At 32.3% G+C, this 72,089-nt stretch overlaps 4 protein-coding genes and 1 long non-coding RNA gene across 7 annotated transcripts in view; 2 read left to right on the top strand and 3 right to left on the bottom strand.

Moving 5' to 3' along the window:
• Positions 1 to 308, bottom strand: part of LOC116768559 (GRIP and coiled-coil domain-containing protein 1) — an 11,979-nt gene extending 11,671 nt beyond the window's left edge. Inside the window, exon 1 of the mRNA XM_061523988.1 lies at positions 1 to 308. This exon is cut by the window's left edge and continues 641 nt beyond it. The gene's annotated coding sequence lies outside the window, so the exon portion shown is untranslated.
• Positions 1 to 3,325, bottom strand: part of LOC116768532 (ELAV-like protein 1) — a 4,325-nt gene extending 1,000 nt beyond the window's left edge. The window contains exons 1-2 of the mRNA XM_061523989.1: positions 3,055 to 3,325; positions 1 to 2,995 (exon numbers count right to left, since the gene is read on the bottom strand). The exon at positions 1 to 2,995 is cut by the window's left edge and continues 1,000 nt beyond it. Of these exons, the coding sequence (XP_061379973.1) occupies positions 1,874 to 2,956 (1,083 nt within the window). The 5' untranslated portion in view covers positions 2,957 to 2,995; positions 3,055 to 3,325 and the 3' untranslated portion in view covers positions 1 to 1,873. The remainder of the gene's footprint in view (positions 2,996 to 3,054) is intronic.
• An 11,810-nt stretch (positions 3,326 to 15,135) lies between these two features.
• On the top strand, positions 15,136 to 37,401 carry LOC116768348 (ATP-binding cassette sub-family G member 4). Of its 2 annotated transcripts, XM_032659039.2 has the most exons (9): positions 15,136 to 15,678; positions 25,417 to 25,485; positions 28,283 to 28,455; positions 32,606 to 32,908; positions 33,324 to 33,898; positions 34,022 to 34,207; positions 34,527 to 34,925; positions 35,437 to 35,537; positions 35,785 to 37,401. In XM_032659039.2, the coding sequence occupies exons 2-9, from the start codon at positions 25,453 to 25,455 to the stop codon at positions 36,283 to 36,285; spliced, it is 2,271 nt and encodes a 756-aa protein (XP_032514930.1). In that variant the 5' UTR covers positions 15,136 to 15,678; positions 25,417 to 25,452; the 3' UTR covers positions 36,286 to 37,401. The 2 variants fall into 2 exon arrangements, with proteins under 2 accessions (XP_032514930.1, XP_032514931.1); XM_032659040.2 differs by lacking the exon at positions 25,417 to 25,485 and having other exon boundaries at positions 15,140 to 15,678.
• A 1,065-nt stretch (positions 37,402 to 38,466) lies between these two features.
• On the bottom strand, positions 38,467 to 39,619 carry LOC133320085 (uncharacterized). The gene is made up of 3 exons (XR_009753542.1): positions 39,360 to 39,619; positions 38,926 to 38,998; positions 38,467 to 38,741 (listed from the first exon to the last, which is right to left on the bottom strand). It is a non-coding gene; the product is annotated as an uncharacterized LOC133320085 (long non-coding RNA).
• A 728-nt stretch (positions 39,620 to 40,347) lies between these two features.
• LOC116768758 (chymotrypsin-like elastase family member 2A) lies at positions 40,348 to 49,867 on the top strand. 2 transcript variants are annotated; one of them, XM_061526045.1, is made up of 10 exons: positions 40,348 to 40,676; positions 44,198 to 44,379; positions 44,447 to 44,675; positions 44,956 to 45,065; positions 47,832 to 48,005; positions 48,082 to 48,313; positions 48,418 to 48,527; positions 48,838 to 49,005; positions 49,278 to 49,434; positions 49,595 to 49,867. In XM_061526045.1, exons 2-10 carry the CDS (start codon positions 44,257 to 44,259, stop codon positions 49,828 to 49,830), a joined length of 1,539 nt encoding a protein of 512 aa, XP_061382029.1. In that variant the 5' UTR covers positions 40,348 to 40,676; positions 44,198 to 44,256; the 3' UTR covers positions 49,831 to 49,867. The 2 variants fall into 2 exon arrangements, with proteins under 2 accessions (XP_061382029.1, XP_032515455.2); XM_032659564.2 differs by lacking the exons at positions 40,348 to 40,676; positions 44,198 to 44,379; positions 44,447 to 44,675; positions 44,956 to 45,065 and adding an exon at positions 47,251 to 47,622.
• The last annotated feature ends 22,222 nt before the right edge of the window (positions 49,868 to 72,089 follow it).

Genomic DNA, 72,089 nt, shown 5'->3' with positions numbered 1-72,089 from the left:
TACCAGTATCATCCACGAGGGCATCAACCACAGCGCCTACCAATTTACAGTCGTACGTAACTATTATAGAGACATTTAAAAATGACTTCTCAACACCGATCAAAACGGATCACGGATAACTCTATTGTTTAACTCAATACAAAATGCAAGTAACAATTACCCACAAACGGGGGAAGGCTTCCGTTGCATGTTCATCAATGATATGACATTATTTACCTAGAAATAATTTACCTATTCCCAGAACTACTAAATTATATCCATATGTAAATCATTTGAGAAGTTTCTGTGTCGAGTTACATGTTAATGAATATCAAATTAATTTAGTTCTTACGCTAATACAATATATTAATTGCAACATCAAATCAAAATCTATTATATATTACTATTTACTAATATTATAATAAATTATTAATTATACATTACTTAAATATAGATAATAAATAGAGATTATACAATTAAATGAATGAGAGAGACAATATCATAGTACAATCAATATTCAAAATTTTTGCAAACATTAGCAATTTTCATATCGATCGATTTGCACAACACAAGCCCGTCTCCTAGTATGTTCAGATGTGAATGGACACCGGATTCCATCACCGTCTGAATATAAAAGGTACATTAAAGATTACCGGATGCTTAAAGCAAAAAATAATGAGATGCTCTCCTCCACACCCTTATATTAAAACGACCCCTAATATAAAGTTATAAATGTGCCCGCAAATAGAATGCGTCATTAGAGATTACAAAAAAAAAATTGTTACATTTTAAAATGTTGATCAATTAAAATTTTAAGTCATGGTCATTAAATTCATAATTTAGCTTGTGGATCAACGGACTGTCAGATATTATGTCAAAGCAAATTGTCATTACCACAGGAGTGATGTAAAAAAAATATTATATTAATTAAAGTTATATTATACGGCTACATAAATGATTTGTTTTTATAAATCCCTACATAAGATTTTGTGCATTATCAAGCTCCACATAGTCATCGTCGTCAACGTTTCAACATTATCCGTTAAGTTTCCTTAATGTATCATTTATAATAAAATATAAAAGCTTCTGCGGGAGAAGTCATTATGTTATTGTATTCATGATCACTGTGATCAAATCAGTCCCAATTGCGACATCTTTGGTAGACTAAAACACACTCAATGTATATCTACATGTACAATATACATTACATTATTTATTGCTGCATTACTATTTTCATTAATAAATAATTGCACTGCTTTTTATATATTTTCTTTTACTTATAGTAAATTTTTTTTTCTTTCATATTGCACAGACACGTATTGTAGAAATAACATATATAATTTGCTGTTTTACTGATCTATCATGGAAATATTTGTAGGACAAAAAAATTATAATTAAATAATATTTTCCCTCCGTCCCGTCTACGGTAGACATAAATAAGTTTAATAACTACACTGCCTACCTTAAAATGTCTCAGTTGGCAACATTTTTCAATTTATTTTATATTTTCAGAGTAAATTTTACATTCTATTGCCACTAAGCATTTCAAAGGTTACGAGGCAGTTGTAGGAACAGAAATATCGTTCAAATTATAAACCTCTCAGAGATTTGGATTCAGCTAGCCACAAACTGGCGTCTTTTACATTTAAGTACATAAATTGTATATAGTGGGAGAGTTATATATAGACTTACAAATACTGTGATGTTACTTATGTGAAAATAGATGGTTTGTACTTTATGAACACTGGTTTAAAAATTGGTGTCATGTCATGATTTACATCATCACTCTCCATCAATACCATCATTAACACGGACGACACCATGATAACACCATGACAGAGTAATGATCAACATTTTCCATTAGCTACAATTTATTGACTAGATTTTAAAGAGTTTAGGATTTACTCTTGTTTGTTTTGAAGCTGACTTGCAGCACTTGTCCATTGAGGGAATAGCCATTCAATGACTGGATGGCAACTACAGCCTCGTCGTAGTTGGTCATAGTAACGAAACCGTAGCCTTTGCACTTGTTGGTGGTGGGATCTCTTATAATTTTAACACTCTGAACGGCTCCGAAGGGGCCAAACAGCTGCCATAGCACACTTTCTTCTGTATCGGCACCGATATTGTAAACAAAAATGCACCAACCTGAACCGCCTAATGCGTTACCTTGGACGAGAGGATCCGCAAGCGGCGAGTATCGTTGAAGTCCTTTATTAATGGCAAGCAGAGCCTTACCGGCGGGCCCTAAGAAGCGACGGACGGTGGGTGGTGCTAAGTACGTAGCCAGCGGTGCAAGGGCCTTGTTTTGGTTACTGGGATTGTTTGCACATTTCACTGTAATGGGACCCGTACCTCCAGGCGGTATAGTGCCATTTAACTCTCTTATAGCATTCTCAGCTTCAATTCTTTGATCGTAACGAATAAATGCAACCCCTCTGGAAGGTCCTTGAATCCCTTGTTCTTCCATGCCCCCTTGCAATAAATGCCCGACGTTCATGTTTTCGTGTAAGATGCGCGAACTTATTATTGTACCGAACGGACTGAATAACTTCTCCAAATCCTGCTGCGTCATGTGCTTAGGGAGACCAGAAACGTAAAGATTAGCGCCTTTTATAGCATCTGAGCTGGGACGAGCGTAGGACACTTTTATAATTTTGTTCTGTAATCGTAGACCATTCAGTGTGTTCACAGCTTTTTCGGCATCTTCAGGCTTATGGTAATTGACGAATGCATACCCGAGACTTTGGCCATTAAGAATGTGATCAGGAAAAACAGTAACTTTATCTCTTATTAACTTGCAACTTTCCACTTCGCCGACACTTGAAAAAAGTGATCTGATTTCTTCTTGGGACATTGTTTGTGGCAAATAGTTGACTATCAAATTAGTCTTAGACTCATTATTACATGGTTGAAGCTTACTTCCATTTTGCGTAGGCTGATTTGCGTTTACGGCATCGAGACTATTAGCCATCATCTTTACTGAAATGTTAACTCAAAATCTGTCGAAATATCACTGAATGAGAGTCTTAAAAAATTTCTAAGTTATTCTAAATTAGACCATGGATATCTCACACGTAATAGTAACTTCGGCTCGCGTTGGTTGAAAGCATATGCAAGGAAAGAAAATCAATAAGATGCTGTTCACTCTCGTACTTATCCCGTTTTACGTGCTTTAGTCCCAAGATCGCTGAATCAAAACGTAAGCGGAAACACAAATGAACGGTAGTTTATTAGATATAATAGAAAATACTAAAGTAAAGTGAAAAGGAAATCAACCAAAAATCTATGCGACTTGCGACCTATTCTCGTAAATTCATTTCTTTCACTTCACTTTCTTTTTAAAATGTTGCCAGGGGTCTATACCTATTTCACAACCCCTTTATATTCAGTAATTCGAATAACAATATATTTTTTAGATTGCTAAGCTGAAAAATTAAATATTCTTAAAAATATCGAAGAAAATACAATTAATTTTAAGTTTCGTTTTTTTTCTAATAAGAATAAAAGGGGTAGCTTCTTAATTATAACAGTGAATTATTACCCATTACGATAAATAAGCGTAAAAAATATTTACCGAGAAATATAATTCAGTGCAATTTTGTATAAAGGTTTATAATTGTGAAGATTGTAAAAATTTGTTAAAATTTGATTATTGTCAAAGTGTTATTATAAATGAAATAAATTTTTTATTGTAAATTATATATATTTCATATGTCTCAAAAAATTCTTTTTTTATTTCTTGTATAACATTAACATTTTCTAGCATGAAAATACATTAACTAGCAAAAAAAACAAAAACAAATAGACATCTTTTAATATAATGCTTTCTAAAATTAGGGGAAATATTTTTGCTACGGCAATACTGACAGCAATTGTACCAACAGCCGTTCTGCCAACTTAAATTTTTTAATAGTGCATTTACAAATACAGCTTTATTTCTCATATTTTTGCTTAAATTGTGAAATATTATTTTTAGGTTTGTACATACTTTTATTAATTTGTAAAAACAAATTATATTTTCGTCGCATGATTAAAATGTAATAACATTGATTTTTACACTTATTTAACAATTATAACAATATTAAACGAAAAATTATATACAACTCTTATAAACATGTTATATTATATAAGATTTTAAATGAAATTTTAATTCTTTCAGCTTATAAGGATTTTTAAATCCAATGTAAAATCAATAATTGCATACCTATTATCTCATTGATTTTAATTTATTCATTTGCTGATTCACAATTCTATCACTTTCTCTTATTCATTTAAATAACTTTCATTACGAAAATGGTTAATAATAATATTAACGAATTCTTAATGGAAAATAACGATTTCTTTCTTTTTAAATATATTATATATTATAAGCTAACGTGGGTGCTTTCAGATTAAGTACATACTCCTCGATATAAACCACTCTTTTTTCATGATTAAAAATGGTAATGAAGCAGACAATTCAAATCTGTAATGGTATTTCAATTAAAGGTAAGATGACATATTTAGAGTTTGGATTTCGGCTTTTCACTCTCTGTACTATCGAGCTTAAGAGATAATTCCACTTTATATGTATATTTTTTGCAGAAAGACCCTTCATAAAAGCTGGTTTAATCTAAACACGAGAGGTGGTTAATCAATTGCAGCTAAAATGTTTTTTTTATCCGTTTTCCAGACCACCTTTAACAAAATTTGCCCTGTAACTAAAATAAGATTGGGCAGTAATGTTTCCTTTTTAAAATTATTTATTAATGTATGTATTAATTATTATTAATGTTGGTCAACAATCTGTTTTTATGAACATTAAAATAACTATCGTATCAAGGACATTTAAGGTGTTATATAGAAATTTCAATTTGTAATTTTCTTTAAGAACTTAAAGAAACCAAGAAACATGAGCAAGAGAATAATATTTAACACACTCGGCTAAATAAGTTATTACTACCGTTTGAATGGAGACAAACCTCTGCTGTTTGTTAATTCATTCTAAATTTGAATCTGATTAGTGACAATTACGGCGTTTTTTAACGAAAATGAAAAAGAATATTGAAATAAATCAACGTCAGAATCAATAGATAACGATTAGTATTATGTGTAAGTATTTATATGTTCTTCATGGATATTGTTAAACAGTAAAAAATATTACAAAAACGCGCATTACTTTACCCCAATAACTTTCATTATAATTAAAAGATCAGCGCCTGCACATATTTTTTAGCAACTGGTCAGAAAACAAAATTGGTAATATTTTTATAATTTTTTATAAATATGTTATTATTCAGAAGTAAAGAAATTAAAGAATGTGATATATTTAGTGACAGATTTATGTATATGTACGTGATTAACTTCACTAGAATGAAATACCGCTAGCTACTTAAATCCTTAGTTCCGGGTAAGACTCTCTTAAGTCTTATCGTTATTTTCAAATCTGACCAAACCTGACGGCGCGGCGTCTCGTAAAGAACCTCTGTTTTTTTTATATAAAAAGCAAGCAATTCTTTTATCCTTATGAGTAGTTCCATTAATTATTGACTTATTATTAATAAATTGACTATTTAAAAGAAACGGACATTTGCTTCGTTCTGAAAAAGTAAATATGTTAATATCGGATAGCTAATAATGTATAAGGTATTAAACCTCAACATCGCTTCCTATTTCATAATTCACTGTTAGCAAACGTTGAACTATGATTCACTCTTAGGTTAGTGGCGAAAGGTTTACCACAAGGTTACGTTCTGGAACTCATTGTATATATACTCGTTACATAGATAGGTCTATAATTGACATTTCTGACATTCCGCAATATATCCAGAGATTTGCTTTATCTCTATAATATCAGTTGAGCTACTTTCAAAAAGATTATATTTAGATTTTTGGCAGAATGATATAGGCAGAATTGACGGCAGGCTTTACATACAAAGTGTGTTGTGTATTTTTATATGTGTGTTTGTGTGCAAAGAGGATAACTAAATAAAATAGATATTTATCATATTTTTTTTCTTTCAGGAGATGATACAACTTGACTCATATCCTTTACTTATTTTTTAAAATGAATTGACGCGGTGAGATCCGTGACCGAGTTTGAATATCATTTATTTAACGAATTTATGATAATAAACTATTTTTTTCGTAATCCTTGTTAGTAAAGAATAAATAACTTATCATAAGAATATGCATCATATGGAATTTGGGAATTAAACAAAGAGATTTCATATTGTTCAAAAAACAGATAAACAAGGTAATTGTCAACTTCAAACTGGTAAGCCCTACCCGATGGAATCCAGGACAATAATTTTCGGATCACGCAGCAAAAAACAATAAAATATTCAGCGATGGTCGTAATAAAATATTAAATTATTAATAGTTAATAAAAAGTACAGATACACAAGTGTCGAGTCTCTGTTCCTTTAATAACGAGATGCTAAATAATTTCTCCGATAGTCTTCAGAGGGGTTAGTTTATATTATAAATAAAACAATGAAAGTGCGTTTAAGAAGCCATTATAATATCATCATCAGACACATACGTTGACATCAAACGAATCACAAAGCCTTAAGAAGCATCACTTATCCAATTACGCCGTGACGTCGGTAACATACTTTTGATACGGACGTTTCAGCCTTGAAGCGGAAAATATATATTAAACTACCAGCAGACCACGCTGTACGAAAAATCACGTCTCATTGTACTCGTGATTAATATCTAACGAATTCTTGACACCTATTTATGAATAATAAAATTAATATTTATATATACATGTACTAATCGGTCTCCTTTGCAAATCAGTGGCCATGCGATATCACGAACACCCGGAAATCATTTGAAAATTACTTCAATTATGAAAATTTCTATCTCACAGCTGGAACACTAGGAATAATTATATTATAAGGTTTCCGCCAGTAGAAAGTAAATAAGATTTGATATTAATTATTATAATAATTATTAATTTGAGTTTTTCCATAATTATTCTAAAGAAGAACGTTAATTCAGTAGCTGCTTGTACTTAACCGTAGGGCAATTTTATATGGTTATTTGAACCTTTTGTTAAACCGTCTCAAACAGAAGCCAAAGAAATATTTGTTTTTCCAATTTTAATCAATCGACAAGCAAATAATTTATTAATGACGCATTTACAACGAATGTTCTTTTCTATATTGTAAATAGTACTAAAAATATTCATTGATTACTATAAACATTTGATTACCACAAGTTTTCGACGTAAAATTACGAAGCGCTAACAGATTTTCATTTAAGTAGATTATTGAATGACAAACGACAAACGCTTCGTGTGTAGTGTGAGCACTGTCGACGGAAACTTGTGATAAGTGTAATGAACATGGAACGTTAGTACGCATCTCGTTTTGTTGTTGGGTAGCTGGTTGATAAAGGAAACGCAGAATGTTATATCGTAAGCCGGGGACCCTGTCCCCACACAATGAAGCTGAATTACTCGTATGGCAGACTTGATAAGAGATAAGCGTGCTGAATTCACAATGAAATTAAGAGCATTCCTTTACATATAATTTTTTAAATAAAATTTTAAAGAAAATCGAATGATTCAATCTAAAATCTATATATATATTCAGCTTTCTAATTTTTATCACTTATAATGAATAATATTATAAACTGATCCCAGACTACTGTGTAAACAGTTGATCGTCTCTGTTTATGAATATCGCACCTGAAATAATATATTGTTACGTGATGTATTAAAGATATTTATGAAACGTAAATAAACTTTAATACTATAAAGTACAAACTATAACAGATTATAATTTATGTTAATATTCTTAGCCCGGCTTGGTGTGAGGGTTTATATTCAACGCATTGCAGTTTTTATGTAGGCAACCTTCGCCGTTCATCTGTAACACGTTTTTATCTCCTTTGTCTCCTTAGTCTGCGCATGTGCTGGCGTGTGTTTGTATGTCTGTATATATCATGAATATTTGAGAGTGATTTAGGGAGAGAGAGAATATTTTTCTTTCATAACATATGCTTTAGATTCTAGTCAGTAAAACGAACCAAACAATACCCACTTTATAAATCAACTTAAAAATCGCTACATCCTATAGTTTGGGACAATTTGTACTTTGGAAGGGGCGGCGTCGGTGCGTTCAGTGCACGAGTACTCTTGCTAAACCTCACCAGCCACTGTTGAGAAATGAATCATTATTTGAAACGCTTTGTGACATATTTGTTAAGCAAACTGTAGTTTTTAGATAACAATTTTCTAGATCACTGAGATGTCGTTGCTCTCAGTTCTTTGTTTCTAATAATGTCCGAGTATTTATAAATTAATTGTAATTGTAAATTTTAACATTGCTTCGGTTCATATCAATCGATCGCTATTGATGTAAATTTGTTTCATTATTGAAGTTAAAGCGATCGATGTGAGATAGATTGATGATTTATTGGAACAGACAGACAAACAGATAGTATAAATTTAAATTAAATTATATAACACGTCCAGTTAAATACAACCAAGCAAAATCCTAAGACTAAGTTAATAAGACTGTCAAATTAATTTTTTTTTTTTTATAAATAAAATCAAGACACGGAGGTATATTTATTCATCCATAACATACGAAGTGCGTTTTAAAAATTATTGTGACATTACAAATATTTATACGTGTTACAAATATTTATTATTTTGCAACTGATAAAATATAATCTTGTTATTTTATTATAATTTCTTTGTTATTCTTGTCATCTTCGCATCAATACGTACACACTATGACGTTGAAATAACGACACAGCTGCGCTTTTTAACAAACATAATCTAACACTAGTTTGTTCTCTGTCTTCGTTTGCTTGCCGATTTGAGTGAAAAGAGCATGTCTAGAACTTAACGAAGTTGATATTAATACATATTAATTCCGGAGAAAAGCTTTTTTTTTGAGTAAATCAATAAACACAATACTATAGAATAATCCTAGCAATTCTTTTATTTTTTCTCAACGTCGTAAATCTGCAATTTCATTATCGTTGTCGTTTGGCGTCATTGTTTGGCACCTCGTTGTATTTGTTAGAATATAAATAATTTCAATATAAAGCCTCGTTTAATATTTATTCCAATTAATCATATATTTGAACTTTGTTATTGCAATCATTCCTTATCATTAACCCATTTACGTGATGAGTCCTTCAACTACTAACACGATATCATTTTAAACAATGTTTTTATAACCACTATGCGTTCACAGTTCCAGTGTTTCATATATTCAGATAGTATTATTTTAATATTTTCGTCTATTAGCCGGCAAAGAAATCTTTATTCAGCCTAAAGATAATTAATAAATAAAAAAAAAATATTTATTTTTCAATGAAAACATACAGTGAATTACGTTTAATAGATAAATAACATGACATTTATGGGTAATAAAGAAATTAAAGATAATAAGGTACATAGATGGTGTCGAAATATAACTTATTAGTAATTAAATTTGATGCTTATAATGATATAAATTATATATGTTTATGTATATAAATATGCCATATTATATAAAGTATGAGACTAGCAAGACCTTCGGATACTCCATTGTGTACACCATAATTAGTTATGGAGTTATGAACTCCTTAATCTATGGCAATTACACTAATCCAGTGAATTACTGAGATACATACATAACTAAGCACACATACAGACACACATACACACATATACACAGCAACGTCGAATACATAACGAAGCGATAAAAAAAAATAATGCCTCCATTAAGACGCATTCAAGTCTTTAATTTTTCTATACTTTTAAATAACTTATTATCAAATAATGACTTAGTAACGCCTTGCGTATAACAAAATAACGTTTAGAAATATCCAGAACTCAAAGAATTTAATATATTTTATTCAATTAATTTAAAATAGTACTCTGATGTTGCACACTGTACTATTCTTAAATCATCATTGTATACCAATATATATTTTAAAACTATCATTTATAATTTTCTCTGCAGCACGTGTTCATGAAGGACTATTCAAGTGTTCCTTAATAGTATCATGTGACATGGTAACAAAGGAAAACAAAAGAGTAAAGACCCGCATCTTAAGGCACCGAGAGTTTCAATTGGTAAAATTGTCGTTAATTGATGTTAAATACTCAGACAGATGCTATTGAACATTAATTTGTGTCATGCAATATAATTAAACTATTTAAAAATCATTGGAAATCAGACATTGATTTTCAATCAATCTGTTTTAGAATACCAAAAGTTTTAAAAGAATTTCTGAACAGAAAAAACATGCACGATCGGTCTATTAATATAGTATGAAAAATATTTATGTTTATTCAAATAAGGTGAACACTAATAACCTTTGGATTGTTACTTTATGGGACATCTAACATCATTAAAAGTCCATATTGTCAGTTACTGAGGATGACACAATTTTCTATTAATTTTTAATCATAAATTTTTTTATACATTTAAAAAATATATAAATAGGGCACAAAGGAGCCGTAATTTTTCAAAATTTGTTTTTAACAATATTTTACGAATTTAAATGATTTTAAACAAAACGTATTTCAAAACGCCAATCAACGACTGGGGACGTCACTCGTGTCAAGCATGACAACTCGTTTGAGGTTATGATTTCAAAAATGAATATTGTTTTATGGGAATATTAATTGCGTTTTTAAATTAGAAATGGAAATTGGGATTATCGAATCAGTTTTTAGGAATTTATCAAGGGTTAGTGTTGACATGTTTGCAACAATTTTTTGTCTAAAGTGCAGTTATTAAGTGAAGAATTTAAAGATGTAGATCGTAGTTGTTAAAGTTTGTAATTTAATTTTCGATTCTGTGACTAATGAACTCTCCGAAGATTTAACTGAAAGTGGAATAAAAATAATAGTTTAAATGAAATTAATATTGGGATGTACTACGTTTTGTTTTTTTTTATTGTTAAATATACTCCCGAGTCCTGACGTTTCGGTTACTTTAAAAGAATTGAATACTCGCGAAAGTCTTTATATCATTATAAAAATAAATTTTCCTTCATTCGAGGTCTTAATTGTTTGAAAGGTTGAAATTTTGGTTGCCTCATCATAAAAATAAATCGGAAGGAAGGTTTTTCCTTTCCTTTATGCCTGAAACCTCGGATGAAACTGAAAATTAAGGATCTAGGTTTTATGGCATTTTTCTCTTTTAGATTTCAGTCAAAACGTAACATAGATACAATTTTTTTTTAATTTTCCCTCCACAGAGTATAAATATTATCGTTGTCCAACTGTATTATTAGAAATATGCTACATACAGATTTGGTAAGTGTTAGCTAGGTTACCAACCCGTTTTTACGTAAGATCATATAATAGGACTATATATTCGTCTAAATAGACGTACATATAAATATATCAATGTCATCTTTACAAAATAGAACAGTGATCTTAGAAGAGTATTTGTCATTTTCCTTCTCAGCCTGAAACTATTTTCCCAGTTTTGGATCAAGGTCCGGTCAAAACCAATTATAAAAAAAATATCTACAGAGTTGAAAGAATTGGCAAAAGTAAGTCAGACAAGAATGACGTTATTTGAGTTATAGGAATGTCTTCGCGCGAAAAAATAAACTGTGGTTTTAAAGATCGTTATTTCCGAAAAATTTTTAATTGTTAATTTTTTTATGTTTGTAGTCTATTCTGCGTGGATTTCTTCAAAATTAATTTAAACAAAAATAAAAATATTGAATGTTTTATATTGTAAAATGAATAAAGGCAGATACACATGGTCTTAAAAGGCCAGGGTTAGAATACTGAGGAATGTATACTAGAGCCATGTTCAAGCCATAATGACTGTGTCACATAATAATTATAGTTCCGCACTAAAAGTACTTAACAGTGAGCCGGCGCACGTGCACAGTCCAAAGGTCTATCCCTAGTTTTCTCACCAGTAGAATGTCCATAATTGTTAACGTACATTAATCAACTTTGTAAATGATTAGTATAATAAATAATAAAATCTGTGGAAAATTTATTAAGTCTTAAATGGTTTCTAAGTCGTCGTTTTGATGGCTGTATATAACAATTTTATATAGATTTTCCTTGTAGTGCGTGACAGGTAAGTATCAAGTACAAAACTTTACCTTCATACAGAGACAATAATCTGACACACGATGACATCCTCTATGAGTGCTTATGTATTACGGTTTACTCTGGCTTACATCAAGTGTTTTAACGTCGGGTTTTCACACCCTTCTGTGAGCTGATAGTAAAAGGATTTTTTTGTTGTTTCTTTGGTATAATCTGATATTCCTTTTCACCTCTCTCCATGCAAGATTCTCTATGTTTAGATTTAAATCATTAGAATGTCTTAAGAAAAAAAATTTTTTTTTATATAGCCACCTTAGTCCTTTATTGTTCTTCAACAGTTCCGTCCTTAACTAGCACTAGCTAATACTAAGAAATATCCCAGCCTCACTATGGATATTCCTCACATCATTAAAATAATCAATCTTAATTTGGAACAAGGTTACATGTTTTTTTTAATATTCTGTTTTGTTTAAATCAATAAAACAGCTGATAAGTTAAACGTCGAAATGATTAAATATCTGATTTGTGTTTGCGATGTTGATGCTGTAACCTGCTCGCACTTATATAACTCGCTGCAATTAAGGGTGGCTTTATGTCATACATAGTACAGTAGGTTTGGATGTGGGACTACAACATTTGGTTTTATTGTGAGCTTCTTCCATTGGTTGTTTGTAATAACGTAAATATGCTTTTTTTACCGACGATCCGCAGAACTGTGTTAATTTTACACACTTCACAACTGAGATATATCATATAGTTTAAAAAATTTCCCGCTACCTTTGTTTTTTTATGCTATGTCTCCATTATCTTGCTACCTTCGTATTGTATTAAATTTGAGTTATTCAAATATTTTAACAATGCCTTTCAGTAATTAGTAAACATGCTCGCTTCCGTTCGTCGCCTTGAAATAATTTACCGAAGAATTTTATTCGTGATATGCAAATAGATCTATATGACTAAACAGCGGGCTGATATACATAATTATTAATAGTATTATTTATATTTTTACTACACAACAGCAGAGTTTTACTAATTTACTGTCCCGCGTTTCAACATGTTTGACCCGTATCTCATTCAGTTCATAGCACAACATCGTGTAAATTGAAATGCGTCCGTACAGTCAATTTGATATATATTATTACTAGTTTTTTTTATTACATTAGTTTATAAAATGTATATATTTTTAACTTTATAACAAACAAAAGGCAATTATGGCTAAATCTAAAAGATTTAATATGAATTATAAATTTTAGTTTACGCTATATATCTGTCACATTTAAATTGTTTAGAAATTATTAGAACATAATTGCTTAAAATATTATGAATGTCTAGATAAGTGCACTTCACACGAATATTTGGACAGCTTTGTCCGGTTTCAGATAAACCCGCATTATGCTCTACAGATGTTACTAGCGCGCCAACATTTTTGATTTCCGCTCCACAAAAGTCATGTAAATTAACATCATATTTTACGAATATGTTACAGTACTCTTTAATAAAGCAATATCACGCTGAGTACGATTTATTGCTATAAGTATCGATACATACGGAGAGATAGAATGGGGAAGTGCGTCGCAATTATGCCCTAAAGAGCAATCAGACGTTCCCATCGGCACCATTGAGGGACAACATTTCTGACAGAACAATGTTGCGTTGTACCTTTTGTACCTTTAAAATAACGAGGAGGGTACAATGATAAGATTAATTCCGTGAACGTGAATAGATAAAGTAAATGTCTTTGTAAGATGAAGTCTCACCTTGACCTTTATCACCACCGACCTCCGATTTGTGTTACATTTCACCAAGCATAATTATTATAAATTACCAAACTCTAATATTTTCATTACTATCAACTAAAATTATATATCAATGTTATGTTTCCCATTTTCAAAAACTCCATATTTAATTTGAAACAATCCCTCATTATTAATAATTAAATCTTATTTAAAATTTTCAATAAGTACACCATTATACATTGACATTTATTACAATGTAATTATAATATAAAGAGGGGTCAACATGATAAGTACCTTATTGATGATTAATAGGCAATAAATAAATTCAACTATGTTTGTATGTGTAAAAGGTGATACTGATTAAAAAAACAAAGGAAAATTGTTACCAGGAAATGGTGATGCATGGAATCGACAAAGGTCGACGTCCTGGAACTTCCGATTAAAATATATTCTGACATATTATATACTATTTTCTTAATTTATTTAGATAAGTATTTTATTTACAGATCCTTTTTTAATATCGGTAACGTTATTATCGTCAAAATTAAATAATATGAGTTTTTGGATAGATCACGCGTTTTTACGTATACGTTATCATTTTTACGTATATATAATTGTATTTTCAAAAGTTTTATATCCAAATGAAAAGTCATCTTACCATCTGTCTTAAGCGATAATGTCGAGTACATTTAAAACCACAATTAAATTAAAATAGTTTTTAATTTGAATTTAAAGTTGATTTAAATTCTATATTATACACACATGTATTTAAAATATTATAACGAATGTAAGAATATCTAATTTTAAAGATCCTTATCGATCTTTGTCGCCAAACTTGGCCTTGTTCCTACGAATTACTTGCAAGAGTTTCCAATACATTTTATATAGTTGCGGTATGATTATAATGTAATTATAATTTAATATATGAAATGTTATAAGAACGTAGCAATCAAATACAAAAACTATCTGCAAGCACCAGTTCGATATGGGAACGTATTCAAATTCTGAAACCCAAGTTCATTAACGATTCGCCTTTAAACCGCACATTAATGGATATCAGTATGCGGTCATTCTCCATTGTTCTCTATTTATAGATACCTATTAAATGAAATGTACCTGAGATGTCACATCTCGTTATAGGAAGCGACTGAAACGTAAGTTTTTACTAATTAATAAAGCGCCAAAGTTCTTTAAATAGGCCAGTCCACACTCCACGCTCGACAGTACATCCCCCGGCTAGAACAGCCCTGTCTGCAGTGAATGCGGGAGTGAGATGGCTCTAGAGGGAGACGGATCTAGTGGAATCGATCGACTCTATCTCTTTCTCGTCCAGTGCACGTGTACTCGACGCACTCGGGATTCAATATATTTAACTAATTTGCATTCATGCTTTCATTTATAGAGGAAGTGTGCTCTTTGTTGTATTGTAATGTCTTTTATTTTCATTTGTGACGTCTGATGATAGCAATAACAAGGTGATAGTTACAAATCATCGATATATTCCAATTACAACACATCAGTGTACAAAAATATCCCTCTATAGTCTACACTAGTCTCAGACTCAGCGGAATAATATGAAAAATCTTTTATTTCTATGTTATGAAAAATTCAGTGATATTTTACAGGTGGTTAGTTAAAGCGTAGTTTTTCGTAACTGAATCTCGTTTCATGTGAAAGTATTATAAGAATATTACGTCACATCGGATTGGAATCGATTCGTTCGTCTGTTGAGACTCGAGGCAAAAACATTAAACAGCTGTGGGACTTCGGCTCAGTTCGTGTGTTCTCGCCGGCAGAGTTCGTTGGCTGACTGAATGAGTCAGTCAGTAGCATACTGACGTCCGACGACAGAAGACGTGTAGCTCCACCCTCGTAACAGGGCTTCCAGTGTTTTGTAATAAGTGACGTGTTTTTGTGTGTGGATATTATATTTTTACTGAGGTAAATATAATTGTTTAATTATTTTGTGAATTTAAAAGGAACACTAGGGGTGCATGTTTATTTTTATAGACCGTTGCTTGTTTCATTTTATTATGGCTTTGTAGTTGGAAATCTTTGTTTGAATATCCAGCTGGGATGCATCACTGGCAGATATTTAAATGTTCGTATGAGTTTGTTTAATTAAACTTATCGATATGAGTATGTCAAATCCTTTTTGTTCAAATCCTCCCTACCATCGCGCTAAACAGGTTTCGCGTGCAGTTTCTTAGTATGAATCCTTTTGAGATTTGTTTTGTCGGTTCAAAGGAACAAGGATTTGATGATTTCAGAGAAACATATCATGTTTCATGTAATAATAAATCTCTGTCATTTTTTAAGCATTCCTTAGAGTAATTTGCCTTTTGTTATGCGTTGGCTGGTTGCGCTCTTAATTCGCGTTATTAAATATGAATGATCGGAAATATTATTCGAAACAATAAAGTATAAATCAGTCTTTTATTCGTCGGATAGTAAAATCGATATTTATATATATTGTTGTTGGTATTTCATAATATATTATTCAGAGAATCCGTGTTGAGATACCAACAATAACTCTATAAAAATAGAGCGAACCTCCTAACATTTATAGTTTGACAATGGGAGAATAATATTTGTTGTCTATTAAATACATATGAAGTGATTGAATTATTTCTATTATTATACGGAACATTATCAATATATATATATTTTTATTTATTTCATTGTTAAAGTTATGTGCACGTAATCATTGTGTTCCGTTTTAATTAAAACTGTAAAGCCTGAATTGGTTATGATCATAAACATAGAAATTTACGCGTTTGTGATATTAAATATTTGTATTGAAAACATAATTTTGTGAACGATATACGGGGATTATAAATTGGTTCATCAAAAAACGGCAAACTTACAGTTTGACGTGCAATGGAGGTTTCAATACTGAAAAACGGTTCCGGTTACGAATATTTCTTTCAGTTATTTTGTGAATAATAAATTATTATAAAACTTACTGACGTTGATTATTACTAAACATGATTTTAAAGTTTAAGCCGTGTATAGATCGCGGTTAATTTAACTGTAATCTTGTTATCTTAAAACGATAACAATTTTTTAAACTCTTTATATATACTATGGCTTCAATAGCACTGGGATCCTGGAAATATACCTATTTTGTAATACACCTACAGATGGACAGTTTTCAGATGGACAAATTTCCTTTATTTCTGTTACATGAAATAGCTTCTGCCAATTATAATGATTCTGGGTCAACGGAAAGCCTGCTATTGGTTTTGATTCCCTCGCGAGCTTCAAGTATACCAAATAAATCTACGCTCGTGTTGCCTTCATTTAAAACTAGATTTTTTGACTTGAGTATTCGGTATTAATTTCAGCTCGATTGAACCTTAACGAACGGGCAAAAAAAGTGACAGACGATGATGAGAACATAAAATGGTTTTAAATAACTAGCGTCCGAAATTTAAATGTATATTTAATTGGCGTAACATTTTAATTTGAAAATAGCGTCTACTTGATATATAAGGTGATATTTTACTGCTAGAAAGAACACTAATGCGTTTTATAAAACTATGTGTCATATAATATTTTTACGACAGATGAAATCCAGACTGGTGAGAAGGTCCGTTGTCGCATTGTAACAGATACTAACCCATCCTAACCTAACTTTTCCTTAGTTAAATACAAAAAAATAATAATGAGATCTTATATAAAGAAAATAAATTAAATATTTAATTAATAATAATCTGTGATTAATATATATTTTTAAATATATTGTAATTTACATGTACATAGATATAATTATTTATACTTAATATAAGAGTATATTGAATGAGTTTCTTTATTTACTATTTCAAAGTAAATAAAGAAAAGATTAATACTATATTATTATTATTATGCTATTACTGCAAAAATATATTATCATAATTAAATTATGTAACGCTTCCAAATTATACAGACCGCGCGTTACTAAGCGATTAACTAATAGAGTAGGTAACATATTTTATTTCATGTCCGTTCCTAGGATATAGTTTTTTAAATCGTATTCATGATATTACAAGCCGTATTTTGATACGTTTCGTCGAATAAAAATGTTGGTTTGCCGCTAGATTTCAAGTGCAGTTAGTTTAAAAGTGGAAAATATTTCGGATGTAAGCGAATTATAGCAAAAAGTTCTTTATTAAGAACCTGCAATCAATATTCAAGCTAAAAATAAATATTCACACTGCTGTTGTAAATATCGCAATTGTTCTGCGTAAATTATCTTCTAAAGATATTATTAGATTGTCCTGTACTAAGTATGCTTACTGCTAGTTTGACTCGCAGCATTGCGTACGAAAGTTACATACAAAAATCTGTTTACGCTCCGTATGTAACGATTCAAACGTGTGGTAAAAATATCTAAAGTATAGTCATTATAGAGAATATAATATAAATAATTTAAAACAAAGTTAAAATATTTCATTACATATTGTTCTTAAACTTCACAATTACCTATAAACCAGAGTTATTTCTGTCTCAATTATACAATTTAGCACACAGAGTACGTATATTTTGTTAATTTTTCTTCATTTCTCAACACAATATAATAATGTTTTAGTTTTGTGAAATATTGTTAATATAAAGTCCGCATTCTCACTTACTGTGTTGACAAGAACACAATCACGAGCAAGCAGTTCGCTAGTAACATAATAAAATAATAACATCCGGCGTTATTAATATGGGAAGTGATTATAACAAGATAATTCGTTTTCATCTCATCGAATACAGATAAGTTTTATTAATTAACACTCAATATTAACTTAGTATTTTCAAACCAGTGCCAATTACTTTTGTCACTTTTCAAGACTAGATTATGTTGTTAATATTCACGATTAATATAATTCTTCTCATTTCTTTATTTTTATGTATCTTAGTTCCTAAAACAGGATTAGTTAAATATATATATATTTCGTTTAACGGTTATTGGTTAAGGAATAAAATATTTTTTATGGCCGGACATCCCAAGTGATAATTATAAAATATAATTCCATCATAAACTATTTTAATCCTAACCAGCAAGTTCCGATTTTCCGATTTTTATTTATTTTAATCGTTTTTTTATAAACGCTTTCCACATAATGCCCGTTATACAAGTAATTGGACGGAATATTACGAGATTGTTATCACTGAATTCCTTTTGTGTTGCCAGAAATAAATTCATTATAATTGATAGAATACTTGGAGCGACACACAATGTTTCACACATTTTTTTGTTTATACATATAATATTTGGATTAGGCTAACTAATACTTTGGCAACTATGCATTTTTATAGCAAAGGATGAGTTGTTTGTTTGAGTCGTTTTGTTTAAGAATTTTTTTGTCATTTTTGTCACACAATTATATTAATACTGGTTTGTTTTGACAGGGACGTAATGTTAAGACATTTGGCTTCGTGGTTATTTGATCGAATCTTTTTTTGACTCTATATAAGCGTTACAAATTTCTTACGAAAACTTTATTTGCTCGAAATGTGTCTGTTAGTTGAAACTCAACTCAAAGATTTTCGTTTTAAAATTGTATTTAAAATATATGTATGTATATATCGACGTTTTATAATTGCGATACAGCATAGAGTAATCGAATATTTTGAGGACTTTTTCAATTTTTATTTAAATGTGCCATAGAAATATTATCCTACTGACATGAATGAATCTCGTCAGATGGATTGCTATCAAACACTCGTATCATTTTATATGAGTTTAATATAATTTTAATGTATGACCTATTTATTTTTATACTGTTATTACGGCACGCGGCAAATTTCATACCACCAAACATTCATTGATTGTCGCGTAACAGATTGGCTAAATTGATGACGTTAATATAAATTCCTGAACGCACCCATAAAATATTTGACAGTTATTTTACATGTCAATAATTTTTCATAACTGACATTATAGATATTAAAAATTTAAAAAACGCGATGGTTCAGTGCGAATGAAGCCATAGCATTAAAAAAAAACACGCAAAGATCAGAACGTTGAGGAAGTATATTGTCGATCGAGACCTATATTTAAAAATGTTCTTTTATCTGAGGGGAAACTTCACCGTGTCGATGGGATGAATATTAAATGTTTGACGGTTACCAAACTTACGAACATTTTATATGGAGAAATACTTTTTCCTTTTTTCTTTGTAGAGTTTTCCAGTGTTTTTTATAGCTTTTCGCTACGGAGGTAAATACAAAAAAAATCCTAAGTCATAAAAATCAGTTCCATTCTCGAGTAATAAATAGTGTAAATAACACGACTTTCTTTTATAAACATATTGTTTTATTTTTGAACAAACGTCTGTACATCAACCTTGTCTGGAAAATTTTATTTGAATGAAGTAATTTAAATATTTTTTCCAAATACCTGTTTTGTTGTTACTTAAGGTCTGTTCTTTTATGACTTGTCTGTTTACCGTTAGGAAGGCTTCATGTATTATACGGTTCCTGCTAACTGGCACTGTAATGTTGTTATGACATATCTTAAAAATTACCAACAAAGCAGGCAAGGTACTGCTTAACAAGTATTGATCCTAACGCAATTACGTCACTAACATTTCGACCTTGGTGTTTTTATACTTACTGTTTGTACAATCTAAAGTAAGGAGTCCACAAAAAATATCTAGTTAAATATATATTATTTGGTTTTTTAGTACGTGATCTAAAATCATAGAATAAATGCAAAAAAAGAGTCATAAGAGTATTTCCTGTAGAATATTAGTTATTACTGATTTAATGCTCAGTTATATGTGGGAAAAGCTACAGACTCGGTTATTTGGTTTATAGAGCCTTCTTATTTCTGATCTTATTCGGGTGAGATATGGAGGCTGGGAGTTTCAGTAATAACTTTTTTGAGAATATAATACTCCTAAACCCAAAATACTATCTTTGAAACAGCAATCGTTATTTTGTATCTCAATGTTGAATGTCACTTTTATTAAAACAATAAAGTTTCCAAAGTCCATTGAAAATATTTAAAGAAAATCTGTGTTGTAGGAGTTTCTTAACTAAAACAAGTGTTTCCTAGCGCAGTTCAGTTTAGCAGGTTAGAATGCAGTTAATGAAAAACAAGTCTTAATAGCATTATTTCCTATTCGCGAGAAACCAACTAACACTTTCAATAGTTAGGCTTTATTCTTTCTCGTTGATCTGAATAAAATATTCCTCATGTGTTTTACACAAAGCGTAATTCTTTAGAAATTTTAATGTTAATTAAGGAATTAAAAGATATCAGTATATTAAAGACGTCCATTTTATGCTCAGTGTGTCCAAAATAGAGCCATTTCAACATTTCGGTGGCTATTTTAAACTCAACGTTAGAAGCGTGCTTGAAAATACGTTAGAATTATGACCCCGTCCCTACTAACGGTGTTAGTGTATATAAAATTTCCAAAGATTAATATAATAAATGGGGGCAATATATTTCACAACACGATTAATTATTTCATGATAATAAATGGATATTTAAAATATATGGTGTTAACAAAAGAAAAATATGCATCATTAAGCCTCCGATATTTCGACGACTTACGATCCAGCCACAAACTGGAGCTACATAGACGTAAATGTATACGATGAACGACCAACAAGGAATATAGTAGCATGACCTGAGTTTGATACTAAAATTGTATAATTTAAATTTATTATAACACAGTTCTATATCCTGCATTTGTCTCTACTTTTATTATTTCTTTGGAAATATAATCAAAGGCAAAATGCTCTTTTTAATATACCTAGTTTTATTTGAGCTGATTGCTTAATGACGTGCAAAAAAGAAACAGATAGCTTTCGCTTTTGCAATATTATAATTATTAAATATGTCGATGTAATATCAAACAACTACGTTTACTTTAACGTAATAATATATAATTAATTATTGCTTGTAATTCATTCATTTGAATGACGTCGCATCAGACAGTTATCTTGATCAATGAATTCATTATCAGTTAGCTTCAGATACTAACAATGTAACTGTTTGATTAAAATATTACCAAGTTATCAGAGGTCACATCCGAGATAACTAGCACGGTGATCAAAGATTGTTGCTAAGTATATGGAATAATTTAAGTCGTCTCGCGTATATAACACTTGAGTATTGTAAGAAGTCGAATTGATTGTGTTATAAACTAACAGAGTTCTTTAAGAGCTTCATGTTTTATGAATAAAATTGTAATAAACAAAGGGTTGTTAACGCTGTCATTAGTTAGCTTGCGATCACGGAGCGCGGACAGTGCAACTTAGCCGAAACGTTAAGCGTGCTGACAACACATGACTGTGATGCATGTTTATAATTATAATCAGTTCCTTTACACAGTATTTATATAGGACATAAATATTAATGCTATTTAAATATATAACTAGCAATTAGCATTTAATAGCTATAACATACAGGTCTTTGTCTGATCATATTGGGTCGACCTTCGGGTCTACATTTTATGACCGTCTTCCTTAATCTGGACCTCGTCGGTGACACGTTCATGAGTATCCTTAAATTTGTATTATCGGTCTATTTTATATTTCGCTTTTATCTGCCACATAATGATATTACTAATTTTGAAGAGTAAAAATTTCATTGATTTAGTATTAAGAAAGTGAGTACTTATATGAAGGTCTCTGATTGAATGTCCTGGTTGTTGTATACTGGAATTAACCTTGAAGTGCCGATTTATTAAATGGTTCCGACGTGTACTAGGCACGCGGACTCTAAGAATTGTGATTTTTAAAAAAACAAAGAAGAAAGGCTTCTAATAAGCATGAAATGAAACGACTTGAAACAAAGCACGATACGTGCTGCATATCGATCGCTGGAGACCCAGCCTTAATACAATTTGAACCCTAAAATGTTGCGATACAGTTTATTCTTCTAAAGCAATCTCTCGTTACGCTGTTTTGAAAACTTGTATTGAACTGGTTAAATATAAATGAAAATTCAGTTCATAGTAACATTAAATGAAAGAATTTTTTATTTCGTTTCGGATTCTTAGCTTGTACATTTATTTAGACAATGATTGTATGGTTTTATTTGACTTTTAGCACATGTGGGTTGACTCTTAATAGTTAAAGCTATATATATAAGAAAGTTGTGTTAGTCACGCTATTTATTACTGAAAAACGGCTGTTGGGGTATAGTTGAAAATTGATGGGGAGATAGCTTAGAACTAGGCGGCATACCTAGGATATTTAATTCTGTTCGATTGAAAAATAATAAAAACTTACTAAATTCCTATATCTGGTTATTTATGGCCTCTGGAGCGGAATAGAGTTCGTCCGGTCAGCTATACATATATTACTAATTCCGAAATTAACGCGGACGAAGTCGCGGGCAAAAACTAGTATATTATAAATTAAATTGGCTCGCTCGTCTTATATTCAGGATATATTCAGTATCTATAACGAGTGAGATAAGAAACGCAGACAGTGAAAGTGTATATATTTCTTATTATTTCGATGTATTTATAAACGACAAAAATTCGGCATTAAAATTGTCAGTGGATTAGTAGTTTCCTGACGTTTTATTATAACTCTAATAAAACTTTGTTCCAATATAGACTTTCTAATGAGTTTTTTAGTATCGGATTCAAAGTTTAATTTGCTTGGTGTAATTTGCATATATACTACACAATACCTACTTAGCAATATATATTTTTGAAATTAGAGACTACTTCATCCATTATCCAAAAATACTCGATGCTTAAGTGTAAGGTATTATTTTTTATATTTTGGTTTTTTGTTTTGATATAAAAAAAAAACAGGTAAAGTTCTTTGGATAATGTATCCTAATTTTGAAGTTAGTAGTGAATATTTAAAAGCACACGTGAGGCCAGACATCTATTAATAAATGATCACCTTCTGTTTTCACAACATATTCAGTTGATAAATGCTATGAAGAAATGGAATTAATAGTATTACATGCAAAACGCATTTGAAACTCTGTACTGATATAAATTAATAAAATAACAAAGGTCCAACATCGCGATGTAATTAAATAATCCCAAAATGTTTTCTGCTTTGTAAAGTACCTCCTACAATTCTATATGTAAGACCTTATATATGTAAAAATTAACATAAAAACTAATTGATACGTGCCAGAAACCAGCCTGCTATCGCTTTAAGTTCAATGTTTCACGTCGTATGACTGTAGAAAAAGTCATTATCATTGGAATAGATTAATTATTGATGATAATAATTTTGTAACAGTTTTATCAGGATTATAAAGAGAATATGTATTACCGTGATATCAAATCTGTACAGTCTTTGTTAATTTGTTAGAATTGTTACGAAAATTATTTATATTTTAATGAGATCTCATACTTTCGCGAGTATTCATTTAAATGAACCTAAGTACACACTCCCGGCGTTTCGGTTACTTTGCAGCAACCGTGATCACGGGCAGGCGAGATGTGTCGTATGTACTTTTTAAAATAATAAAATACGCATAGTATAATTCGAAAAATATTTTATTATATTTTACTTAAGTTATACTTATTTTGAAATCCTAATATTTATTATGTATGCATGCTTATATTATGTATGCATGCTTGAGGAATCGTACATACACACATATATTGCTTGCCAAACCGAGTTTAAATAGGGATTTTCTTTGAGAGCGTCTTCATCATACGAAAATATAACTTACAAGGCTCTAATAAACATCAAGATGAATGGACAGCTAATGAAACTATTTCTCTTTGAAATCGGTTATTTTTATTATTATCGTAAAAAATACTCTTATTATAATATAAGACAAAATATTTTTTTACATTTGACCGCGATAAACTTAAACATTTAATTACATGTAGAAGCAAATATTAACTGTAAGTCAAATTATGAAAAGTACAATTCAAAATGAAGACTCCGATCTAACCTACTTTAGGAGTTAGATGTTTTAGTAAATCTAGGACAGAGTTTATCACGATAGCACGAATTCATCAGTAAATTTCATAACGTATTCCTAAATAATGTTCGTATTAACAGTGTAATAGATGTCTTTATATAATACAAGTATATACTGTTACAAATCATTTGACTTGTCGTCCGGACTGTACTTTGATCAAACGATTACATTAAGATAATTTGTTGCCACCAAAACTGACGACATCGTTAATACTTTTCAGATAATTATAATTCAGTGTTGTCGGATTTCGCAGTGATTTACAGTCATATTTAAAATGTTCTTTATAAATTTATAAAATTATAGTTCAATAATTACATATATTGTGTTTGTATCAAGGAAGAGGTAAACATTTTCTTTGATATATGTTTAATCTATACTTATCCCATATAAACGGAAGAGCATACGTTAATTTCAAAGTAAAAACTTCAACAAAAATTTGCTCCGTAACGAGTTCTCGAGTATACTTCTATTCTAGTCGACGACATACTTTTCCTTATTTAATGAAAAAATGTTTTATATATGTGAGCTTCTTTGTAACGTATGAAATTATTTCTGGGGTGCATGTTAATAGATTCATTTATGTTTTCACTGAGCAGTTTAACCTCCCATTTTGGTATTTTAAGACACATTGGCATTCATATTCAAGTGTATAAAATTCTCTTTATTCTGTTAAATCTTTTGGTATGATTTAGTTTATCGGATTCGACTTTAGTTGCTACTCGTTTACGTAGACAGATATAGACCGTCGATTTGATTTATCAGTAGACTATTTTGTCTATCAGATTCAGTGTTAATACATTCGGTGTCCGGTAGAGGCGATGCTGGCGAATATAAGCGGGACTTTGGTGCAGGTATGGACTTTACATATTATAGGAACTCAACACATTATTACTGTGTTCTCATTTATTGGTCTTACTTCATTCAATATATATCTTGTGTAGTATTTTGAACAATTCTTGTGTATTTCACCTTTATGACACGATTTGTTTCAAGAAGGAAGCAGGTCATGTTAATGAACTCTGTGATAAAAACAATTTGTGCGTCTTACATCCTTTTTCATATTGGTTTTAAAAGTATATGATTTTTTAAATTGTTTAAATCATGTATATGTGTGTAATTTTAATTTATAGATTAATACAGATGTCATTTCGAAATGATTTTTATTGACAATGACAATAAACAATAATAAATGCAAAAAATGTAATACCCGGTAAGGAATTTATTATTTATGTTGTAGAATATTTCAATTACATGTATAGTTCTACGTACTTATAAATACGTTATGATTAAGAGCATGCTGGACAGGTTTAAAAAAATATGTATTATTTAAAATGTCATTTTAGATGAATGAACATATTATGACGAAACTTTAGTAGACTGGGTAAATGATAAAGCAGGATTTGGTTGTTGAAAAGTTATTCTTTTTTGATACTGTATGATCATATTTGCTTTATTTTATCGATGAAATAACTTAAATCTTGTTAGTACGACACCCCTGATCTTGAAGGAGTCCATAGACTAAATTAGTAACTTCTAGACATCGTGACCTCTTACAAAACCCATTATTTTACAACATAAATTCTAGAAATTCAAGAATTATATCAAGACATTTAGGATCTTATACTTAGCTTCGTGCATTTACAATTATTTTCTCCAAAGAAGATGCGGGTAGTAGCAAGTAAAATTATGCAATAATTTTATAGAACGACGTTCTTTAATTAGTCACATGGTCCTTGAAATGTTTTAAGTTATCTATATATATTAAATCAGATACTTATCGTTAAAATTATTTAAATTATAATCAGTAGCGTAAACGCGAACATTCGCAACTTATTTCAGATTGCACGAGGACATTCATGACATTAAGTGACGGATATGTGACGAAAATGATGAGATTTTTTGATAAATCGTATTAAAAAAATCTCGTTCATTCTTATCGTAATCTTTTCATATGATTTTATTTTGAAGATATAACCCAATTTTAATGGCACGGTCAACTCTGTAGAGGTCATTGTATCGAACGGTAAACTCGGAGTCACGGAGTCAGTGTTATCCACGATTGCAGTCCCCTTTGTTGTTGCCTCAGGATGTGCTTACACGTAAATATCAATTTTATTTTATAAATAAAATGAAAACATGTCAAAGGAATCTTTTTTTAACGTCTCGATCAAATTCAATGCTGAAAATTAGTTTTTTTTTTATAGCTAGTAATTCTATTTATACAATGATGTTCATTTTTTGAAATATTTTTTGGAAAACGTGAAAAGATTATGCATATATATATATATATTTCGCGAGTACTAATTACAATATATTTTTTTTTATCAATAGAAACATTAGTTTAAAATAAATGAAAAGTAATTAATATATTACATAGAACAGAGTGTTATTGAGACATGAGATTTCTTAACAGTCCTGACATCTTGTATCTTGTGAAATTTTCATGATATCGTATTTATTATATAGAAATACATAGTTATGAGTAAATTATGTGCAACGCATACATTTATTCTTTGTTGTAATGTTTATAATTTTAAAATCTCTTCCCGATATTTTTTTTTCGGTATTCTATTTCGAACTGTTCGACAGTTATTTCTGTAAAGTGTCTAAACCAATATTGCTGTCCCAATAATTTGTAATTATACTTGGTACATGTTTAGTCTTGTTTATAAAACAAAGAAATAACCGAGAAAACACGTCTAAAGTAGAGATGGATGTAAGTTATTTTATTTTTATAATATTTTTCATACATTAAACGAATTCTAACGAGAACTATTTAAATGATATCTATATAATTCTTATTTCAACTTCGTTACCTATTATACTTTGGCATGGGCTAATATCAAGTAATTGAAAGTTCGTAGTGTTGTGTGTCAATCTAATATGTTATGATCTTAAAGTCTTTGCTAAAAGTGAGTCGACCGTTTAAAATAATAAGGAAAATAATAAAGGTTAATATTAATTTTATTTTAAACATTAAGTGAAATCAGAAAAAGCAAGAATCGTTTAAAATATTGCTCATCAAATTGTACTCTATTCTTACACTCGAATGATTCAAACATCTATCCAAACAAGATAATATTTCGTTAGACTGAGACATTTTATATATTGAACAAATTAAATGTCATGCATAAAGCCACCAATTGAATGGAGCTATTGACACAACCAATTTTAAGGTTTTTAAGTAACTTTCATAACATTACAAAATTCTTAACATGTGTCAATCTCTTAAAGGATATAACACTAGAGGTATTGTCGTTTCGAACACCCAGATGAGTTGTTACATTTGTTGCAATGTTTGAAAAACTGTATAGATATCACTTACATCTCCAGTGGAAAGAACTAGAAGCCTTCACAAACGGCTGGGGGTGCACAATGGAAGTGACGTCAGTAACGCCCACACGAGCGCGTAGGCTTGTTTTAATTTTGAAAAGTTTCAAAACAAAACACATTCTTTCTTCAAACGTTTCATGCGAAACTCACCTTTTCGTTTTACATACAATTCTATTTAAAACTATCTATAAGTGTTTATGTATATGCATTATTTAGGCTACACAATGTTATTGTTCTGAATAACGCATAATTAAAAACAAAAATCATTACAACGGCAACAGCAAGTTTGAGTGATGAAATGGCAAATTGTTCCAGGGTTTCCATCAGGATGGTCACACAGCGATGACGCCTAGTAAGAAGATGGAGTCAAAGGGCACCCAGATACACTTGCCGCTGATGGGGCGAGGAAGCCGTGGCGAGATCAGCGACAAAGTGATGTTCACTCAAGTGAAGACTCCGGAACAGCTCAATAATGGACAGTTGTCAGCGTTAGTATATATAACATTTTTACACAAGTAATAATCTTAATTATCCACACCCCTTACATTTTACATTGAAATTCGTTCATAGATATTTTCAATACAGTACGCATTACGCTCAAAATACATGAAATATAACTCAACTCTATTCAATAACTCAATGTTAAATAAGAAAAAACTGCATATTTGTTTGTATTCAACATTCCGTTATAGACGATAACATTTTCATTTTGTACGTCAGAGAAATATTATTATTCACGTTTTATGAAAATTTTCTCTTTTAAAATTCACGTTTATAATGTTCCAATTCGTTTCAACTGCCTCTTTATATTTCAAATCTGTTAGATGTTATGTTTTAGGCAAGCCAAAACCTCATGGTTTTAGGTAACTTTTCGTTTGACTTTACGTGAGTTTTATAAGTAATATATAATTTAAACACGCTTATCACATTATCCTAATATTGTTTTATTGTTTATAGAGCGACGTCAGTTCAAATTACGGACATTATTTGTAAACTTCTGAATGGAATGCCAGCGATTTAAAAAACAAAATTCGAGACTTTAATGCAATCGGTTATAAATAATTAATATAAAAATGAGATGAAATTAAGTTTTTGACGAGATAAATATGTACCATAGAGATACATTTAGATCTGTTTAAACTACTGACGCTAAATCTTAGACGATTCATAACTTACAAGGAAACTTAATAAATCCATTTTTTAATTAACACATTCTGTATTGAGTTCTGCTGAATAAATTAAGTTTCTTCTTAAAGTGTTTATCATTTAATATGTTCGCATTTCGATTGACAAATTTTAAGGGATTTTTTTTATTGATGTCTGTTCGAAACAGTAGGAAATTGACAAAGAAACTGAGCTAAATATAAACATTTAATATGCAAAATTCGGGACGTGAATATTTAATTATAATAAAAAATAAATATATTATTATACAATAAGTTAAAAAAATATATATCTTTTAGTCAATTTTTATCATAGTTTTTACATTATTTACACTGAAATTGTGTAGAAAGCGTTTACAGAACACATCAAAGTTATTGTAATATGATATTCTAAGTTCCACACCCATACAGATTAGGTTTAAATGCAACTTATCGATCGTCTTTATTTGCTGATTCTCTTCTCTCAAGTTTCTCCTGAGGGCTTACAATTTAGATGGAGTAGATCTATCCAACTTTCGCATAGCATCCAGAACGTCCCAGATATCATTTAACGCGGTATGCCTGGGTCACCTACTTGTAACTAGAACGCTAAATAATCTCAACCGTTGTCAAAGCAACACAACTTCGGCCTATTCACTATCATGTCATGAAAGAAATTCTATATTTAAAGATGCTGTTTTGTAACGTAATATACTAAAGAAAAAAAGTCTTAAAATACTAATTGTATTGTTTCAAAAAGCAAAGTAATAAAGAAGTTTTCATCATTTTATTTTGAGAATTTTATTTAAAATTATTTTTTTGGTAGTGCGAACAGCGCCATCTGTGTGTTAATTGAAAAAAACAATTTCAGATTAATTTTAGGTATAACGCTATAGTAGCGATTTAAAAAACAAACCAAATTTGGTGACGTATTTTAATTTAAAATGCACAATTGGTAAGACATGTAAATTAAATTGAGACATACTGTTAAATAATAATATTATTGAAATTAGAATAGTCAAAAAATATATTTGATTGATTCAGGGCATAACTCATTTCACGCTAGCCTCCGCTATCGGAGAACTGGACTTTTAGGTTCAAACACGTTTTGTGTTTAATAGGTATTAGTGATTCGTAGTTCCTAAGCTCATTTCCCTTCTAAATGTATCTTAAGGTTACCCATTTAGAATGTTCTGCTTTATATTTTGTTATTTTTTGTTGTTAGTGATGTCTATCTGTTAACCCCTCAAAAAAAAGTGGTGTGAACAAAATTGGTTGTTTTTTTTGAAAAGTAGTTTAATTGCGCCTGTTACCAGTGTAAGAATGTCAGCTCTTTTCCAAAACGACGTTTGGTATCTTTGGTTTCTCCGTTAAGTGCTCACGTGCCAGTATTATCGGTAAATTTTAACTAATGCATAGGATTTCCTTTAAATTAGTGAAATACAGTTATTTTTAAATTTGCTATTAAATTAAAATGTACATATTTTTATCGATTATTGGTTAATTCCTTACATTTTAACGTTTCTTGAAAACACAGTGCTCCTTTGTGTTAAGTTTGAGTTATATACACGTACAGTGAACTATTGACTGTATTATTTTCTGTTCCTGTGAATGTTGAATAAGCTTTTAAGTGTTCCCGGCACGTTGTCACATTTGTTTTTCTTTCAAGATTACCCAAAATTGTATACAACGTTGGTTTCCTATTACAATAAATAAATAAATCATCAGAGGTTTAGATCGATGTTGCAGCAGTCAGGGTTGACAACAGTAACTTTTTATCAGACAGTACATGAGGGCGGTCGTAACTTATCTGTTATATTAAATATAAATTTCAAACATAACCCTATTTGGTTTTGTTTTGTAATCAGAAGAAACATGTTTATTACATACATATACAAGTTTTCGCCCGCGACTTCGTGCGTGTTAATTTCAAATTTAGAAATGCCTCGCTGACCCGGGGAACTGTGTACCGCCTAACAGGCGATGGTTAAATTTATTATTTTTCTTAATGCTTGGTGAGCTGAAATGAATAAAACAGAAAGCTAATAAGTCAAGTTTTAGTTTTGTCAAAAAATAAAAATTGTAAAACATCAAAATTCTTTTAATAGTCGAATATTAACAAATATTGACGTCAATAATTATACGATACTAACGTCACTAAATTTTGTTCTCCCCTCCATGAACCTCTCCACTCACACTTAAACTTTAAGCTATGGTACTAAAGTTCAAATTCACTTTAGTGTTGTAACGGATCGTTGTATGTGTAAATATAAAAGTGCCGTTTTTAGACTTTTTCAGTCAATTTTATAATCTTCCTACTTCAAGGTAAATAAAAAAAAAAGAAATTGATTTCGGTTCAGCTGTTTACGAGATTCGCGCTTAGCAGCACTTTGAGTAATTCATTTTTTTATTATAGAATATAATATATACATGTAGGAACTTTATAATTTTGTTTATTTGAAACGGTTGTTTAAATCACATCGCTTATCAATGAATACGATTTAAGAATACATTTTTTTGTTGTAAAAATTCGCCCTAATTTATATTCGTTTAATCAACTTGGCATACTTTCAAATATTTTATTTAGGGCGTCAAACACGTTATTTAGACCAACATAAATCTTTTACTATAACTACATGTGGATATTTCCAAATCATGTAAAAAAAAATATGTTATATTGTATTTTTCTTATTTTTTTGGGACTTTGGGTACTGATATTAAAGATATATTAGTGTGTCGAAAAATTTGCAGTAAGTAAAAATTATAACTAATTGTATAAATATATATATAAATGCTGTTATTTTATTTCGTATTCAGCAAATGTTAAGTGCCTATAAGCGTAACCTGTATTTGGCAAAAGCATATATGAATTCATTATACTCGGATAATATTCTGGCCCACAGAGTCTAACAAGATGTGTTTATTCAGGTTAGACTCAGGTGCGAAAGTATTTGATGTAAGCGGTAATTATTATAAAACCTTCTAATTGTTTCTTGACTAATTATTTCTTTAATGAAATATTATAAAATTGGTATCTACATATATATGAGCCTTAGATTAATTAGTTAATTAGATTTTCTTGTGACAAGGTATTTGGCGTGACCGTACATTACTCAGGTATAAGATTCTGTAACGTGTAGAGCTCCTCAGTACGAAAACAATACAAACATCACGTTCCAGCTCTCGACCCTGAACTTGGGCTTACGTAACTGAAATTGCTTCAACAAAATATAGGCACACTTGATTACTCTAGCAGTAATCCATGAAGTAATGAAATTGTTAAATATATTCCGCGTTTACATTTGTTGAAAAGTAATTCATCAAAACATTTAAAGTCAAATAATAAAATTTAGAAAATTAAGAAAAGTGGCTAACTGTACAAGTGTTTAATTTGTGATGTTATGATTGAAATACGTAAAATTTCAATGTTTTCTTAACAAATCGTAATTGTTTCCTATAAGGGCGTTTGTATATCTTTTTGTTTTTCTCCTTTCAGTGGCTCACAGATGAATCTATGTAATGGTGGTGCGGGAGCAATGACCGGTTTGGTTCCAAAAGTGCCTAACAGTGAAGGCGATCAGAAGAAGCCTATGGCTTCTCTGACGCATCTACCGAAACGACCTCCAGTAGACATAGAGTTCCTGGACCTGTCTTATTCAGTCAGCGAAGGTAGAAAGAGAGGCTATAAAGCACTTCTAAAAGGCATTAATGGGACCTTCCGTTCGAGTGAATTGACAGCGATTATGGGACCTTCGGGGGCTGGTAAAAGTACGCTGATGAATATTCTAGCGGGATACAAGTGAGTTATAAAACACACTATTATATTTTTTATTTCTAAGTTGCTTCGCAACTTTTTCAAAGTAATAACTGATGTCAAGTAGGTCTTGGGAACAAAATAATTATGCCTAAATATTCTTTGACGAAAATGGTTAGTACTCTAGATGAAGTAAAAACAGATGATACTTTTTTTATGAAAGATTCTTGGAATAGACCCAACCAAAAATATATTATTATATTAAGTTTTTTTTTGCACCACGTTTGTGGACTAAGTAACATTCGTTTATGTAGACACTTGTCTATTTACTTAATCTATATTAGTCTTAGTCGTACTAGCCACTTATAAATGGAATGTTTTATTTACATATTAAATATTTTCAACAATTAATTCAATCACTTAAAAAATTCTTAATTGCATCCGAATTCCAATGTTCCAGGACTTCAAATGTAAGTGGCTCAATTCTTATAAATGGAAAGGAGAGAAACCTTCGACGTTTTAGGAAATTGTCCTGTTATATTATGCAGGATGACTGTCTCCTTCCGCATCTTACAGTCAGAGAAGCTATGTATGTCTCTGCGAATCTGAAACTCGGTAAAGATATGACTATAAATGCTAAAAAGATAGTCATTGATGAAATATTAGAGATGCTGAGCCTCGTGGAAGCTGGAGACACGAGAACTATAAATTTGTCCGGTGGTCAGAAAAAACGATTATCTATAGCATTAGAATTAGTCAATAATCCACCTGTGATGTTTTTCGACGAGCCTACTTCTGGACTGGATAGCTCGTCGTGTTTTCAATGTATATCGTTATTGAAGTCCTTGGCCAGAGGAGGCAGAACGATCATTTGCACCATCCATCAACCGTCCGCCAGGCTGTTCGAAATGTTTGATTACTTATATACCTTAGCTGAAGGGCAGTGTATATACCAAGGATCCGTCAGAGGTTTAGTGCCATTTTTATCGTCCATGAGTCTGCATTGCCCCAGTTATCACAACCCAGCCGATTATGGTGAGTTCTCAAGTATTTTAGAATTTTATGGGTCTAAATGTGTAGTATTAATTTTTATACTCCGTTAATATTAATTTTATTTGTTTATTCAAAGACAGTTTTTAAAATTATACTGTGTTTCAGTGATGGAAGTAGCAACCGGAGAGCATGGAGACTGGGTACACAAACTGGTCATGGCTGTTAACAAAGGCAACTGTGGCCGGGGACAGTCCTCGACGTCATCTTCTTCGTCATCAGTACCTCAGAACTGTAATTACAACAACCAGACAAAAAACAACGTGAAGAAAGAAGCCCTCGAGATAGTTATCGGTATTTATTAAATTTAACATTACATACTGATACAACAACGGTACCTGTGAAACAATATCTGATACTATGAAAACGATAATTACATTTTAAGCAAGTAATATGTGGTGGTTTTGAGAAATATAATTAAATAACTTATGTGTGATAATTTGGCTTTTGCATAAGGCAGTGTTTTATATAGGAATTTAAAATCTGTCATAATAAAAAAAATAATATTTATAAACTACCCTTCTAGAAACTCCTTTTGGATTATAGTTTTAAATATTTTTTATACACATATATTCCAACGTCTCATTAATGTGTGTCCACTATATACTTATAGACAAACCAACCTGCACTGTGATAGACATGTCGGAGCCGACTCTGAACACAGAGAAACAGAACGCTTTACCGAACTCAACTAACTTGGCTCCCGTCACCTGCACCACTTCACTCCTGGACTCGAGTGAAAGTTTCACTAAGAAACCCCAAAACACGGGGTTCCCAACGTCAGGGTGGAAGCAATTTTGGATCTTATTGAAACGGACGTTCAGAAGTATATTACGGGATCCGATGTTGACTCATTTAAGGCTATGTTCGCATACAGTTGTCGGTTTGTTGATTGGATTCCTGTATTATGATATCGGTCAGGATGCTGCGAAGGTGATGAGCAATGCCGGATGTATATTCTTCACTGTGATGTTCACAATGTTCACGGCGATGATGCCCACGATTTTAACATGTATGTATACAGCGATTAAGAATTAACTTTGCATAATTACGTTTTTAGCGTTTGAGATATGTTATAATCCATTGCAGGTTCGAATCCCGGCAATGGATTAGTTCTGTCACTCTAAATCACTTTTCTTTTGCTTCGCATATTTTGCAAACGAACAAAAGGTTCGCCATGCAAACAGGGAACTTAGTTTTATTTTACGATTCTGATAAGTTTGTTTGTTTCCGGATTTGTCTCACGTCGGTGAGATCTGTCTGGTTTAATATTTCTATGTGTCTAATTTTTGTTGGTAAAGGATAATGTTTTGGTCGGATCTAGAATATTTCAAACACTAACACCTTTTATATAACAACTAGTGTTCTTCCTGAGACGAGTCAAAATGTTGTTTGTTCCTTCTCCTTAGTTAATAAAAATCAATCATTGGTAGAGATATTTTTCCCTTAAGAAACAAAAAGCCAATGGTCCGCTTTAGTCAACAAACAAATTAATTTATTTACATTATTCTCTTATGTTTCAGTCCCAACTGAGATGAGCGTGTTTGTGAGGGAGCATTTAAATTACTGGTACTCACTAAAAGCTTTCTACTTCGCTAAGACTATAGCAGACTTACCGTTTCAGGTAATAATTAAAAATAAATCTTTTATCTACACTGTGTTGATATAATGTTGATTGAAATTTAAAACACATTAACATCAGCATAATTTATTATTCACACGTAAAAAAAAACTTTATCCTAAATTAACATATGACCTACATTATGTTTTATATATAAAATAATTATAATATTTATTCCCAGTGTAAAGATATATTTTCAATTTTTAAAATGATATGAGATATTGATACGATTAAATTGCTACAATTCCAGATCGTGTTCAGTGGCGTGTACGTGATAATAGTGTACTTCATGACGGGCCAGCCGATGCAGACGGACCGCGTGCTGATGTTCACCACGATAAACATCCTCACGGCTCTCGTCGCTCAGTCTCTGGGCTTGTTGATCGGGGCCGCTATGAAGATAGAGACCGGCGTGTACCTGGGCCCGGTCACGACCATACCGGTCGTATTATTTTCCGGGTTCTTCGTCAACTTCAACGCCATCCCCAGCTACCTCCAATGGCTGACGTACCTGAGCTACGTCAGATACGGCTTCGAGGGTGCGATGCTGTCGGTCTACGGATTCGGCAGAGAGAAACTGCACTGCTCTCTGCCGTACTGCCACTATAGATCTCCGAGTCTGTTCCTCAAAGAAATGACGATGGACAAAGCGAATTTCTGGGTGGACGTCGGCGCGTTGTGCGGTTTCTTTGTATTTATTAGAGTTATTTCCTATCTAGTGCTAAGGTTCAAGCTGAAGATGATGCAGTAGGTGCACAAAAATTGCTTCCTCGTTTCATCAGTGATGAGTTACTTTCCATTTAATCAGGTTTTTAGCAACACTGCCCTAAGTGGTTCGCTTAGCGTTACGGCTGACATAGTTTTCAATATTTGCAAGACGATGTCAGCTCGGCCTGCGTCTACCCGCGGCGCAACTAGACGTTAAAGTAGATTAATGATAGTTATCGAAATATCTAGCTTTATAGGACGCAGTTCGACCCAGTCGGTTTAGTGTTTATACGTAAAATTAGGATAAGGTTTTTCTAGATCGGGCCCATGACTTAATCTTAAGTTACATGATATTATATATTTATTATTTGTAGTTAATGATTCTCTTGTTAGGCTTTTTTATTCGTGTAAGTACGCTTGATATTAAATCGTTCAGACTCTTTTGGTCTGTCAAAATTACGACTTTATATTAATAAAAAAAAAAATTTAAACATCATACGGGCCTAATGTTACATCTTGTATGGTACGTGTCTTAAAATGTTTGTTCAATAAGTACTAGCGTTATATTTAAAAACATGCAAATAAAAGACAAAGTGCAATAAATCATTATCAATATAAAGCAATATTTCCGTCAATTTTCCGTGTTACAGCTTGTAGGATAAAATATATTTTATTTTTTAGATTAAGTCTTTATCGAGGAGTGTTTGATTTCTGATGTATACATGTATATATATATATGTATAAACAAACACTATATATATAACACTCATTACTCATTTTAGGACTAGTTTTTTTTTTAACAATTTATATTTATATTTTGAGTGATCTCAAATTTATTCTTTGTAATCTGTATTATGTATTCTTGTAATTGTAATAATTTTTATTTTCAGTATGTTTCACAATATGTATAGGTGTTCCTCAGATATTTATTGATCAGATATTGTCTCAAAAGTTCCTTAGTCGCTGCTTGATTTGAGTAAAAAAACCACGTGGGTCGTAATTTTGTCAGAGTTAACGGACAGGCGTACATATCTACTCAACCTTCATTCTAGTATTAGATATTCATAGTGACATTCATTACGCTAAACTCTTTTGGTAATTCTCTGTCTATCTTAATTACCAGTATTTATTAATAAACGACTGTGATTTTTATATAATACATATTGTTTTATTACTCACATTTAATTTAACTAGCAAATGATTCAAATATATTGTATATATTTTGATATCTTCTCTTCTTCTTCTTCTCGGTCCTATGTCCCCTAAATGGGGCAGATGGCGTCCACAGTACGGCGCCATCTCGATCGGTCTTGAGCTTCACCTTTCATGTCGCTCCAAGTCTTGCCGATGTTTTTGGCCTCTGCAATGATCGTCCGCCGCCAGGTCTGCTTAGGGCGGCCGCGTTTTCGCTTTCCTTCAGGGGTCCAGTCTAGGGCTTGCCGCGGTATGTGTTCCGGATCCCTTCGAAGCGTGTGGCCGATCCACTTCCACTTGCGACGTTTGATTTGCTGTATATTTTGATATGAATATATGAATGACATTGAAGAGTATATAAAAAAAAATTTGTGAGATGAACAAGGAAAGGCTTATATTAAGATTTACACAAATAATGAAAAAAATATATTGATAGATGTATCATAACATCAATCTTTGTAAGATCAATGAACTTAAAAAGATAAAAAAGAATCATATACTTTCTTATTACCTACAATAATTGGTACTTACTTATAAATGACCACAAGTAAACGATTTTATTAGTTTTAGTCATAATCCTGACAGAACGTGGCTAAGGGGTCATTTAGAAATTACATCACACCTCAAAGGCTATATGATATAGGAGAACTGTCACAGGGGTGGGGGAGGTGCAAACTATGACGTCACCTGTTAAAATTTAATATGTTCAAACATGAATATAAATATAAATATCTAGCAACTTCCTTTATATTAATTAATACAAAAGCAATTTTAGAATCGGATTGTTTCTTATTCATCAACTTGTAACAACGTTGTAATAAAAATGAGATACTAAGAATCTCGTGCTTTTTGTTTTAAGTATTTATACAGGTTTAAATAATAATTGAGTGCTTTTTCACTTTTCTACCATTCGAAAATCCGTTGGTTGCAAAACCTTCAACTGATGTCATGTTGCGATGGCAAGCAACGGTATAATATAAAAAGTAAAAAATGTCAAGCCACATCAAAGGTCTGGAAATGAGACAAGACTGAGAGGTTAAAAGATGTATATTATATGTGGTTTGTAATTAAGACAATATTGTATTGTTTCAATTTCTCCCATCCAGTAAAAAAATATGCTAAAGGCGAAACGAGACGAAACTTCTCAGCATCCCATGGATTCACTGTGCGGGTGCCGGGTCCATAGCGGTGTAAGGAGAGGCACTTCAATGGCGCCTGGAATTTACGAACCAGTTGTAGGTTTACCTCATCTCCACCGTTCAAGATACTCTGTTCTCTAACTCTCTATTTATTATTGTCGTTGATCTGTAATGGTCATTTTCTTGCGGAGTTAATATATACTAAACCTTGTTTCCTTTTTGGTTTTTACATTTAATAATCCAAATACTCTGCTAGTATTAGAACTTTTGTTTATTTTGTTTGTTTATAAATTACTCAAACTTATAATACTTTTAATCTTAAACAATAACTTTAATTATTAGCAACGTACCCTGTGTTTTTCTAATATTTAACTAAAAATATATACGTAAACTTTCGTAACTTCCTCATCTTAAAAGATTTCACTAAAAAGCAAAGATTTCATCTTATCAATTTAAAAAGAAAAATCCGATCAAATTAGAACTTGTCCAGTAAAATGATAAAACTTTATAAAATTTAAAAGAAGTAATCATAGGACAAAAAAGCCTGACGTCCTTTTGGAACAGAGCTAATATTCTTAAGCTGCTAGACTAGAGAGCTGCGAGAGCACAGAAATACACGCACATACACTCAGGTATATACAAAAACACACACACACACACACACAGGACACCGATGTTAAATAAAAGCACCCCTGAAAATGACTTAAGTATAACTAGCGACCTTATCGCTAGAAGCGATTGCTCGGAGGTGTTCATAAAAAAAAATATCAATAATAAACCAAACCTGGTACTAAATTAATTTGTTCACTATATTATTAACTAACGTTATCTTTAAGTTCACAATTTAACACAGTAGCTACATACATATTGTAATGAAAGTCTTTAATTAGACAAGAAATATACCAGCAGAATGTCTCACTCCTAGTGCTTAAACTTAGCGACATTTCGTGTGCTGAAGCAATGTTGTCTAGATCTGACCTTCCACACTTGACGTAATATACCTGGATAGGTAAATAGTACACATGAAATTCTAACGACGCAATAATATTGTGAATATAAAATAATTTACATTACGAAGTAGGAAATTATACAAGAAAGATATACCTTGTCTTTGAAAGATGATTGTGAAGAAGATTCTCTCAGAGATGAAGGTATAAATTTCAAAATGTTCAGCTTACACTTCAAGAGGAAAAAGTTTGTTATATTAAAGCATATCTTTACTTTATACGATACTCTATATTACTCCCTCTCGATATTATATGAAATTTGTTGTTCAATATACGCTTTTTATAGATTTTGAATCACAACTTCTTTTGCAGTGCTAAAAATGAAGTATAATTCGAGTGGATTCCAAATTTTGGTTATAGTTTGTATAAAATAATTATCTTGACCTTTGTCCTAGAATAACTTTAGCGGATTGGGAATGAACGGAGGCTGATCTATTCTAAGTTCTAAAATACGGCATTGCTGCGAAAAATTTTCGAATCAACATGGACTTCAAAATTACTCGCTTTTTGACCTCGAGTAAATGGATACTTTAATAAAAATTAAGTTTTCTCAAAATTCTAATTAATAAATCTAATAGATTTAAAAAAAAGATAGAAAAAAAATAATAATAATATTTAAAAAAAATACTCTCTGTCGGAGCCAATTGATGGCAATTTTCATTTCGTTTCTTGCATACAGGCAATGTTCAATATTATATAGCTGTGTATATATTCAAGTTACACAGTTGAAATCTTGTTTTCACAGATCAAATACGTAAGTACCATTATACGTGACATTAAATGTTCAAGATGAAAATTTAGTCGTAAACCTAAAACCAGCAGAAGGTTTCCAACGCTGTTTTAATATACAATATTTAGTACAAATTGTTAAACAAGTGGAATAAGTGCTGTGACATGAAAATAAAAGGGATATTCATATTAATAATATTCTCATCATGCGTGGTTAAAGTTAAAAATATACCAGGTCATGCGATCCCGATGCACCGGGAGTATTTCTGTAAGGACAACAATGAAATATATTCAACCCTTATTCCCACTGTGGACTACTTTAGTGTGTCAGAATACAACTAGATACGAGCGGCGCAATAACAGTAGTAAGTGTTATCTATAAAAATTAATTTCCTCTGAATTCTCATTAAATATAATCTTTGTATAACTTTGTACTTTAATCAAAATGAATAAAACAATGGCGTCTGAATATAAGTTAAATAATAAAATAACAGGAAGTTTTTACGACAAAAACATTTCTGTTCGCGTCTTAGCGAGAATCTTTGATTACATTAACATAACACGTTTAAAGACGTTCTGTATCTAAAAATTGATGTTTGTGTTAGCTGATGGCAGCGAGGGGGAGCCACAAGCGGATTTGGATTTGTTGCCATTAGATTGTTGTCACTTAAGGCCGAAATTTGTATGCGTCGCGGTCAACTCGATCTATGCTGATGTTATATAAGGGCTTTTAAGTCTTAAGATTCTAGTTAAGCCGAAATTAAAATCTGTTAGACCACATGCAATCAAATATAATCCGTAGCTTTTTATGCTCGGATGCTTATAAAACATCTCTAACTGTAGAAATTTTGATACTTATTTAATATTTAGGTATGAGGAATTATTTCAGCATTTAGATTAAATGGAAAAACACAAGCGAAGCTGAAACACAAATATCGTTTTATGATAATGTATGTAACTGTAGACGAGTAAGTCTTTGCAATGTTTTCCCTTAATATATTAAATTCCCTTGATTTAAAATTAATTAAGTTATATATATATATATATTATGTTACACGTGGCAAACGAGTAGACGGCCTACTTGGTGGGCAATAGCTACAGTCGCCCATGGAGATGTTGCGGATGCGTTGCCAACCTAGCTAGTTTTTTAAGAAATAGGGAAGGGTGGAGTAAAAGAATGTAAGGAAAAGGGAAAAGACAACCGGCTCTCTCATTCATCGGACGAAACGCAGCCAAAAATTTAATGTATATAAATTAAAATATGTACAGCTTAAACTATAAAATGTCGTGTCGTTGTCGCAACCTCTGTTAGTAAAGGTTACCAAAGAAAAATAACCTCAGTTGTTAACAGAGACAACAGACCCCTATTACGAGGGCGATTCAAGTTTATACCCGACGGGAATTTTTAGGAGAAAGAATTATTATTCAGAAAAATTCTGCGGGTCTAATCAAGGTTGTACCTAAATAAACGCGTTGAGCTGAAAGAATTTAATCTTGTTTATCGTTTAAAGCTTTTACTTTTTATTTTAGAGACGTTAATGACTATTTGGTCACCATTTTTCATTACTTCTTGGAGTTTTCTGATTTAAATTATTCTTTTATTTTTGATTTTGGTTAGATCTTTTCAAATATTTACCTTTTTAAAGTACCATCTTCTTACTAATTGGAGCGATCGTTTTGGCACCTCACATGTTTTACCTGATAATAAGAAAAAAATATCTTTAAATAAATAATGGAAGGATTAAAATTATTGATTTATTTAAAGATATTTTCATTAAAGTAAGTTTCAATTCCTGATCGCTTATTTTTTCTAATTATATATCGTCAGTGAGCTATATATTATTATAATATTATATATTCTAACTATATGTAATCATATGGTTCACTAACGGACTCACTAGGAATAAGTTTGTCGTAAATTTGTACGGGTAGAATTTGGAGCGAGAGAGCCAAATCTCTCAACAACGTACTAAAAGACTAGGGCCTGTCCAGAACTAATATCAATTCATTCTTAGAACGTACTTCGAAAGCAGCCCTCGTAGGTTCTTTTTAAATTTGTTTAGGAAGAGAGAGAAGCTTGGACGGTGGAGATGAGCGTTTAACGCAAGTTAGATAGGAGACCCTTAAACATACACTTGAGTCGCAAGTCCCACGCACTGTTGAAGCTTCTCTCCCTGCAATGCGATGGACCCGGCATTCAATTGAATGCTGAGAAGTTTCACCTCTCCATCATTGTTTAATTTAAGAACATCTTAAATACGTAAAATTCGTAATGAGTTTTTAAGAAAATTAATTAAATATGTATTTATTTTTAACACGCTTTTATTAGCTTGGGTTGAATGTGTGTATGTTACGGAATCTTTAAGCTTAATATTCACCGGTTTCTAAAAGTCTGAATAATTGGAACTTTGCACACGTATCAAGGACCGATGACAATGCAATAATTTGATAACAGTTTTCCGTCATCCTTATTAAGGGCGGCCAGGATTAATGAATTCTTTTATGGATCCTCTGTAGTGAAGTGAGATATATAGGTAGAGCTCGTGCGCGCTCTGCGCATGTCTGCAGTTAAATAATAGTAAAAAAAAAACTAAAAAAGCACGCTTTAATAGCTAAATGAACTAAAAATAGAAAATAATTTTCAATTACAAAGAAATTATATTACAGTAGTAGAAGGTCAAATGATCATTCATAGTCAATCAGCTCAAAATAAAATTAACAGAATAATTTAATTCAGAGTAAAAAGCGCGCATGCGGCGTGAATTTGACTACATTTCATATTTTTCCTCTCACAGATAGTTGCCAGCAGAATGATTGTAACATTCAATATCAAGCACTCCACGGTTTTTACTCTCTTAATGACTTTTGCAATTACAATGTATTATAAACTAAACCCATAACAACAAACATACAACTTAAATAGTTTTTACTAAATCATTATCTGTGTTAGAATTATAAATGGCATATCGGAGCTTATATTTACTATGTGTATAATATAATATAATATAATATAATATAATATAATATAATATAATATAATATAATATAATATAATATAATATAATATAATATAATATAATAATATAATATAATATAATATAATATAATATAATATAATATAATATAATATAATATAATATAATATAATATAATATAATATAATATAATATAATATAATATAATATAATATAATATAATATAATATAATATAATATAATATAATATAATATAATATAATATAAATATAATATAATATAATATAATATAATATAATATAATATAATATAATATAATATAATATAATATAATATAATATAATATAATATAATATAATATAATATAATATAATATAATATAATATAATATAATATAATATAATATAATATAATATAATATAATATAATATAATATAATATAATATAATATAATATATTATAATATAATATAATATAATATAATATAATATAATATAATATAATATAATATAATATAATATAATATAATATAATATAATATAATATATATAATATAATATAATATATATAATATAATATAATATAATATAATATAATATAATATAATATAATATAATATAATATAATATAATATAATATAATATAATATAATATAATATAATATATCACGTAAAAGCCATCTTTATTGCGCAAAAACAATTTTAATATGTTTAATAAATTTAAAGCTTTGATCACATCTATTACCCTAATAAATTGTTCTGGTATGATGCTATTTACAATTTAATGAGATTACTTGCGTATACTACATGAATTATTGACATTTGTTTGCTTTCATTGTGAGAAATTTATAGTAATATTAATGTTATTTATGTGAAAAAAGAATTTTATAACATTTATTGTGTTATTTTAAGGGAAATGAAGTAGAAGTAATTACAATAGAACATGACACAATCAATAATGTTCCAAGTACATGGTATTGAAGGAAGTAAAATGGTTGTCTTTCAAAGTTATAGGGAAATTGGCACCTCACCACGCTCCTTACATAATTAGTTTAAAAATAAATGATGTCGAAAACTGCTACGAGCCTCATCGAGTAAGTGAATGCATAGCATGCACGTGTACAAAAACGACACCGTTATGAGTCTGTTACTTTTTTTCAGACGTATTTCAGTTTATTTGAATCCCTTGGAGTGACAAAGTTTTTTGAGGCACCTGATCAATTGTGTGGACGACGAAAAATAGATAGAAAGTACACTGATCTTATAGTGAATGGCTCTCCCACAAAGTATGGTGACTGGCCGTGGCACGCCGCTATATATCGCTATCGCAAGGCTTCTCTTAAATACATATGTGGGGGTACGCTCATCACCAAAGTTCTAGTCTTAACAGGTGTGTATAGAAACCGCATACATACATTAAACTCTATAATAACCAATGGAAATCTCTTAGTCTTCTAAAAGCGGAACGCTCTTTAGAATGTTATGACGTCGCTCAAATTCACTATTTACATTTTTAAACATACATTATGATTATTCGTCCACAAGAAACTTTACATCTTTGTAACAAAACGTAGCTATATCTAATTAAAATTGTTTCATTTACAGACATTTTGAAAGCAGAAAAATATACACACTAATAAATAATTGATATATCTAAACAAATTCAATAGCAGCTCACTGCGCCACAATAAGGGGAGAAACGGTCATTTCGGAAAGCCTTGGCGTTGTACTCGGCAAATATACGCTATACTCCAACGATATAGCCGTACAATCAAAAGAGGTAAATAATTTATCATTAGTAATGAAAATAACTATTAAATCTCATAAATAAATTAGTCGGGTTATAACGGATCCGTTCTACCGAAAGAGTAATATTTCTAAAAACTATTTAAAAACACTTCACCTATTTCAGGTATTCCAAGTTATAGTACACGATGCTTATAATCATAACACCCATGCTAACGATATAGCTCAGCTAATGTTACGGACACAAGCAACGTCCAACAACTTAGTTCAACCAGCCTGCTTGTGGTTTGACGGAGTTTATGATCAAATTGGCACTCACAAGCTCACAGGGACGATATGAAAAATATAAGACACAATTGCATTACGAAGAGATGTTTGATTATCATACAGTGAGTTGTAAATCTTAAGACTTTCGGGAATTCAATTATTAATTTTATGTGTATTATTTGAATGATACATTGACATTTCCGATGACCATGGACTGGATGTTGTATTTACCTTAAAAGTAAAATTGTTCTTGTTTCGTACATATCAATAAATTCCAGAAGAACTATATTAAATGTCAATGAGTTATGATAGTTAAGTATTAAATTACTTTAGGTTGTTGGTTGGGGGTTCGATGGTAATGAAGAACTAACATCAGAACTCCATGAAAGTTTGATACCCGGCGTGGATGATAGTACATGTATTAAAAAAGAGCCCATCTTTTATTCTACAATGTTAGATGGCAAAAAATTCTGTGCAGGTTACAGTAATGGTACGTGGAGAATAATATGACATTACTTTTTCAAAAAATATAATACTCCCAAAAAATATATAAAAATATAATACAAAAAATATAAAAATATAATACAGTTTGTTTATATATAAAAATATAATACGCGTAATTAATTATTCACATTTTAGGAACATCTGCCTGCAACGGGGACAGTGGAGGTGGATTTTTAGTATTTTTGAATGATGAGAAACTTGATGAGCCTCTTAGTTACCCGGTTGACTGTACCAAAGTACCAGGAGCTTGGTATATAAAAGGAATCGGTTCGACCTCATTGGCCCGAAAAGACGCAGCGGTATGCGAACCAAAAGCTTACGCTGTGTTCACAGATGTTTCCAAACACTTAGATTGGATTAAAAACCAAATGACCTTTGATTACAGCCTCTGATAATTAAGTTCCTACATCACTAATGTCATTTCTACCACTAGAAGCAGCTTCCTGCAATTCAATGTAAAGTGTACAAGTATTGTGTTACCGTTATAATATAAATACAATTTCTAAGTTACTAAATTATTTTCTATTTTGTAATTTTTGTGACGATAAACCAATTTGACAACATGCTTATAAAATTATATAAATATATTTTGATAACATGCCATTGGATACAAACAGATGTACGGGTAATGCTATCAGATTTTTTTCCCCAAAAATTGTTTCAAGCTGATTTCTGTATTTACGAAAAATTAAAATAAAAAATGTCTGGATGCATTGCAAAACAGTTATTGTACAATACGAGTTTACTCTTAACGTCTCATAAATTTCTTTTAATTTCAGAAAACGCCACGATATTTAAATTATTGAATATTAAATATTTAAACGTTTAACGTGAAGTTTTTATAATATTTTTCCCTTGATTATATTTCAAGCAATGTAGAAATTATTAATAAATTATTAATTATGTTTCTAAAATTTATATACATGAGAGTGTGCGAAGTCTTTTCAAGATTTTACGCTCTTGTTAATATTAAAGAAGTCAAAATCAAGAAAAAATAAATACTCCCACATGTTCCTAAAATATAATATAATTTAGAAACACAATAAAAATTATCTTATCAGCTCGTTATTCTCATCGAAAAATCATTCTATGCCAGTTCTTATTGTAAGAGTCATTCAAAGGCTGAAATGGGGAAACATTTTAAAACCCCCAAAATAACGATAAAGCATGTTAGGTTTGGGTCTTTTACATTAGTACTAAAATAAAAAACGCAAAACAAATAAATGCGTCTGTTTTCAATTATAATTAGCATATAAAAATCACTTCCAATCAGACAGGCATTAAAATTAAGAATGTTTTAATGTTAGTTGTTTACGAAGTATCATTGTATATATGCATACTATTTTATATCGTGACGTCACCCTCGCGATAAGTAGCTTCTTCAACTTCATTACGGATATGTTAAACTTGTTTGAAATATCGCTTTTTATATATTAGCGTGATCCGCATGACCTTCATACGATATAAGTCAACGATGGTCAGTTCGAGCTGCGACTAGACAATTTAAAATCTTTGAGTGTTGTGTTTAAATTAAATAAATATTTTATTACATATTAAATTGTTACATAATGAAGAAAAAAGTTATTTTGTTAATAACTTTAGTTCTAAAATTTACCGTGTGTGCGAAAGCTGTGTGGACGAATGTCGGATCGGCGTATTTCTCAGTAAGACTGTGTAAGGATTCAAACGAAATCTCAGCATCATATGAGTCCGACCAGCCTCCCGAACTTGAAAACGCCTATGACGTTCATGTTTCTATATTATTTCCAAAATATACAACAGTGTACATAAAGTTAGACTCCGAAGGCAGTATTAAGTTGGTAAGACTTTTTCCTACGTAGTCCAATTGGCATGCTAGGCAACTACTGATAAATAAATATTATTAGCTTCAGTACCATATCTTCATTTGCGTGTGTATTTTTTTTGAAATAGTCGTACTTTTAATGAAAGTAATTCTTTCTGTTTTGATTATCCAATTATAAAGGAGATGAATTCTTTAACTTATGTCTCTTTTATAAATTTGTTACAGGCGGAAAAAACATATGCAAGAATATATCCCTATGACAATAATGAATTTTCAATTCGTTTTTTTGCTGAACATGATGGTTTGGGTTTCAAAGTCCATGGAAAAAAAATAGGAGTTGTTCCATATATTACTAGTTTGACAATTAATTCTCAAGAATATTGTTCAAAACCAGCCCTGGTAAGATAACCATCTAATTGTATGACAAATTTTTATATATAAATTCATAATTATAAAACAATCAAAATATACTTAGGGATTTCTTGATGGATATGTGTCGGGATATAAAGACTATGCAGAAAGTGAAAATCGTAAGTTAGAAGGGAACTGTGGTAGACGTAAAGTATCGCACACAGAATTAATAGTCAATGGATCTCCCACTAAACCCGGTGACTGGCCCTGGCACACCGCAATATATAGACTGGATAGATCACAAATCAAATATATTTGCGGAGGAACACTTATTTCTAAATATTTTGTATTAACAGGTACTTTAATAATTTTGCATTAATTTCAGTTGATTACCCACGCAGTAAATATTCTTCAAGGTTCTAATATATTTAAAGCTATTGATGTAACTTTTTTTATTTAGCTGCACACTGCACATCAATAAGAGGAGTTGCGCTTCTACCCGAAGTGTTAAGTGTTGTTCTTGGTAAATACAACTTAATTGGTGGGGATTTAGCTTCGGAAGAAAGAGAAGTAAGTGAAATCGGAAGTGTAAAAGAACGTTAACAAAATTTTATATACAAAGAGTGTCTTAAGAACTAAACTGTATAAAGTGCATACAAATGTTGTTAAGGTTTTGTTGTTAAACAATTCCCCATCATTTTTTTTAAATAGCGACTTTTTTCACTAACTATCTGTCTTATAGCATATATCAGACTATTTAAAAAATACATTTTATCTGACAGATAAAGGGAGTTAGACAAAAATTCACCGTTTAGCCTACCTAAATTCTTTGACTAACATCCTTGTTTACTTCCTGATGTTATTATTGTTTTGTTTTTAGATTCATCAGATAATTGTTCACGAGCAATACGACAAAAGATCGTTGGACAACGACATTGCATTGCTGAAATTAAAAACCGAAGCAGTATTTACTGACTATATTCAACCAGCTTGCTTGTGGTACAGCAAAGCTTCGGAAAAATTCTCCGGTCGTGAGATAATTGGCAAAGTAAACTATAATATTTTTTTTTGTTTTATTTCGCCGTGATGTTTTTTATTGTATTTGTATATGTACAAAACATAAGAAACTACAAACAATAACAATTTATTTTCAATACTTAAATCATCACTTCATTTAATGTATGGTGTATAAAGGAAACATTCCATACAGTTTTATAATAGTTGTAGATAACCTTGTAGTATCTAGGATAAAGTCATAATTAGTAAATATGCAGTTGTGGTATACGGCTCACTAATCATTATTTTACATATCTATTCCAGGTCGTTGGATGGGGTTTTGATAATACCGATAACTTAGCGCTCAAGCTCCGACAAGCTAGTGTCCCGTTAGTTTCAGATGTTGTTTGTATCAAAAGTAATGCTGTTTTCTATTCAAAGGTGCTCAATGGCAATAAATTTTGTGGTGGAAATCACAATGGTCAGTAATAAAATTCATACTAGTTCATTGTATTTAAAACTATAACTATAGACCTAAAAACGTATACTTTAAACTATACGTAAAAAAACGTTGAACTTGGACTCGCCTATGTTTACGATAAATATTAGGTATTACAATCCTTTTAATTTTAACATTGAAGGTACTTCGGCATGTAATGGTGATAGCGGTGGAGCTTTCCAAGTGTTTATTCCTGATGATGCACAGGATCAAAGTGTGAACGCGTCAGGAGCTTGGCACGTCCGAGGAATCGTGTCGCAGACGATATCAAGATTTGACGTGCCGATATGTGATCCCCACCAATACGTTGTGTTCACGGATGTAGAAAAGTATAGATCTTGGATCGATAAGCATTTAGAGATAAATAATGAAATGTAAAATATTAAAAAAAATATAATGATTATAATTGTTCCAAGGACTTGAGTTATTAATTCCGATAATTTTCATTCCTAAAGATTCAAATCAACACTTAGTCGACACTATAGTTACGTAAATTTAAAACTTTATCTAAATCTTAAATTAAAACTACAACGCCTTTCGGATTAATGAATGAAGAAACGAAATAAACTTCTGTCACTCGATATAAATTTATCAGTATAAAAAAACAAAATCGGATTTATAATAACCTAAGTTGATATGCAGTTTTACCTTAAGACAGGATCCTCTTGAGATTTGTTTAGTATCCTCTTAGTTTTTTGATGGAAATAAATTATAAGAAGTTGTTGGTATTCATATGAAATAAAGGTAATAAAAAATTAAAAGGCCTGAAAAGGCTCTAACAAAATCCGGGCTGGCCACAGAGTACTATAGAAAGACAATAGACTCATTCCGAGGTTTTGCATCATTACCGCTGCGTTGCGTCACAATGGCGTTAATTGCCGTTAAACGGGTCAAATGCATTTGTGTTCATCGTAAATAAGTTAAATGAGAAATAAAAGTGAAGTTTGATCGAGTGTGATTAATTCTGAATCTATAAAATTAAATTAATATTTGAGGCCGTTTCGTTACATTCAAAAAACTCTAAATATGATACGATGATTGATGAAACTATTTCACTTTAAAAATATGAAATAAAATTAGGAAAGTACTTCGATATTACTTAATATACTACGGTTATTTTTTTCTAGACGTTGGTATCCTGGTTCATCTGATTGGTCATAAATAAATACATTTAATTGTTTAAGGAAAATACGTGCACAAAGTCGCTGCATCACCCACAGTCAAACAGTACAATGATAAAAATTACATATAAAAAAATGGATATGAAATGAGGTAATAACCTTAACCTTTAATATATAACCCAAAGAAGCGAGCGGGTTTCTCGTGCATTCTGTTTATAGCACATATCCACTGCTGCATCCAAATAATCCACTATCGTGCTTTCAAACCTACAACTTTCAGCTCTTAGTGATGCAAGTTGCTAAAACGACTTTTAATGTAGAGAAGAAGTTTGTCTATTATATGAAGTGTTGTAAAGAATAATTAATCCATAACCTAACTATAAATTAACTTTTTTAAAACACATATTTCATTTTTACGAGAACTTCCCGAGCTTTGTTTATCTCGCAAACAAATAAACGAAACTGCTTTTGAGCAAAAAACTTAGCAACGATGATCTTGAAATAATGTAAGATATAAATTGTATTTTTGTTTATACTTAAAGCATTAAACTTTTAGAACGTACTTATTCCGAGTATTTTAGACTGAAGCAGCCATAAACAGGCGTTACATTTGGAGGACATTCTACGTTAAAACGAACTTAATATAGATAGCATGGAAAGAAACATATTCTGTCAATAGCCTGCACCAAAAATTATTTAGGTTTTCTTACAAAATCTTTACGTTTCATCTTAATGGACACGTTTATATTGTGTCAGTGCGATCTCAATATTAAATTTATATTTTCTTAAAATTAAGGCAAATTTGAGTTTATATTCAAATACCAAATAAATGTATAGTCAAAATTTCGGATATGCGAAAATCACTGTTGTTATAGCCAGGGAGCCAAGTTTCGTAGAAGTTCTTCTGTTTAGTATATTGGGAGTGGCTAGTGAAGGAAAAATCTATGAGAAAAGCAGGTGGCACCATACAAATCACATCTGCTTTGGTCATACCGGTTAAAGAGATGCTGGGAACTACCTCTTAGCTTTGTAGGGTTAGTTCAGATAAAATGGAATATGTATCATGGCTTGATCAGTCTGTGGCCCTTTGAAGATCTTTTACTCACTTTTCATACGCTCCATGCACCTCGTGGCCTCCAATACCTGGTCATACATCCTTGAGGTTAGACGGGAGAGTTGAGACGAGATGATGGCAAATAAATATAGTGACCTTACCAACTGAGGTAAGTACCATCTCTCGCATGACTATTTTTTGTCAGAAGTCGAAAAAAAGTTTACCCACTAATATTTCAGACTTGTAGCAGGTTGACCCGTGAAATAGGATATTCTGGTAGAGCCAACCAACTAACTAATGGTTTGTAATCTGAAACATCCTGTTTTATCACTCCGTGTTGACTATACAATATAAAGTCATGGTTTTTATTACAACTTTTTAAAGTGTTTATTTATTGGGATAACGAGAATTTTGAAAACTTTTTTTTTCTAACGTTGGAGAAAACATTGAGAATTTCATACAAGATTTCTCAGAAATTGTAATTGAGTTTGAAACTACGTCAATTTATATCTGTGTAATTCTATTGAAATACAAAAAAAAAAAAAGTTTGATATTGTAATACGATTCTCCTATATAAAGTACAATATTCTATTGACACATTAAATGTAAACAATACAAAAGAATTCATTTAAGACTTTTTGGTCTTAGTCCATTATTTTGGCAAAGCAAGAAATTGCTCCACTAATGCATCTATTGTCTATTTTTTACTGTCCACTACCATCGGCCGACATTTTGTTTTGAGATAATGCGAAACTCCCGCAGAAGTTAAGGGTTCTTTAACTAGATCGTAGACATCAATTTTATTACTTTTTCTATATTTATGAATTAATACGTCATAATAATTATGATTTAAACTCCTAAATGATAGCTATAAAAGATTATACACAATTAATATTATATTGTAATTGAGGTAAATAAATAAATGGCAAAATATGAATAAATCACGGTAAATAAATAAATGATATGCAAATGTTTTTTGTTTCATAAGGCATTTGAAAACTGTAGTGGATAAAAAATAACAAAGTACATTTTACATCCAAAGTGTTCAGATATTCATGAATACAAATAAATGTATAAATCCAAATTCTCGTATTGAAATGAATGCGGTCTAAACCAATCCTACAGCAATGACGGGTCAATGAAAAAACCGTCTGCGACTGTGGTTCGTTTTCTGTTTGCTCCTCTTTGAGTGTTTTCATTCAATTCTCTTTTAGGTTCCAACCTTGTCTCTAATTGTTCTATGTCCGACCGGATTATTGTTTTACCCCTTTGACATTTTCCATTTTATATTCGATAATTGTTTCTTTATTGTATTTTTGATGTATAGGAGATGGTTTGTAATTTATAGAACAATCAATTTAAGTTTTTATTCACACGATAAAAAAATTTAAAATGATTAATGCTCGGGATAGAGATATCAAGGTTTATTTAGGCACTTTGATAATAATTTGAACCAACTGAAATTAATTTATGGAGTTCTCTATTTTTTTTATCTCTTTTTTTCAATAGGACAAAGAATTGATTTTGATGTTTTTTTTTTCTTATCAACAAACGTTATTTTGATTCAATCATATTAGTAATTTCTAAAGGTGAAAGGAGGAGCACATTAAGTTTAAAGTGTTAATTTTTTCTTTCCCAGTATTAGCTAATGGTTTCTAAATTAGCTCCACGTGAAGGAAAATATTATCCGCTTAAATTGTTATCCTATTTTAAAGTCAGAGTTTGCAAGCATTTTTTTAAAATTTTAAACATTACTATACCATGATTGACTTTAAAATCTCATACATAGATTTTTGTGTAGTAAAAAAAAGTATTTTTTCCTTTTTTAAGTGACCTATATGAATCATATTATCTATTTGAAATTTAAAATTTTATTTTTATGGTGTTAAAAAAATTATATAGACCAGTGAAAAGTGCCTGGACGGTTAAGAGGTAAAGATAAAGTTTTAAATAGATCACGAGCCCTGATGAACTTTGTAAAGAAAAAAAAAATGTAAAAGCTTAAGTATCAAAATTACTTTTTTAGGAAAGTTTTTCAAGTTGAGGAAAGAAATTTACTTTTCACTAAGAATTTTGTGTCTTAGCCACACCTGGATAACAACCACACATACAGAGATCTAGTTCGTGAATGGCGGAAAAGTGTAAAACAGAAATAAAGGAGTAATTAAATAACTGTTGAGTAAAAAGTTTTGCCTTCAATAACAAGTTTAGTCTGTTGGGTTTTCGAGTAACGTGATCTTATAAAGCACTTAGACAAATTCAGAATAAGGATTAAAGTGATAATGAAAACTAATAAGTATAATGTTAAGTAAGAAAGGATTTTAGTGTACATGTGTATAATGTATGTTTGTACGTCAATAGAAGCTTATGAAAAACATTTACATTCAAATAAAGATAACTTCAAAATATCAGCTTTAAAATGAAGAAACAAATTAATGCCTTTGCAAATAAGCGAACACCAACAGCCCTCGAGATATTAATAATTTACTTTGATCTTGTGTAAAGCTGGAAGCTCTACCACATGTGTTAAAATAATCTTCTAAACCAGACTTAAAACTAAACACGTGGTTTTTAATATTTAATAAACTTTAATAATATAATGGAATAATTTGGTCCCAAACATTTATTAAAAATTACAAAATGATTTACTAAAAAAATCAAAGCTCGATGGCAAGCAGTGCTATATGGCATTTATACAACTAATCAAGTCTGCAAAATACTTTAGGAGGAATTCAGAAAATTGGTAAAAGTAGCATTAATTTCATCTACACGTAGAACATGCTCGAGGAGAGATATGAAGACGAGGGTTAAATGAGAAGTGAAGTGCGCCTCAGAGTTGCTTCATATCGAGGTTTCGTCACGAACGCTCTGACCTAATTACAACTTTTGTTTTTGCTTTCATCATTCTGATGTTTGATTGCTATCTGAATTTTTTTATCTTTTTTTGATCGGGAATATTAGCCTGGCGAATCTTTAAAAAAGACCAATTGCGAGGACTCAAACAAAATAAACGGTTTTACTCTTCTATTGCTTTTTGATGCTTCATACTTTTTATTTGATCGCCTTTACTAGGATGTTAATTAAGTTAAATAAATAGACACCAACTTGTTAGTTTTTTTTTTTTTGGATTACGGGATTGCGAAAGGTTTTTTTTCAGCTATTCATATGGTTGAATGAATTTTCATACATATCAATGGACGAGCATTGATCTGAATTAAATTTAAATTTTGTTTTAAAACTCGTTGAATACTGAATAAAAATATGAGATTAAAAATTGCAATAGTATAAAACCAGTAAAACTTCATTTCAAATGTTAATTAATTACAGACTTAATGGAATTGATTCCATGTTTGTTTAATGACGAATTTGTCTATTAAGTTTTTAAATTCAAATACAAATTCATGTTAATTATATAATCTGGGTTTCAAAGCATACTTCTTAATAGTGGTGATCATCTTATTTGTATCTTTCAGAATATAGTTCGTTATATGTTAATATTTGCAATAAAAATTCCAAAATCTTCTTATACCGGATCTATCCTGATGACCCCGAGTTTTGATGACAAAATTTTTCTTTCATTTGCCTAATACTACCTAATCCTCCACATAATTACCAATTCTACTCGAGAAACATCTTAGTCACAACAGGATATCGCGAGCCTTTTTTCTGTAAGAGTTTGTATCCCAATGTGTACTTTCTCAGTTTCTTACCAACAATATAATAGCATACACATATTACCTAGTGACAGAGATTAAGGAAGAATCAATCTGTCACTGAAATATCTCTTAGCAATACGTGAACAGCATCTTATAAACAACTTGACGAGATGAACAGCTTATAGGATGTTACCCAAGAATGTACCAAAAATACTTAAATGACTCTAACGTTAGAGACAAAAAATATATATATTTTTATTAGTAGGTAGTAAAGAGTTATATACAAAATAATATTATACATTTTGCTGAAACATATAAAAAAGAATAATAAACTAAAATAAGATACATGACAAACAAAATCTTTGAAAATATCATATATAATGAAAGTATTTATTAAATAAAATAAATAAAAACATTGATTTGTAAAAAGCATAATTGTAAGAATATATTTCATAGCAGTGACAAATTTTTGTTATGAAAGAGAATACAATATTAGAAGTTACAGGAACTTGAAATACTATAAACAGTTTTGTTCATTTATAAACATTTCCAACTTAGACGAAGAATATTTAAAACCGAAATAAAACCAAATTAGGCGAACTGTTTGTTTGTGATTAATGATTCCCTGACATTGATGTCCGATTTGTAAGATATGGAATTAAAGTTATTTATATTTATCACACTTTATAATGTTAAAGTTATTATTTAATTATTTTATGATTTTCTCATAACTTACTTGTAATTATTGTTAATAAATTTTATCATTTTATTATTATTAAGAAACTTATGTTGTACTCACTGGAAGGTACTTAAGGTTTCGCAAGGTATATTTTTAGTTTTAATATATTGTTCATTGAAGATGGACTCATTTTATTTTATTATGTTTGTATAAACCTCAGTCTATTCATAAATTTCTCTTTTATTATTGCATCGCAGACAGGAATCCACTTGAAATTCTCTGCTACAGCAAAGCGAAGGGTCCTCCGTGGCTTATTCGCAAACAGGCTACTCCATCAAAATATGCATTTTACTTTTATTGTCCTACTTGAGTTACCGCAAAATTATTAATGTTTCGTTTATAAGGTGTATTTATTATGATATAAGGATAAATAAAGAGGGTAAAACTGAAGGAGAATGCTATGGATTTTATAAACTAAAAGTATTATTGAAGCTTATAATAATATAGTAATATTTTTATAATTTATTGGTTAAATGATCTGCACACGTGTATTTTGGGGCAACTACTTTGGTTAAAATTGTTAAATAGTTAGGTGTCACCTGCATAATTACCTGGGTAGCCACTTGTGCTAGTGCAGACACAACAATGAGTGTTAGTGATATAAATAGAGGTGAGGGTATACATTGAAAACATTCTTACTCGAGCCGTTGCGAACATCGGGTCGCTTCGAAATAAAGGAATCGTCAAACAAACTATGAGGATACTATAAATGGCCTGAGAGGCTGATGATTGTCGAAAAGAAAGGAATTGGTGACGGCAGTTATGCTGACGTTGTAGTCCTTAGAATCTACGAGGGGGATTCTATATATAAATCAGATATATACATATATAATATAACAACTAGGTTTAATTTGTTTTAGTTGTAGATCACCGCTTCTAAAAGTTATTGGGACGTATCATTTAACCTCTTTTAACTTCACACTAAGCAGAAGTCATAAATTTAAAACTAAGTTTTGAAAATTATACAATTTTCGCGAGTTTTATTCATTTAAATGATACTAATATTTTTTTGATATACTACGCGTGCTTTTCTTAGGTTACTCCCGAAACGTCGGGAGTATGTAGTTTTTACAAAAATAACGCACGCGTAGTATATCCGAATAATATTAGTTTCATTAAAATCATACAATTCCTTGACGAATTAAATTATTTAATACAATATACTGAACAGCCACGACAGATATTTTGTAAGGTTTTGTTTCGAGATATAAATTTAAAATTTCTAAAAACACGCTTCACATTTTGATAACAATAAAAGTTAACTAACTGTACCTGTTAAAAATTAACACTAAAATTGTTTTTAGTATGATTGGAATTATTTAAAAAACGATCAGTAGGTGCAAACGCCGGGTCCAGTAATATCAAATTTAGCTGATCAAAATAGGCGAGGCTAAGTGAGTATCTTCATTTTACATATTAAAATATATATTTTGTTTCAGACCTACACATTTACGATATCTCGTTGATTCTAAATCCAAGATTTGTGGAGCACAGTTATTATTAACTTCCTACATTGACAGCTAACCAGCAAATGTGCAGCCCGTCCATCCGTTTTGTATAGTGAAACAAAAAGATTTAACCCCAATAAAATCTTGCAAATATAAAAAACATCAATCGTAAAAACATGAGCTCAGTTAAGAAATGCTATAACTTTCTGCAAGTGCGCCTTTGCTGCAGCGATTTATGCGCAATAAAGTACAGGCTCGTATTCTTACGGGAAGTGCTATCGTTCTTATTTAAATAAAACAGAGAGAATGTTCTCAAATTCTATTTACGCACACACACGTACGCGCACACGCACTCATCCACGTATACACAACAGTTTTGCTTATACTGATAGTTTTTAAATAAAACTAAAGTAAAATATATGCACATCAATTAATCTGCGTCAAAAATATCATCAGTAAAATAATTTCGCAGAAAAACTGGCAGATCTACGATTCATTGGCTCCATTTGTTATCAACGAAAACTTTACTTTCTCTCAAGTCTCAGTTGCATATAATAATCACACGCTCTCTCAGTTGTAGAGGTTACTAGGATGATATATCAGAAAGAACCAATTTCAGACAGAAAGGTTTCCCTCGTCGCAATAACAGAGATAATTTAGTGCCAAGATGTTGGGACTTGAGTATGAGTCCTAGCTATAGAGGTTGCTCAAGTTTGACTACCGAAAATTACATAAAAAAAGGACTAACCCTATTTGTTATTGGTGTCATTGTAAATAGGTTTTATATAATAAAACTGAAGAAGAAAATATTAATAATATATTTCAAATTAAAATAATAAGTACCCAATCATATTTATATTATATAAGTTATGTTGATCTTATTTGTTACTTGTGTTAGAGAACAAACATTTAAAGGAAAATATAAATAACATTAATCAAAACAAAAGAACTTACGAGTTCACGAGCCAACTATGTAGTTTAAAAAAAGAGCATTAAATGTGTTAATATTTTTTTAGAAAACTTCAAACTGCGTGTTACGAGTATATGTGGGCTTTTATGAAAACAAAATTGTATGGCTTGAAACGTTTGTGGTTATAAAAATATTTACGCGATAAAATGTTAGAAAAGGCGAAGTAAGGTATACACATCAACAATGTCTAGGCATATTACATGAAAGACTTCTTAACTTCAAAATTATTTACTGTAAAAAAAAGGTTGTATATAAAATATTTTTTTCTCCACTACTTCTTTCCAAATTCAAAAAATAAAAAAAACTCATTTTGAAACAAAAGAATGTTGATTATTCGAATTTGGCCGTCGAAAGGTTAGTTCATGTTACAAAAAAACAGTGAAGTTCTGAAAATTTAAAAGTGATTACATTACATTTTCTTCTTTTCTTCAATTTTCATAATTTCAATGTGTGCTACATTTATTGTTATGTCACGTCGACATTTGACAAGCGAAGAGCAGATTAGAGCTGTAGGCATATTAGAAGCGGGCGCTATACAAAGCGTGGTTGCTGAAACTCTGCAAACCGGTCAAAATGTAATCTCCCGGTTATGGTAACAGGACAGGATCTTTTTCTTCAAAATACCGCTAGGACACAACCCAATATTACAGCTATGCAAATGGTTCAAAGGCTACAATCTGACCACCAATTGTTGGTTGGTGACTAAACTGTAAGAAGAAGATAACATGTAGCTGTCTTCATTCTCGCAGACCACTTCGAATTCCAGCTTTGCGGCGTGGCAATCGCGGACGGAGACTATTGTGGGCTCGAGAACATTTCGCATGGAGTGACGAGCAATGCTCCATGGTGCTTTTTTCTGATGAGTCTCGGTTTAGATTTCATCCGGATTCACGAAGATTGAGGGTTTGCCGAGTTCCTGGTAGATGAAGCCGTCTCCAGCATCCACAAGAAGTCCATTCATATCAAGGCGGCACTATTATGGTATCGGCTGGGATTCGTATCGCTGCGCGAACCGATCTCATTTGGATAAGAGGGAACATGAATGCACTTAAATAGCGAAATGAGGTAGTGGAAACTGTGATTATTCCACACAGGGTACAAATAGGTCAGGATTTCCAACTCATGCACGATAATGCCCGTGCCCAAACGGCTGAACTGGTAACAACTGTGCTCAGGGAACATGAAACTGATTTCACTCCATAGCCCTCAGCTATGGACTGGCCTGCTCAGTCCCCCGACATGAATCCCATCGAACACGCATAGGACATGATACAACGAAGAGCTATGGTAATTTTATCTCCAAATTTGATAACAGAAGAACAACTTTTCCTGCACTTGAAAAGAACCTGGGACCTAATACCACAGTTCGATTTGGATAACTTAATTTTGAGCATGAATAACCGATGCCGAACACTAATTAATGTTAGGGGAAGAAATACTGATTACTAACTTTAATTACATGCCTTTTTTTGTTATTTCATGACTTTAATTTTCATAACATCATACATAAAATCCATTATGTACAAAGTAAAAATTACACTCAAAAATAAAATCACAAAAAAATAAATTAAAAATCTTTGATGCACCTTTTTATGTATTGCAAGTATAAACTATAATATAAACTTCAATTTCATATATAATTGTTTTATCAAAGTATATACAAAATTTCATATAATAAGGTAAAAATGAAATATCCCTAGGCAATGTTGATGTGTGTATAAGGTATAGGTAAGAATGGTAGGAATCTTGAAGCTTATTTGTTTGTATGGTAATCCAATAGTGCGTACATTTTTCTAAAATAAAATCCAACACAAAAACTATCGTAAAGGTGTTTATTAAAGTTTTTTTTCAAAGATGAATGAATGAATAATCAGAAAGACGAATATTATAGTCTATATAAAGTTGAAGCAGACGACATAACAATATTTTCCTCATTTTATTTTATAATTTCAATAATAACTAATTTAACACAATTATAAATGATTATTTATGTAGTAGGTTTAAACCTACTACATAAATAATATAATACATAATACATAACCTACTACATAAATAATATAATATCGAAAGATTAGAATAGAATTAAATTCTGTTTGCTAAATTAGATCCTTAGAGCTAGACATTTTTTAATTTTAAACATATTATGCAAACACTATATATTAATATATATATATATGTCGGCGTCAATGATTAATATGTAATAATTAAAATAATATTAATTATTACTCAATTGATTTGTTGGTTTTGTTAAATAACTTTTGATTGTAAATAATAATTTTAGTTTTATTCACAAGTAAAACGACTCAGACTTCATCCACCAATCAGTGAATCAGGTGAGTTGTGAAGGGAGGGGACGGCTCCTATATAAGCAGGGCTAATCGTCGATGAGCCAGTGGAAAAAAGGCTGTCGGCACGGTGCAGACGTGCGGCAAAGTGCTCCGATGCGAATATCGCACAATAGTGTTAAAGTGTCAGAAGAGGGTTCCAGAACAACGTGTCCGGCGTCGATCAGAAGATTCAGAAGTTGGTAGCAGCCACCGTCGCTTAAGTCGCCGTTGTCCTGCCATCAGGTACCACACAGTCGATAGGGAAGTTAGGTACACCCCTGCTACCTAAAAGCAGGGACATAGTATAGTTTACCAAAAATTCACTCACCTCCCTGTCAAGGCAGGGAGGACACCCGATTTACCGTCGCCCACCATGGGCACTAGAATAGAAAAAATAATAGAGAGATTCGAGGTACTCATCAAGTACCTCTCTGAAACCGCCCCGTCAGTATTCAGGGACTTCAACGAGAAGTTCCCGATACAGCCGGTAACATTCGACACGGACAGCCCGACTTCACCGGGATGCCCGCAGGATAGCAATCCATCCGATATGGATTGTTCGCCAATCGGCTCGGAGGCCGAGCAATCGTCAGAAGAGACGACGCCGCCGACTTCGGATGCCGAGGAGGATAGCGACGGGTTCAGGCCCGTCATATCCAAATCGGGAAAGAGGAAGGCGGCTAAGTCGCTGAAGGCGCCGCCGCCGAACAAAAAAGTTATTACGACACCCGCAGCTGCCGGCGCAGCTGCGCGCGCACCTGTGTCAACACCTGCGGGCACATCTGTGTCCGTACCTGCGGGCACATCTGTGTCCGCACCTGCGGGCACATCTGTGTCCGCATCTGTGGGCGCAGCTGTGTCCGCGCCAGCGGGCGCGGCTGTGTCGGTACCTGCGGGGGTACCTGGGTCCGCACCCACAAAAACAAATAGCCCGCCGCCCCTATACGTCAGGACGAACAGGGACTGGAACGACATTTCCAGTCTCCTTAATAATAAAAATATCCGGTACATTTCAGCCCGCAACACGGCGGTAGGTATAAAAATATCTACTGCCTCCCCGTCCGACCACCGTGCTCTGTCATCGATATTGCGTAAAAACAATATCGAATACCATACCTACGCCCTCCCGGAGGAACGTAGGCTAACCGTAATTATCAAGGGTCTCCCCGCGGAGATACCTGTTAATATTATTAAAAAGGACCTTCAGTCCCAAAACCTGCCAGTGTTGGAAGTGCATCGCATGCACAGGCCAAATAAACGGCCGTTCGACATGGTGCTAGTGCACTTGTCCCTTACCCCGGAAGGTAAGGCGATTTATAATTTAAAATCCGTCTGCCGGTTATCCGGTCTACGTATCGAGCCGCCTCGAAACCGCGGAGCCCCGGGGCAATATCACCGTTGCCAATTATACGGCCACTCCCAGAGGTTCTGTTACGCACGCCCGCGCTGCGTAAAGTGCCTAGGGGACTACGCAACGACCGACTGCAGCAGAGTATCGGCTACGGAGGAGCCGCCTAGCTGCGTCCTGTGCGGTCAGCGGGGTCATCCCGCGAGTTATCGCGGATGCCCCAAAGCCCCGCACTGGGCGAAAGTTGGGCGGCACCCCGGCAAAGCCAGGGAGCCGGCTCTCATCCCCGCTGCACCTCCGACTACAAACGCTTGGGTACGCCCAAGCGCCATAATAGGCCCGAAAGCCCCTCAGGCACCCCAGGCCCCTCTGGCACCTCAGGCCCCTCAGGCACCACAGGCCCCTCAGGCACCAAAAGCCCCTCAGGCACCAAAAGCCCCTCAGGCACCAAAAGCCCCTCAGGCACCGAAGGCCCCTAAGGCACCCCAGGCCCCCAAGGCACCGGCAGTAGGCCTAGCGGCTGACCTACAACTCGTCTGCGACTTCGCGAGTCTAATAGACCCCGCGGAGGTGCAGACCTTAGCAGCCAAGCTGAGGGCCTCCAACGGCAATCCTCAGGCGCGCATGCTGGCAATGTGCCAGCACGCGGGCATGTTGAGTGCCGTCGGGGCGTACCAAGCCAATGGCTGTTAACCGTACAAAACCACGCTCACTGACTGTCGCTACATACAACGCGAACGGCCTCTCTCCTCAGATAGAACTGGTGCGAGACTTCGTAGTTAAGCACCAGATAGATATACTTTTAGTGCAAGAGTCCTTCTTGAAACCGTGTAAAAGAAACCCACAGATTGGGAACTATAACATCATTAGGAACGAACGCCTCTCCGCTGGAGGAGGTACAGTTATATATTACAGAAGGGCTCTTCACTGCATACCCCTTGACCCTCCCCAGCTACAAAACATAGAAACATCAATCTGTCAGGTGAGTATGACGGGCCATCAGCCCATCATACTAGCATCCGTTTATCTTTCCCCATCAAAAACAATAGAGGAGAACGACCTTCAGTCACTTCTCTCGTTAGGGAACTCGGTCATTCTGGCCGGGGACCTAAATAGTAAGCATCCTCGCTGGAACTCCCGACAATCAAATATTAGAGGACGGGACCTAGACAAGTTAGTAGACAAACTCAACATAGAGGTCACCGCTCCTCTACACCCGACGCGATACCCCTTCCATGACGGCTCACATGACAGACCTGACGTGCTCGACATAGCCCTCTTGAAGAACGTAACACTCCAGTTGCATTCGATAGAGGCGCTATCCGAGCTTGATTCAGACCACAGACCAGTACTAATCCAGCTAGGACCCCCCCAAACCGCGGCAATCCAAACAAAAAATATTACCGATTGGAAGCTGTTGGAACAGCGACTAAAATCAGACTTTTCGCAGCTATCCCAAATCCCTGACACCATAGACTCAGCAGAAGCTGCGAAGACCGCCATGTCCCTATTTACTAAACATATAACTCAAGCGTTAGACAATTCGACGAGACAGATCACGGTGTCCCACAGGGATCGTCGTGAACTGCCTCCCGAGATTAGGGATTTAATTAGAAGAAAAAATGCCGCCACTAGAGCCCATGACACAGCATCGACAGACGATAACCGTAGAACGCTACGTAATCTCCAAAGGCAAGTGAGAGAAGCACTCGCTTCCTTTCGAGAGGACGGCTGGGACAGGAAACTCTCGTCGCTCTCTCCAACGCACCAGGCATTCTGGTCGTTGCAGAGAGCAATGAAGTGCGACACTGTCTCGGTAATGCCTCCTTTGGTTAGACCAAACCGACCACCCGCCTTCGACGACAGAGAGAAGGCCGAATGTCTAGCAGACAGTTTTGAGAGTCAATGCTCCCCTAGCGACCAACCGAGTGACCCGGGTCACATAGATAAAGTCGAAGAGTACGTAGCTCAAAGACTTACGCAGCCACCGGTAGACGCCGCGCTAAAAGAAACGTCACTTCCGGAAGTGACCGACATCATCCGCGCATTCCACGCTAAAAAAGCATCGCGGCCTGATCGCATCACGAATAAGGCCCTGAAAATCCTTCCGCCGCGACTAATTTACCTATTGGTCCTCATCTTCAACGCACTACTGAACGGATGCGCGTTCCCCGACCAATGGAAAGAGGCCATAGTAATAGGTATTCCGAAACCAGGGAAACCGAAAAACCTACCGAGCAGCTACCGGCCGATTAGTCTGCTCAACACTCTCGGAAAAGTCTACGAAAGGATCGTCTTGAATCGGCTCAAACAGGAAGTGGAGAAATTAAAAATCCTCCCCAATGAACAGTTCGGCTTCAGAGCCAAGCACTCCAGCGTCCACCCGGTGCACCGCCTCACGGAGCACATCACCAAGGGTATTATAAGCAGACGTCCCCATAAAACGGGTGCAATCTTCTTCGATGTGGCGAAAGCATTCGACAAAGTCTGGCACAACGGCTTGATTTACAAGCTGTTCAAACTAAAGCTGCCAGAGCCTGCTCGTTCACATTATTCGAGCCTACTTGTCGAACCGCTCCTTCCGCTATCGAGTGGAGGGCACCCTATCCTCCCCCCGCCCAATAAGAGCAGGAGTCCCTCAGGGCTCCATCCTCTCTCCAATTCTTTACTCGTTATACACGAGCGATATCCCGGTTCCAAAAGGACCAACACATCTCGCCCTCTTCGCGGATGACACCGCAGTTTATACCTCATCAAGGTCTCTAGATTACATCATCTCTCGACTCCAGAAAGCAGCCAAAACCTTAGGGAAATGGTTTCGCCAATGGAGAATCGAGATTAATCCAGACAAAAGCACTGCAATTATTTTTTCCAGAAATAATCGAGTAGGCATCCCCTCCCGAAAAATTTCCTTGTACGACAGCCCCATTCCTTGGCAGAAAAGGGCCAAATATCTAGGGGTCACTCTGGATAGTTATTTCACTTTCAGACCCCACATTCAGTCAGTTAGAAATAGGGCAGCCTACATCCTAGGTCGCCTATATCCCCTGATCTGCAGTAAAAGTAAACTGTCCCTTAGAAATAAGGTCACACTTTACAAGACCTGCATACTTCCAATCATGTCGTACGCGAGCGCGTGCATCGCCCACGCCCGTCCCTCAGCCATCAACAAACTGCAAGTGCTGCAAAATAGATTCATGCGCAAAGCCACAGGCGCACCCTGGTACATCAGGAATTCCGACCTCCATAGGGACCTCCGACTTCCTACGGTAGCTGCACACTTCAAGACGATCTCAAAGAGATTTTTCGAGACCGCGACGGTTCATCCCAACCCACTAGTAGTCAAAGCGTGTGACTACTCCCCGTTAGGCAAGAGGCGTCCAAAAAACGTTCTCCTAGACCCTGACGACATAACGACAACAGACAACACAGACGCAACGAGCCCCACGACACAAAATCACATTCACACACACCGTCTTCGCCGGCGAAGACGAGGTCCCGTTTCATACACGTCGCTCCGGCGTTCTGCCGTCGGGGGACGTCACGCAATCCAAAATCCAACTCCATCCTCCACAACAACGACGTCCTAAGCCGAGGTCCGGCCTCTTAGAGGCACCCTTGGGACGGGCGGATCCATCATTCGGGCCCTTCGGGCCCGAAGTAAACGGGTAGGTCCCATCGGGCCGCCCACCCCTCCCGGTGACGCTGTAAAAGCCAATAGGGCTAACAGCTTTTGTCAATTCGAAACTAGAGAGATGAGCCAGTGGTGGTTCGGCAGCCGTCCTGTTCACAACTCATAATTGTGGTCTAGGGATCCGCCTGAATCATCTACTTATTTTAATAAGTACTATAGAATGGAGGATAATTCTCTCAACCGTGAGACTTCAGAGCCAACTAGCTCGCCCATACTCCAATCGCGAGCCGACATATATATATATGTGTATATATTCTATGAAATAAATAGACTTTTTGAAATTTTCAGTTCAAACTTTTTTAAACATTTAGTGAAAATCTTTATATAAATATTTTACGACAAATGTGGCAAACAATATTCAACTCGTTACTTAATTGTTGTAAATTGGTATAAATAATTTTACGCAAATTTTAGGGACAACAATAAAATTTTACATAATAAAAAAAAAACAACTCTTATTTCCAAATTGGTAAACATTTCGGTGATATGATTAACATTTTTATTGATTTTATATATTAAATTTAATTTAGCAATTTTTTCTGCAACTCATTCGTATGTTAGGTTGGGGAAAAAGAAATCCATTATTTCTTTGTAGGTAGCTGTGGTGATAGATTTCTCTTAAAATATCGATCAAAATTTTTCAGTTTTGTACAAGTTGGAAAGATGCCATTTAGTAGAAAAGATTTTCGCAGTTTTTTGTTTGGTGACTTCATATGTCAATTAGAGGGTTTAAAAATAGAGTGAACAGAGACAAAATACGGCACATTTTAAAATTGCAAGCCAGGTAGCTAAAAGCATGAGTCTTATTAATGGTCGCGATACTATAACAGATAATTATGTGAAATTTTGATGTCGTACATTCCGATTAGGAATTTTTGAAGGCACAGGTAGACCTGTCTTCGGAAATGTCGAAGAAATAATCAAAGTTGGAGCTAAAAATGGACCATAAAACTGATTTAATCCATTTACATAAAATTGGATTCAACATATCTCTCTTTATTGTTAGATGCTACACCATAAATGTATGCATATATATATATATATATATATATAAATTTTTGCAAAATAGTTCTAAAAGTCTATTTTTTCATAATCTTATTTAAGGCTATTATAAATAAAATTCATTCCTTTACAAATAACGACACACGCAACAAAATACCATAATAACTTACATGTACAAATTATTCACATTGATCTCCAGCGATGGGTAGCATTCTGCATGAATGAGATATGAGTGTATATGCACTTTGATTTCGAGGTAATTGATAACAACTATATGCTTCATTGCTATGTTTGCTGCAAATTGCTTTCTGTGATGAATAATTATTACAATGTTATTAGATTACATTAAAGAGTCATAAGATCGAACATAAAACGTTTCCTCAGATAACTCTTATTATATAGCTATGAAATAGACAGTTGGTGAGTTTTGTATAAGCTATAGTTATAAAATAAAGGTACATAAGAAATTACGTTAATTTTGAAGTAGATAAGAAAAGTGAGTCTGAAAGTTGTTTTATATCAAGGTACCATCACGGACTCTATGACCTTATTACAAGTATTGTTTTTGTTTTCATCAAATTTCATTAATAATAAATTACCTCTATTTAATTACATTCCAAGGTTCTTAAATTTGATATGGTTTTATTTTGAATTAATATTTTAAATTCATTAACAGTAAATCGGGTTTTATAAATATAGATGCGTCGATAGGGCTTTTTATCTTTAAATTAAACAATTACAGGTATTTATTAGAAAAGGCCGTTCTTATTATTTTCGTGGAAACTTTAGTAACCAAGTCACCGATTTAATTATCACTAGTACAATAAGACAAAGTCACGTCATTTAAATCTAAACTATTGTTTTGTTTTTTCTTTCTCTTTATAGTCTATATTTGGGTAAGAAAGTAGTTAATTTTCAAGTAAAAATTTATGGTTTTAATTATTTTTTGACATTATGGCATCTAAAGTTTTAAAATATATTTAATATAAGAAGCAGAGCACGATAAAATTGCGAAAAAGATAAAAGTGTTGGTTATTTAGCATTGTTTTCGTCAGTAGATGACAACGAATTGAATTACCTCGCGAATTGTTCTTCTTGCAAACAAAAATCAAAAAATAAATAATTTCTTTGAAGAGCGACGCAAAGATACAGTTGCCAGTTGCCTATAAATGTGAAGTTGCAGTGGAAACGTCTCTACGTTAGGTGGATAAAACCAAACCTTCATTTGAGAAGAAAAATTTATACCGGATTTGTGAATTTTTTCCCGTTTTCTTTCATTAATCTCTTTTGTATTGATTGTTATTTCTCTATTTTTTTATCACATATTTCAAACTGAATTTCCACCATTATCTGGATCAAGTTAAGTAACGTCTCTTCTTTTTTTTGTTTCTGGGTCAATGCTCTATAATCTTAAACAATTTCATAGTACCCCATAAAAATAACTTTAACTCTATTCTTGTCCGACTCAATCTCCCGTTTGTAAGAACATGTATCGTCACTTGGCGCCTAAATTATTTAACTTTAATGTGGTTTTACTCGTAACTTATAACTTCTAATTTAATATTTTGTTTAATTGGCGCTGAAACAACGATTATCTTAAACCTTCAACTATGGTCCCGATGAAACAATTGCTGAGCCCATTCGCTAGTGGAGTTTATATTAAAGCTTTTTGGTATATAATTAGATTTTGGTAAAAAAAATCATTCTATTTCAACAAAAAATTCTTTTTTACCACCTCTCAATGTTATTATCTTCATTGCAATATCATTTTTATTTTACTTTGTAATTACTTGAAAAGCCGTAGAGTTTGCCTCTTTGGTTTTACAGTAACATTCCAGATATCATGATCCACAAACGCACAAACGTCGTTGTTATCGCGTTTGTTGGAACTTTGACTAAAAAACAATTACCAGCTGAGCTGACAATAAAAGGTCACATATGTATATAATATTCCCCAATCCAGCAGAATTGATACACACAGTGAAACAAGATGACTTCACAAACTTTAGGGTTCAATTGATATTTGATTGATTTGATCTGGTGGTGCCAGAGAGCAGAGGATCTTTGACAATTTTTACACATTGTCATTAAAAGACGTCAAAAAGTTCAAATTGCAATGCAATAAATTAAGCCTAAGGATAAGAGTACTATTTTATACCATATATACATCAATATTTATTCCCGATTGGTGTTCCATATTAGCACATCTATATTACTGGACGGAAATTTATTAGCTTTGGAATATAAAGCCACTGGAAATGTCCAAAGTAAGTATCACAATACTTCAGAAAATAGAAACGGAACAGTCTTGGAACTGTATTATCTCAGTGTACGAAGTTTTTTTAACGATGAGCACACAAACTTGCTGCGGTTGTGCTCTTATAGAATAATGTGCTAAAATAGTGTAAAATAGTGCTCCTCTATGTATCCAAGTAGGTTCGTGTTGATAACACGCTCCATTACCTTTAAAAAAGAAAGTTAACTGGGGCTATAGGCCATTTTATATGTGATCTGCCACCCCATTAAAGGGCATGACACATTACATTTATAAAAAGTTAATACCACCTACAGTTAAATGAATACATTTTTCGGATACTACGCGTTTTTTATTATCTTATAACTACGTAATCCGACGTTTTGGTTTCTTCGCAGCAACCGTGTCTCGGGCAGACGATTGGAAAGTGTCTGTCAGTTAGTTTGGTTGTTTGTAATCTACCGCCAACGATTTCTTCATTTTCTGGAGTACCCCTCTAGATGCCCTCAGAATGCGCTTACTGTGTCTTGAGATCTTGCAGTGTGGTTACGTCCATGGAATTTTATATTTTTGACGAGGTGTTAGATAAATTCTCTATTGAAATTATGATCTTATTTTCATACCACATACATTTTATGCAAGTATTTAAACTCAAAAACAATCTTAATTTTTAACGATATATTCTTATAAACTTGAGTTCATAAAAATTAAATTTACTTGTTGTTGAGTAATATATATTATTGGAATGAGAAATAGATGACACTCCTATTAAAATTTGGATCAGTATTAAAGTACTTGAAACTCAATTTTGCTAAGAGGATCTGCTCCAGATCTGAATGCAATAGTCAGGAGACTTAAATTTGATATAGAAATTATAATAAACCTTTGGATTCCTATTAAACTCATGTTACTTCACAAGAGAAAGGGGATAAGATAAAACAGGAGGTACTTGTGTTTGTCTTGCTGAGCAGATATCTGTTGACTTTATTAAAAACTTGCTTTTTTGAAAGTTTAAAAATTTTCAGCTTATAATTGTTTTTCATTAAGCTTTTGTGACAAGTGTGATGTTTCCTCAGAGATGTGAAGCAAAATAGTGACCTTCCTGATACTGAAAATTAACTGGACCGCCATCTGGCTAACCAGGGCTTTTAATATAAATAAAGATATCCTGTTTTACTTTTTCCAAGTGGTTTTGAAGAATAAATCTAGAGTGATCTACACTCAGGTATAGCATCAACAACAGTTAATTCTAAAATAAATTAAGATTAAGAAAAAATCAAATTAAATGAAAAAAACTGTTTAACATTGTAATAATTCGGGAAATGATTTGCAATTTGAATATAAATTTTATTACGCTATTTCTATGTATAAAAAGTACTTTAGTTTTAGAAACTATTGATTGTTGATTGAAAAACTATGTATTAAAACTAATATGTAGTCATCTAGGAAGCGGAAAACAAAATTAGTAAGAGTAATATTTTAAAGCTTACATTCTATTATATAACATTACTGAGAACATTAAACCATACTGCAATTTAGAGTGAAAATTACATGTAGGTCACAGTTTTAATTGAGTCGCGAATTTACAAACGAAGTGTAAATAAGAGCAGTTATGTTTTGCAAACAATGTGAATGTTTTGCCTAAATGGACAAATTTGACGTGGGAGTGTATGCCGCAGTAAATTACTTTGACCTGCTTCGTATTTCAATTTGAAATAAAATTATTCTTACCGAGGCGTATGTTACGATGTTTCACTTTAATTAAAAATAATTTAACGACATAAAATTTTAGCATTTTATATACAATTAAAGGTTTAAAATAGATTTTGTTGAGACACTTTATAAATTATTAAAGAAACAACAATAAAGCAACTTCTTCTAGATATCTAGTAGCTGTCGCGCTCTTTCTTTGTTACCAAATATAATATGCCAAGTGTAGTAAGATGTTTTAGACAAACAACTAACAAAAGATCATTAAATATGTGGAAACTTATAATTAGCAAAACAATATTTATAGTAATTGAACTTTGAAACTAGCTGTATAAGGTTATGTTATTCGGTTTCATAATTATTTTCCAAAGTGATATGATTTGGAATTTATGCCATCGTGTTGCTGCAAGGATCAGTGAGTGTGCTGGACATCTCTTACTGCATCCAAACTGGTATGAATAAAAGTATTCGTCACACTCATTTCACCAACCAAGAAAGAATTCAAGATTTATTTTAGATTGGATATACCCAGTAGTCAATCAGTGTTACTACAGAATGTAAAAAAATATAATAAAGACAGCCATGACCAGCTGTAGGTAATGACCACGACCAGGGAAACTATTCCAATTTACTTAAACACATATTATGATAAAACTACATTTCTAAGATGCATAAACTATACCTACGACTAGGTAATTGTAGGTATAGTATAGGTATAGATATAGTGTAGGTAGAGATGCTATATCGTAAACAACATCGTCGAATTGCTTGTATGATATTAAGAATTTTCTGGTTAACTCGGCAAGTTGTTTGTGCCGTGGAGTCAGCAGCGTCATTTAAGGATCTTGCTTATAATATATAAACATGTTATTTAAAAATCAATATTTTGTTATTCATTAGTCACCGTCGTTGGGTAAATTTTGAATAAAATAATGAAAAATATAAAAGCTCTAATTCCATCTAAAAGCTCAGCTGAGTAGAGCTATTAGTTTCTGGTAGTGCGCTCATTGCTCTAAAGATTTATGCGCAATAAAATACATGCGCGTATCTGAAATGCTTACATTCTTATTTAAAATAGAGTTAATTTAAAGATATACTGAAATTAAATGCCGTAAATAGCGTCATATACACTAAATTATATTTTAAAACATTAACAGAATAAATATTAAAAAATTAATGAATTGACTTAGGTTTGTCAGGAGTCGGTCAGTGTCCATAAAGTAATATATATGTATGTCGAATTTAGTAAACCCCTCGGGGTTTTCAAAGAGTATGATGTCAGGATTACTGACGTCACGAATGTTTTATTTCACG

This window comes from Danaus plexippus, chromosome 4 (assembly GCF_018135715.1).
Source record: "Danaus plexippus chromosome 4, MEX_DaPlex, whole genome shotgun sequence".
NCBI classification, from domain to species: Eukaryota; Metazoa; Arthropoda; class Insecta; order Lepidoptera; family Nymphalidae; genus Danaus; species Danaus plexippus.
Note: the sequence above shows the minus strand (reverse complement) of the source record. Positions and strands in the feature narration are given on the sequence as shown.

Bases quoted from the DNA above. Each gene is read 5' to 3' on its own strand.
- LOC116768758 (XM_061526045.1), top strand. From the start codon at position 44,257: ATGGTATTGAAGGAAGTAAAATGGTTGTCTTTCAAAGTTATAGGGAAA. The intron at 44,676-44,955 runs GTGTGTATAGAA...CAAATTCAATAG, and splicing joins CAAAGTTCTAGTCTTAACAG to CAGCTCACTGCGCCACAATA. The intron at 49,435-49,594 runs GTCAGTAATAAA...TTAACATTGAAG, and splicing joins TTGTGGTGGAAATCACAATG to GTACTTCGGCATGTAATGGT.
- LOC116768348 (XM_032659039.2), top strand. From the start codon at position 25,453: ATGCTGGCGAATATAAGCGGGACTTTGGTGCAG. The intron at 34,926-35,436 runs GTATGTATACAG...CTTATGTTTCAG, and splicing joins GATGCCCACGATTTTAACAT to TCCCAACTGAGATGAGCGTG. The intron at 35,538-35,784 runs GTAATAATTAAA...CTACAATTCCAG, and splicing joins TAGCAGACTTACCGTTTCAG to ATCGTGTTCAGTGGCGTGTA.